Source organism: Peromyscus leucopus, chromosome 11 (genome assembly GCF_004664715.2).
Source record: "Peromyscus leucopus breed LL Stock chromosome 11, UCI_PerLeu_2.1, whole genome shotgun sequence".
NCBI classification, from domain to species: Eukaryota; Metazoa; Chordata; class Mammalia; order Rodentia; family Cricetidae; genus Peromyscus; species Peromyscus leucopus.
This window is the reverse complement of record NC_051072.1, coordinates 727,702-792,409: the sequence shown is the minus strand read 5'-3', so window position 1 is coordinate 792,409 and position 64,708 is coordinate 727,702. Positions and strand designations below refer to the sequence as shown.

Sequence of the window (64,708 nt, the reverse complement as noted above, 5' to 3'; positions counted from 1 at the left end):
GTGTGCGCACACACACACACACTAACACACACACACACACACACTAACACATAAGAACCTTAAAATATTTTCTTAAATGTGTGTTTGTGTTTTATGTAGACAAGAGGTGGAGTAATACATAAATCTCAATTGTTAACACAATGAGATGTAGAATCAAGCGAAAGGCAAGCCTTTGGCTATTCCTTTGCAGGGGTTATCTTCATTAGTTTGAGGTCAGGAGACCTGTTGACTGTGTGGATGGAAGCATCTGTTTGACTGGGATCCTGGATTGTATAAGAAAGAGAGAGTACCCTGAGGGCAACCATTCATCTATCTCCCTCTGCTTCCTCCTTACTGTGGATGGAATATGGCAAGCTGCTTCAAGATTTTGTTCTAACTTTCTTATCTGTGTGGTAGTTTGAATAAGAATGGCCTTCACAGACTCATATATTTGAATTCATGATCATCAGTGAGTGGCACTATTAGAAAAGGATTAAGAGGTGTAGATTTATTGGAGGAAGTGTGTCACTGTGGGGCTGCAGTGGGGTTGAGCTTTCAAAAAAGCAAATGCAGGCCCTTGTTTTGGCTACAGATCCAGGTGTAGATCTCTACAGTACCATGTCTATCTGCATGCCACCATGCCCCATACCAAAATGATAATCAGAGTGTAAGCAAGGCCCAATTAAATGCTTTCTTTTGTAACAGTTGTCACAATTGTGGTATCTCTCACAGCCCTAGAATACTGACTAAGGCAGAAGTTCATACCAAGGAGTAGGGTATTGCTGTGATAGGCCTGGCTATGCTTTTGTTTGGAAGAATGTGGAAAGCGTTGAGACTTTTGACTAGAAAAGTGCCTGGACACTATAAGGATGATAAAGGTCATCATCATAGGAGCATGGGAGGTAGTACTGTGGGCTATTTGAGCTGTGGGGGTCCAGCTAAAGAAGTTTTTGAGGAAAAGAATATTAATAAAGACCTAGAGATGTTCTTGTGGCATTCTGGGGGGGGGTGTTTATGTTTTGTCCTTGTGCAAAAAAATCTACCTGAAGATAAATTGAAGAGTGTTTGATTAACAATTTTGGTAGAGAAGATTTCAAGACAACCTGGTATTGACTCTTGTCATGTGCTTATTAGTGTTTACTCTTATTTGTATCTTTAATGAAAAGGAGCAAGATGAGGAAAGAAAATTATAAAATGTACAGTTTGAGTAGAAAAGGAGAATCAGGAATTGTAATTCAATGGTAAAGGAGATAAAAAGTTTAAAGAAAAGCTTGATCCTAAATGGAATAAAGAGAGTAATGGCTACAGGGAAAGACCTCACCCAACTTAGCTTCCAACTCATGAAAGGAAAGGAAAGCAAAGCTTATTATTAGACATGGTGGCACACACCTTTAATCACAGCACTTGGGAGACATAGACTAGGAGATTTCTGAGTTACAGGCCAACCTGGTCTACAGAACAAGTTCCAGGATGGCCAATCATAGGCAGTGGAGGTAACCAATGAAAACAGAAAGCTGGTGAAACTGTAATTGCATGAGAGGGCCATATTCCAGCCCCAGGAATCAGAAGAACTTTGTAGCTTTGGCCATATGGTTCTCGCTTTAGAGTCAAGAATACAAAAAAAGGGGGGAGATTCTGGAATCTCCCTCCATAGCCAAGGTAAGTTTCTGAGACTAGGTATATGGTGGGGGTGTCCCTAAAAGGAGGCCAAAGAGACAATTGTATGAAGCTGTGAAAGTAAAGCCTGGATTTCACTGGAGACCCCAAGATGGAGATGACAGTGTTTTTTGATACCTTCCAAGGAGAGCTGCTAACAGGGTATGAAACCAAAGCAAGAGAGAGCATTGTTTTGCATTCAACAAAGCTGAAAGCAGTTGGAGATCTGAAGAGCACTTGGATATCAGATATGGAAATACAGAATCTGGAGTTGCCCTGATGGTTTCAGGCTGTGCTTTGGTCCAGTATTTCCTTGCTATGCTCCCTCCTCTCCCCTTTTGGAGTGGTAATGTATATCCTGTGTCATTGTATGGTGGAAAGATGTAATCTGCTTTTTTATTTTGATTTTACTTTTGATTTTATTTTGATTCAGTCAAGAGATTGCCATGAGTCTCAGAAGAAACTTTGGACTTTGAAACAATATTGAGACTATTATAAACTATAGGGATTTTTGAAGTTGGACTGATTGCGTTTTTGAATTATGACATGGCTAAGGCAATGGGAGCCAGGGAGTAGAATGTGGTTGTTTGAATAAGAATGACCCCCCATAGGCTCATAGATGTGAGTGCTTGGTCAGCAGGGAGTGACATTATTAGGAAGCATTATCTTTTTGAAGTAGGTATGGTCTTACTGGAGGAAGTGTGTCACTGGGGGAAGGCTTTGGAGTATCAGGATCCCAAGACAGGCCCAGTGACTGCATCTCTCTCTCTCTCTCTTTCTCTCTCTCTCTCTCTCTCTCTCTCTCTCTCTCTCTCTCTCTCTCTCTCTCTCTCTTCCTGCTGCCTGCAGATCCAAATGCAGTACCCTCAGCTATCCCTACAGCATCATTTCTGTGTACATGATTTCAGGCAGTCCATCATGATGACAAGGATCTCTGAACTGCAAGCAAGACCCCAATTAAATGCTTTCTTTATCAGTTCCCATGGTCATGGTGTCTCTTCACAGCAATAGATCACTGACTAGGACAAAGAACAAAAGTCAGGATGGAATGACAGGAAGAAATGTAAAGATGGCCAAGATAAATATGTTAGTGTGTTGTGTAGCACTTCCCTCCTTCTTGGAGGGAAGCTCATTGAGCCTTCTGATGTCAACAAGTGATAGGAATGCCAAATCACCAGTTATTTATAAGATTCATAAGACTACTTCCTGCCCAAGGTTAGGCTTGGGCGTTAGGCTAGGGAGCATAGTGAATAAATAATGGACCAAACCAAAGCCTAAAACCCAAGGTGGCTATTACCTTTTAGCCATCCATGTTCCTGTTGTCTTTCAACCATCCTCCAGCCCACTACCCCAGTGAACTCATTGATTCATGTTGATGGACTTCAGTGGAGACTTTACTGACGGTGGCTAATGTCTTATCTGAGTTGAGTAGATCTATTTTCTCCATGAGAAGTCACAGGGCATGTGCATTAAATGTGACAGATAAGGGAACTGTGAACTCTGAAGTAATTGTTAAAGAGATAATTTTCAATAACAGAAACTGTGGTCTTCTGTCCTGAGGTGTCATAGCCTAACCTACATAGGTGAAAAAGTCTGTCTTGAAAATTGGTAATTCATTTGAAAGAGAGAACCCAAACTGGGAATGCCATTGAAGGATGTTTGCTGCTCCAACTACTCTTCTGGAAAGAGTTTCTACAGAATCAGCACACAAAGACAATTGACAGTGTGATCAGAGGCCCTGTCAACAACCTAAGACAGAACAAAAACTTAGTGTCATTATCCATAGGGTATTTATTTTGTAGGTACTTAAGATGGAACATTCAGGGAATCATTGAGTGCTGGACCATTGTGACATAGAAACAGGCAGTTTTAAGGGGTATTCTGTGTCACAACAGTCCCTGTGTGGCCATTGCTAATAAGCAATGAAGTTGACAACTAAGTTGCTTTGTAACCCAACCAGGTTGGAGATGTCTGAACCATAGGCCATTCACTGAGGAAATACTACATGTAAGGTGAGAGGCCATCTGTGCCTCAGCAGCAGAGATGGAGGTGTGGTGTGGGTCATATCCTTAGGAGTCCAGATGATTCTGTCATGAACATCAGATGCCATGTATTGAAGTCTCTAGGACTTGGGTTTGCCCTTCTGGGATTCTGTCTTTCTTTAGATATTTCTTTCCTTTCTAGATGCCTATTACTCTCCTCTGCAATAAGAAAGTTCCCATTGCTCCATTGCATATTGGGCATAGTAATCTTGTTGCATCTGTGGGGTAAACAACTGCTTCAATTTTATAGCCAAGAGAATTTAAACACTGGAATTCTTATGACACTATTGGTTGTGCTCCTCTGTAAACCACTGACTAATAGATACCTTACCTTACCAACAAAACCAGTAACAAAGGCTTCACAGGTACAATATCACTGGCTCATAATCCCAGCATGAAAATTAGGAGTGCAAGGTTATCCTCAGCTTTACAGGGTGCGTGAAGTCTGCCTGGGATATATGGGATTATCTCAAATGGAATAAAGTTATGATTCTCAAACTTAATTATATACAATTTGAATTATTGAAATTTCATTCAATATTTTCTATTGCAGAATCCCCAAGTCCAGTCTTTGTTGGTGGAATATTCTATCCTGCCAGCCAGCTCCCAAATAACTGCAGAGACTTATTATTAATTATAAATGCTCAGCCAATAGCTTAAGTTTGTTTTTAACTACCTCTTATAACTTAACCCATATTTTTATATATGTACTACCACATGGCACGGTACCTTTTTTCGGCATGGCAAGTTCATCTCCTCACATCTCCTGATGGCTCCACCCTTCTTAATCCCAAAGAGCTCTCTCCCTGTCAGCAAGTCCCATCTAACCTCTCCCTTCCTAGCTATTGGTCATTTAGCTCTTTATTAAACCAATGAGAGCAGCACATATTCACAGTGTTCAAAAAGGATTGTTACACAACAAATCTTTATCAAATGTGACTTGCCTATGGATGACATATCCTCTATCTGAGCATTAAAACAAGCATCATTGCAAGTGACAATGTCTGCTCCATATATGCTGGACTCTTAATGACCATTACCTCAGGGAATGCAGGAGAGAGGTGTGAGACTTCTGTCATTTTTCAGAAGCTGTACTAATTTTTCAAACTATCATGAAACAAAATTGACAGATACACATTACTTGATTGCAAATTTTCTACTAGAGGGGGCCTGTAGGAGTGCACAAAGTATTCACAAACATTGCATGGTTCTAGAGAACCCTTGCCTGTCAGAACTGTTAATATTTACCACAAAAGTTTCATTATCTGTATTACTCTTTCTCTTTTTGCCTCATTTACAGGTTCTGATATTCATGTTGCTAAATAGTAAATAAAACTTATGCTCTATCATTGCAAAGAAGAATAAAACAAGAAAGAGACATGAATTCCTCACAGTGATTGAAATTACAGTGTGATCTTTCTACTGTCTTAGCTCAGAAACAGCTTCCTATAGAATCCTGGTTCATCACATGACTATAAGCCCCCCACCCTTCTATAGAGGTTTGTACTTTGGTCTCTGGTTCATTTCTCAGAAATGAACATTACTAAAAAGAGAGAGGAGATCCCATCATTATACATGCCAATGTAACTTCTTTATTTCAATGAGCTCATTTGTAATTCTGACAAATGTATTTCTGATCATTTTTGTATTCAAAAGAGAATCATCTCTGAGTTGAGGGAACTGAGGGAAACTCAAGGCAGAAACTCTTGACTTTTAAAATACTGTCACATGTGAGCAATGTCAGAATCGGTGAGAAGAAAGAATAATCAAACCTAATGCTAGCGGAACACTACAATGGATGATGGGCCAGGAGTCAGTACATACACAATGCTCAGCCCAGGAAATGAGTCCCTCTACTTAGGAGAGGTGCAGAGGAGGAAAGCATTTGCTCAGAGAACACCTGGTGGTAAATACTTGCCTGAGTTTGTGAAAAGCCAGGGAGAAGTGTATGAATTTCTAGCATAACTCTAACAAAATTAAATGTATTACACCAATTAATGGATAAAAGTGCACAAGGCACTTATGGAAGGATGCTCAATGGGATTCTGGGAATTCTTTGCATGTAGAATTTTGCAGTTCAGTGATTCTGAAACATTTCATCTGCTGACCCACACCCTACCCCATAAGGATTATGATGTTCACATGAAAACCAATTTTCCAGGTATGGAGTCTCATCCACGTATCAATGTAGATGTCAATACATGAGAACTTATTTATTTGTAGTATTTGGACTAAGTTAAAGCCTCCTTCATTCTAGGTAAGTGCTTTACCCCTAAGGTAGCTAGCTATCCCTGTTTGTGGTTTGTACTTAGAGACGAGGTGTCTGTAAATTGTCCAAGATAGCCTTGGACATGGCATCCTTCTACACTGAGACCTAGAGCAGCTGTGATGGCAGGCAGGACACAAAGTCTAGTTTCAATTCATGTGAAACAGTTACTTCTCAGTTCCACATTAGCTTCTTTTTTTTTTTTTATCCAACTATCACTTTATTTATATTACTATGCTTAAGTTACATGGGAAAGACAGCCAAGCAGTTCGGCCCCATTTCAGAAAGTTTCCAATCAACACCAAGTACATGGTGACAAGGAGCTAGGGAAGGTGACATCTGTGGGTCAAGTCTGACAAGGAAGAATGGGTTCTGGTGCTACAGCTCCTCTCCAACAAGAATATGGCACATTGGCCAGCACAAGCCATGCTAACACTGAGCCTCCAGCGCCAGGCACAGATTCGGATCTCTTCTTGAAGCTAGCAAATTAAGTGAAATAACTGGGTTTAAAAGAAAGTTTAAAATGAAGCCCAAATAAGATTAAAAACCATGCTCTTGACATATTTTCTACTCAAAATGTACACAAAACACTCCTTTTCACTCTAGGAGTCCCAATTTTTTCCCCTCATATTCGAGGCCAGCGGACCCCACCCCGACCCCTCAAGGGGAACGGGGAACGGGGGGGCCGCCGGGGGCCTCCCACTTATTCTACACCTCTCATGTCTCTTCACCGTGCCAGACTAGAGTCAAGCTCAACAGGGTCTTCTTTCCCCGCTGATTCCGCCAAGCCCGTTCCCTTGGCTGTGGTTTCGCTGGATAGTAGGTAGGGACAGTGGGAATCTCGTTCATCCATTCATGCGCGTCACTAATTAGATGACGAGGCATTTGGCTACCTTAAGAGAGTCATAGTTACTCCCGCCGTTTACCCGCGCTTCATTGAATTTCTTCACTTTGACATTCAGAGCACTGGGCAGAAATCACATCGCGTCAACACCTGCCGCGGGCCTTCACGACACATTAGCTTCTTGCTTCATTGTTTTACAGTAAAACTGAGTCAAGGTGAACTTCCTTTGCTCCAGCAAGAGTCTACATTAAGTAGACCTAGGGTTTATAATCACAAAAACTTGACCAGAGTAACTAACACCTAATAAAATATTGCCAAAAGCTGGGCTCACATATCAAATCCCAGATTTTAAAAGCAGCAGACTTCTGGTGGCTGAACTGTTCTGAAACACCTTGTTTCTATCCACTGACCTGATCTCCAGGACAGGGTGGGGCAGCCTGTGCCTGTGCCTGAGGTTGTGCTGGGAGCTCACTTTCCAGCTTGGCTGGGGAAGCATGCTCTCCCTAGCTGACTCACTACCACATGGACGTTGTTATTTCTTAGAACATCCAGAGCAAGCTGGGTTTCTGGACCCCTTGTACTTTATAGCCCACCCAACACTCTTGGTTTGAGTTGACAGAAGTTCATTAAAGGCATAGTTTCCAAGACAAGAGCTTTGCAAGGGAGATTGGTGTATTGGATGTTAGTTCCTTTTTCTTTGGAATGGAATGTTATGTTTATGGATGCCTCACTTTGAATGGGAATCCCCAGTGTACATTCCGGTGACTTGAATCCCAACACTAACACTCCCTTACAGGGGCTGAATAATCCTACAAAGGGGACCATCCTGGCTGTGCATCATCTAAGCAATTAATCACTTGGTGCTGCAGAGTGAAAGTACTAGAAAATAATACATCATCCGTTCCTTCAGAGACTGTGTATGGTAGGAAGTGTGGACTCCTTTTCCTAATGCAGAGATGAGTTGGTGTGAGGTAGGTGTGGGTGTAGGGATTGGTTGTAATGGGAAAAGTATTGAATGTCTCTTGGGAGGAAACGTAGCCCTGCATACCCGGCAGGATGTCTACATTATTCTATACATACACAACTTTACTTCTGTGTTTACCTGTATCCTGCAGTGTGTGAACTGTCTTACACCAACTCTGAATGTGGCCTCCAACTTCCCCAGAGCTACCTGAATAATTCTCCTGGAAGTGTCCCGAATATTTTTGCTGTGCCATAAAGATTAAAAGATAAACTCAAAGAGCTCTGGTTCACTTGGGGGACCTGTGATTTGCACATAGGAGGCTTCTCACCCTGTTTTTTCTGCTGTTTCGTATTTTGACACATTTCAGTCAAACCAAATGTCTGTGTTCCGGAGATTGGCTTATGAAATTAAAGTGGACTCATGAGAATTATGGACTGAAAAACCACCTTATCTTAAATATAAGTGTTTTCTAGGGATTATGCAACTATAAATAAAATAGACATTTTCTAGTTATTGTAACTAATATGTAGACAAATGACAACATTGTGTTTTATATTATTTATGGTACACTGTCTTCTGTCTTCTGCATCATAGCTCTTTTCTTCCAATGTAGAAATGATGCAGCAGCATGCTCAATTATAACTTACAGATACATAATATAGAGTGAACATACCTATGGTTGAAAGGAAACCCGAAGATGAATCTGGTGCATCCCTGTCATCTCTGGACATGGGAGGTGCAAGCAGGAAATTATGAGTTCAAAGTCACCCTCTACTTCAGAGCAAATTCAAATCCATCCAATTTTAATTGACACTATGCACCTCCAATGTTTACATGTATTTTATAATACACCAAATTCTTCTTTTTTTGTATCACATGTCTTAGTACCAGATAACTGAAAGAAATCAATCCAGTGGATGTTTTCTGAGTTTACAAACTTCTCCATTGCTTGAGAACTTATATCGATTGTTACTGACATGTAGTTTAGGTTTTTCTTACCGAAATACTCTTGTTAAGACATTAAACTTAGCCGGGCGTTGGTGGCGCACGCCTTTAATCCCAGCACTCAGGAGGCAGAGCCAGGCGGATCTCTGTGAGTTCGAGGCCAGCCTGGGCTACCAAGTGAGCTCCAGGAAAGACGCAAAGCTACACAGAGAAACCCTGTCTTGAAAAACCAAAAAAAAAAAAAAAAAAAAAAAAAAGACATTAAACTTGGTGGAGCATGGTGAAGCATGCGTTTAATCCCAGGACTCTGGAGACAGAGGCAGGACAGTCTCTGAGTTCCACTATGGCCTGGTCTACATAGTGAGTTCCAGGACAGCCTGGTCTACAAAGTGAGTTCCAGGACAGCCGGGGCTACACAGAGAAACTGTCTCAAAAAACTAATACAAGAAAGGAAGTAAATGAGGAAGGAAAGGAAGGAGAGAGAGAGGGAGGAAGACATTAAATTTGGTGATTAGATATTTATATTTGCTCTGTAGAAAAGGATTTCCTTTGTCTTGCTTTATTATTGTTCCCTGTGTGCAGGGAATGTTCCTTATCTTTGCATATTCCACATGTTGTATTCTGTCACAATCCTACGGTGATTTCTTCTGATTTAACCTGAATTCTTGCAGTTTGTGCTCCATCTCCTCTGAGACTTACATGATATCCCTATTTCCTATTCTGCAGTTCTTGACTTTACATCCCCCTCTCTCTACACAAAGCTGCCTCCCCAGTCCTTACACCACAAGTTCAGTTGTGTGTGGGATGCTGCTTTAGATGCTTCTGTTCACTAGAACAGAACTCCAGTTCTGTGTTTGGATAATGGCAACCACATCTTCCACTGTCCTTCACATGTGGCGTTGCCATATCCAGTCAGAAACCAAACTGCTAAAGTAGGATTACTTTCTGGTCCATGGGAAGAGTTTCCTGCACCTTTCTTTATAGACTGTTTTCATTACATTCTATCTAATGTTGGTTAATGACCATGCAAGGGAAGGAATTACTCATTTTTATACACACACAGGTAGTGACCTTGTTGTGTTAGTCATGCCATTTTTTGGAAAACCTGGAAGAAAAGGTATGTTAGGTGATGACATTCATTACCTAGTGATACATGTTACAGATGTCAGAGGTTTTTTTGCTCAGATTTGAATAAGCATTGTCTTTCTTAATGTTCCTATTGCTATGATGAAACACCATGGCCAATAGGAAATTGGGGAGGAAAGGGTTTATTTCCTTCACACTTCTATATCACAGTTCATCATTAAAAGCAGTGAGAACAGGGACTCAAGCAGGGCAGGAACCTGGAGGCATGAGCTGATGTAGAAGCCATGGAGGAGTGTTGCTTACTAGCTTGCTCCCCATGGCTTGTTCAGCTTGCTTTTTATTTATTTATTTTTTAATTTTATAATTTAATTTAATTTTAAATATCAGCCACTGATTCCCTTGATCTACCCCCTTCCCCTTCCCCCCAGTCTACCCCCCATTCCCATCTCCTCCAGGGCAAAGACTCCCCTGGGGATTTAGTTCAACCTGGTAGATTCAGTCCAGGCAGGTCCAGTCCCCTCCTCCCAGGCTAAGCCAAGTGTCCCTGTATAAGCCCCAGGTTCCAAACAGCCAGCTCATGCACTGAGGACAGGTCCTGGTCCCAGTGCCTGGTTGCCTCCCAAACAGATCAAGCTAATCAACAGTCTCACTTATCCAGAGGGCCTGATCCAGTTGGGGGCTCCTCAGCTATTGGTTCATAGTTTCAGCCTGCTTTCTTATAAACCCCAGGACCACCAAATCATGTCTAGCACAACCCACAATGGGCTGGGCCCTCCCACATTAACCACTACTTATGAAAATGTCCTAGAAGCTTCTCCACTTCTCTGGCTCTGCTGTCCACAACACTGATTGTCCCTATTTGCTTTTTTACCTTTTATTGTTTTTCCTCAGTGTGAAATTTTCAGCTCTATCCTTTGTGCTTGTAAAACTTTGTTGTGTGGTTGATTTTTAATGTTCTTCCTTACCCATGCATTTATTTCCCTGACTTTTTGTTTACTTGTCTGAATCCACCTTGAAATCATTAAGCAGTAACATGGGTACTGTGTTCAGGGCATGTGTGGAGTTTTGTTGCTTTTTTTCCTTGGCATTTGTTTCCCTTTTCTTGTCCTATTTCCTATTTATATGACAGATAATGCTTATTGGTATTTGTACTTAGGGAATGACACTGACTCCTACTGGATGAGAATTTGTAGGACCTCTCAAACCTATAATGAGAACATGTGTACTTGGGTATCACCAGTTTTTATTGATCAATATTTTACCTTATATTGATCCCATATAAGGTAAGTATAATGCTCCCATTGGCTCTATTATAGAGACAAGTCAGAACTCAGTTCCTTGGTCAGTTCTGAAATCAAATTGGAACTGAGTGCTCATTCCATTCTTAACACCTTGAGGAAAGAGCCAGAAAATTGGAGTCTATTCTCCTAGTTCTACCTTGCTGGTCTATATGTGAGTAGAATTTGGTTAAGCACGGTATCATGACTTTTGCTGTGGTCCACTTCTAAGTACCTGGTCTCACACATCTGAGCAAACCCTCCTCTGGACTGTCTCCAGCCCTCTCTATTCTTTTTTTATGCACGTAACTTGTCTTCTTCCTCAGGGCTGCAGCTAGGCTGCCACGTCTTGTTTTCTTTGGCAGCATTTATGCAGTCCATTTCCATTGGAGAACTTGAGTCTGAACATCTGAGGAAGTGACAGTATTATCTTTTTTATTGGGTTTATATATGTGAGTTACTCAAATATTAATGAAAAGGAAATCTGTAAAACTACCAGTTGATTTACAAAGTATACCAGGATGTGTTGTGAGTAAAATTTTAGATTGTAAACAAGTATAGTTTAGTTTCACTCATGTAATTTGAGGTTTTAATGGAATTCATATTTTAAGCAAACGTTATTAACAATACATTGACAAATAAGCAATATAAAATATAGCTCAAAGGAAACTAAAAATGATAGGAATCAATAACTGTTGCACTCTTAAACTTGTTCTTACATGTATGTCTCAGTAATGTTGATAAAAATAACAAAGGCACCATCCTCACACAGATGCATGTTCTTCTCAGTTGCACACGTTTTCTGTTGTCACGGACATGGGAACTTCTTTCGTTTTGTGTCATGGTTACCTTTCACTTTTACTTGCACTGCAGGAAAGATAAATATATCTCAAGTTCGTGTGCCCAATTCATAAGTTTTCTTATTTCGGTTACAAAACCCAATTTCTATATTATTTTGTTATTACTTTAAGTTTTCTTTATATTCCCATATATGTAATTTTGAGGTAACCTAAATGTGGCCAAAATCCAACTCATCTTTTGAGAATGTTATAAAGGCAATATAAACAAACAATTTTGGCATATATGTTATATAGGCTACCATATATAAATGGATGAAGCCCTGCTTGCCTCCCAGTTCTGTTTGCTTGAAATCTTTTAATCTATCCTTTTACTTTAGTATTGTACTAGTATTTAAAGCTGAGTTTCTTGTGGACAACAGATAAATTTGATTTCTTAATATATTGAGCCAGCCTGTGTCTTTTGATAGGAGTCTTAACTTCATTCATAGTAAGAGTTATTATTGAAAGGTATGTGAGAATTGCAGTCTTTTCATTTGTGTTCTTAGTGGTACTCTGTACTTTAGTAAGTATAATTCCATTTTCCTTCAACAGTCTCTTGGCCATGTATAGTCCTCTCCAGTCTGAATTAATTAGTACTTTCTGTATTCTCTTTTGGGTTTCTTTGATAGACATGAATTCTTTTAGCCTGTTTATGTTATGAAATGATTATTTTCTCATTAAACTATGGTAGATAGTTTTGCTGGATACAGTGGTCAAGGTTGGTATCTGTGTTTTCTGAGAACTTGGAGTGTATTTCTTCAGGATCTTCTTATACTCGTTATATATTTTTATACTTTCAGAAACTTCCTAGAAGTAAATGGAAATAAAGACAAAACAAAACAAAACCACAGGGACCCGTTAACAGCAGTTTTACAAAGGAAATTTATAGCTCTATGTGCCTACATTAAAAAAAAATTAGTTTGACTGTAAATCTGCAGATAATGACACAACTCAAGAATTTGGAGAAAACAAGAACAAACCAAACTCACATCTAGTAGATGGTGTGGTGATTTAAATGAGAATGCCCTCTTGGGAATCGTATATTTGAATACTTGGTTCCCTGTTGGTGGAACTGTTTCTCTCTGTCTCTCTCTGTCTCTTTCTGTCATTCTCTCTGCTTCTTGTGGATCAAGATGGAAGATCTCAACTGTTCATGCCTTTGCTCCAGCATCATTTACTCTTGCCCTCTGAAACCATAATCTCCAAATTAAACCTTTTCTTTATAAGTTGCCTTGTCATGGCCATCTATTACAGCAAAAGAAACATTGCTAAGATCAAGGTTTGTACCGGGGAATGAGCTGCAGCTGTGACAGGCTTGGCCCTCTATGGAGAGTAATGGGGAAGACTTTAGGACTTTCGACTAGGAAAGTAGTTTGACCATTGTAACAGAGATTGATGGGCCATATTAGTAGGAGTTTTGGAAACAGTAGCGCTGAGAACACAGCTCAAGAATTATCAGTGGGGAAAAATAGTAGGAGCTTGCTGTGGGATGGTCTGTATGGCAAATTGCTCTGATTGGTCAACAAATAAAACACTGATTGGCCAGTGGCCAGGCAGAAAGTAGGTGGGACAAGGAGAGAGGAGAATTCTGGGAAGCGGAAAGCTGAAGAGGGAGACACTGCAGCCACCACCAGTAGAAGCAGCATGTAAAGATGCCGGTAAGCCACCAGCCATGTGGTAAGGTATAGATTTATAGAAATGGGTTAATTTAAGATAAAAGAACAGTTAGCAAGAAGCCTGCCACAGCCATGCAGTTTTTAAGTGATATAAGCGTCTGAGTGATTATTTTATAAATGGATTGTGGGACCTGGAGAGAAGCCCTCCAGCAACAGGAGCTCCACTGGAGACCATTCTGTGATGTTTTGGCAAAGAATGTGGCTGCTTTCAGCCCTTTTCCTAAAACATTGCCTGAGGCTAAACTGGAAAATATTGGACTAATTTCCTTGACAGAGGAGATTTCAAGACAGCCTAATATTGACTCTGTTGTGTGGCTCTTAGAAATCAGTCTTATATGTTTCTACAATGAAAAATAGCAAGTAGGGCAAAAAGAAATACTAAATGTTCAGTTTGAGGTGGAAACAAAACAGGAAATTTAATGTTGGAACTAAGTCTTGAGCTGAAAGAGATGATAACAGTAAAGAGAGGCCAGATCCAAAATGAAATAAAGGGATTGGCACTCTGTTGTACAAATTCAAAATGGTCTTATAATAAAAAAAAACCCAGAGCTAGATATAGGGGTAATGCTGAAAGATCAGAGAGACAAAGGAACAAGCCACTGCCACGTCTTATCTCTAGGACTCCTCAGCCTGAAAAGTCTTCAGTTCCTGTCTCCTCACACCTTATGTACCTTTCTCTGCCCAGCCATCACTTCCTTCTTAGTGCTGGAGTTATTGGTGTGTGTGCTTCCCAAACAAAGGCATGGGATCTCAAATGCTGGGATTAAAGACATGTGACTTCCAAGTATTGAAATTAAAGATGTATACCACCACTGCCTGGCTCTTTTTCTGTCCTAGCCTGAGTCAATCTCATGTAGTCCAAGGTAGCTTTGAACTCAGAGATCAAGACCGATCTCTGCCTTCCCAGTGCTAGGATTAAAGGTGTGTGCCACCACTGCCTGTCTTCCATGTTTAGTCTAGTGGCTTGTTCTGTCCTCTGATCTTCAGGCAAATTTTACTAGGGTACACAATATATCACTAAAGCACTCTCAGATTAAGACCCTACCTGAAAACACATGAACTATGAACCAAAGGCTGAGGGGCCCCCAGCTGGATCAGGCCCTCTGAATAGGTGTGACAGTTGATTTGATCAGTTTGGGAGGCAACTTGGCAGTGGGACCAAGTCCTGTGCTCATTGCATGAGTTGGCTGTTTGAAACCTGGAGCTTATGCAGGGACACTTGGCTCAGTCTGGGAGGAAGGGACTGGACCTGCCTGGACTGAGTCTACCAGGTTGATCGCAGTCCTCGGGGGAAGATTTGCCCTGGAGGAGGTGGGAATGGTGGGTGGGCTGGGAGTAAGGGGAGGGTGTGGGAGAGGGGACAATAGTGGAACCCATGGCTGATATGTAGAACTGAATGGTATTGTAAAATAAAATAAATAAAATTTTAAAAAAAAGACCCTACCTGATTTAGCTTCCAACTTGTAAAAAGGGATTGAAAAGTATGAGTGTGATGTCTGGTGTATTTTAAATGATCATAGAGTATGTATATTGGTAGACTTGATAATTTGTAATTTGTTAAAACACTTTGATTCTATTTTGATTTTATGAGTTCTTCCTTTATTATTCTACCTATTGACTCCTCAAACTCTGTGATGATATATTTGTAATCTAAGAAATAAAGCTTGCCTGAAGTTCAGAGGACAGAGCCAGGCACAGGGTTAGCCGTAGAGGTCAGGCAGTGGTGGCACACACCTTTACTCCAGCACTCAGGAGGCCGAGATCCCTCTGAATTTCTGTCAGTTCAAGGCCACACTGGGCTACACAAGATTTATCCAGTCTAAAAGAGGGACAGAGCCAGGCAGTGGTGGCACACACCTTTAATTTCAGCACTTAGGAATCACATATCTTTAATCCCGATACTAGGAAGGTTGTAAGAGGAGGTGATATGGCTGGGCAGAGAAAAGAATATAAGGCAGGAGGAGACAGGAACTGGTGCTTTCTGGCTGAGGAGTTGGTGAGGTGAGAGGTGGTGGCTATGGCTTGCTCTGCTTCTTTCATCTTTCACCATGATAGCTGGCTCTGGGTTTTTATTATAAGGCCATTTAGGATTCATGCAACAAAACTCCCATCCCTTGGTATACTGTCATTTGCATCAATACTAAACTCTGTGCATGCTCGAGAAACCAGGCCTCAGCCCAGAGCTGCTGTATCAGAATCTGCATTTCATATTCAGTAGTATGTTGGAAACTCCCTTCTCAGTCTCTGTAACTTCTCTTTGTGAGAAATGTATGTAATGTACGGTGTATCATATAAACCTATGACACTAAATGCATAGTGTCCTATGGGTGCATTTGTTTTACATTTTTAATGATTTATTGTTACTTTAGGTACATTGGTGTTTTGCCTTTGTGTATATCTGTATGAGAGTGTCAGATACTCTGAAACTGGAGTTACAGACAGTTGTAAGTTACTGGTGCTGGGAATTGAACCTAGGTCCTCTGGAAGATTAACCAGTGGTCTTAACCATTGCACCATCCCTCTATCCCCCTTGTTTCATGTTTTATCTCTCTTAAAAGCATAATACTCATATTTGATTCTAGAATCTTCTCTCATTCTCTTTCCTTAAAGATAGGCAGTGCATAAGGTTGTGTGGCCAGGTTAGGAGTATCTTAGTAATTTTACTCAACTACATCAGAAACACTTCTAGCTCTCCTTTCATGCTGGACAAACGTGTCTATGAACACATATTGGCCACTGGCCTTTATATTATTAGCAATGGTTTTAATTAATTTAATGTGTGATATTCATTGATTTACCTTTATTTCAAAACCTGCTGTCATGCAGGGATCTGGCAATTGATTTCTTTGCAGAGGAGTGTGAATACCTGGACCTTGCACAGTAGAATCTCTACAGGGATGTGATGTTGGAGTATTACAGCAACCTCTCCTTCCTGGGTGAGGATCTCATCCATAGTGAACTCTTACATTTGCTGTCAACATATAAATTGCTCTTTTTGTAGACTATCTCATGGGAGCTTGGGCTCTCCAACAATGAAGTTTACAGGCCTGCTTTTAAGGAGAAATTTTGGTATAGCTAAGAAACATTTTATTGTATTTCTTATGCTTCTAACCCATATGTTTGGGGTATTTTTCACTCTAGTGGCAATGGTAGAAACTCGGTGGCATGAGACATAAAGCACACGTGTATAAAAGAATGTTTCAATCCTCACTTTTCGTATTTTTCCTTGTCAGTGAAGCTCAGGATCTACAGACTGTAAATCCCCTCTAATTATTCTAACATGTCTGTCAGGAAACATGCAAAGAACTAATTTTCTACAATCATTTATTATATCTTCTCTTCCCTTATTAGCACAATACTGAGATAGAAATTTTAATTCCCAGGTGTAGCTGGAGTTTCCTCTCCAGGTCCCGCCAAGCCCCGGATGTCTGACAGCCCACTCTAAAATAAACACACAGACGTTTATATTATTTACAAACTGTATGGCCATGGCAGGCTTCTTGCTAACTGTTCTTATATCTTAAATTAACCCATTTCTTTTAATCTATACCTTGCCATGTGGCTCGTGGCTTACCGGCATCTTCACATGCTGCTTGTCATGGCGGCAGCTGGCAGTGTCTCCTCCCGCCTTCCTGTTCTCTCAATTCTCCTCTCTGTTAGTCCGGCCTATACTTCCTGCCTGGCCACTGGCCAATCAGTGTTTTATTTATTGACCATCAGAGCAACACATTTGACATACAGACCATCCCACAGCACCAAGGAGAACACACAATCATGTTCTCTTTTCCTAAAAACAGGTCTTGCTATCTCTAAGCCATACTTGATCACATTTCTGAAGCAAAACCATGCACTTGGAATGTGAAGAGACAAGCAGCTGCTACCATATACACAGGTATGTAGGAATTGGTGGAGTCGGTGGACAGGTGGGAGATCCAGACATTAGGCAAGGAGCCAGGCTTTATCATGTGCATGGAGTCATTATATTCTGATGGAAAACACTTTTTAAATGACTCCTGTTATAATTCTTGCTGTCTAGAAGGTCACCTGTCAGATGTTTCTGGTACTTTAAGAGTCTAGGCTTTGTTCATTCCCTCTAGTAACCTCTGCTGCATTTACCAACAAAACTGTACTTTATGTTTAAATATGTGTCTTATTTACTATTCTACTGCTGTAAAGTGATACCATGACCAAGGCAACTTATAGAAGAAAGCATTTAATTGGTGTAATTGCTTACAGTTTCAGAGTATGAGTCCATTATCATCATGCTGGGGAGCATGGCAGCAGGTGTGTAGGACAGTGGGCATGATGGTGAAGTAGGTGAGAGCTACATCCTGACCCAAAGACAGTAGGCAGTGAGAGGGGGAAACAGGGCCAGGCATGGGCTTTTGTATGTTTTGAAAGCCTACTCTCAATAACACCACTCCTCCAACAAGGTAACTTTTCATAGTGCTTCTTAAACAGATCACCAAGTAGAGACTAAGAATGCAAACACATGAGCCTATACAGGCCATTCTCATTTAAACCACCTTAAAGTGAGCCTGGCAGTGGTGGCACACACCTTTAATGACAACACTTGGGAGGCAGAGGCAGACAGATCTTTGTGAGTTTGAGGCCAGCCTGGTCTACAGAGCAAGTTCCAGGACAGCCAAGGCTACACAGAGAGATCCTATCTTGACCCCCCCCCCAAAAAAAAGAAAAAAATTACCACACGGTGACTTGTGTTTTTTATGCCTTGTACATTTTCTCTCTTAATTGATTACTCGATGGTTTTTAACGTTGTAAATGAATACTTTTTAGAGATGGTAATTTTATCATCTATTCATTGAAAAAATGTTGCCTTTAGCAAAAGTTCTCATTCATGGTGAACTTTAATTTTCATACATAATATGATAATTTGATGTGTTTCATGTACTTTTTTGATAAAAATAAAATATAAAATACTGTCTATAATCCTTGAAATACATTATTAAGGAGTGTTACATACAGTCTGCTTGTCATGCAGCATAGCTCTTATCCATTTCCATGTTGGTCTAATCTTACACAATTACCATTAACTTACTGTTTTCCATATATGTCTACTTTATACCTTTAGTTGTATCTGGCCATTCACGTTCTGTATTTGTTTAATGCACTTCTTTCTGTAGGCATAATGCCCTTGAGAGTTTTCACTATCTTCCATGCTACAACTTATCTAGCTATTTAATGTTGAATAATATCCCTTTATTTCTATATACTGAATTACAATGCAGAGAGTATAGGTATAGAACTATACTGTAGTTTTCATTTCTATATAAAAGTATAAGTATAAATATAGGTCTCCATTTTAATGGCAAGCATAGTAAAGAATGTCAAGTTTTTATTCTTAACTTTTACTCACCAGGAATAAACCCTTATAACAATAAGGAAAGTGATAAAGTCTGTGATGGGAAAATACTCCTAATTCAACACCAGAAAATTCATTCTGGATAAAAGACTTGGAGCATGTGGAAACAGGCAAAACCTTTGGAAAGATTAACCTGCACAAATGAATCCACAGTGGAGAGAAGCTGTGCACATGTGAAGAATGTCGTGAGTGCTCTACCATCAGTAAAGTTCATACTGGACAGAAACAGTCCAAATGTGAAGGGAATGGCATGGCTTTTAGAGGTTTTTGTAATTTAAACAGCACACAAAAAAATTCATACTGAGCACCACACCTACAAACACTGGGATGGTGCCAAAGCCCTTTTTTATTATTAAATCTCAAGTAATTCCCACTTGACATAAACCTTACACACACACACACACACACACACACACACACACACGTGTGTGTGTGTGTGTGTGTGTGTGTGTGTGTGTGTGTGAGAGAGAGAGAGAGAGAGAGAGAGAGAGAGAGAGAGAGAGAGAGAGAGAGATGGCCAGACATTTAGCTTTATCTTGCCTATATAAGCATCAGAGTATTCATACCAGTAATGAACCCTACAAAAACAAACAATGGGACCAATTCTTTCCTTGTTTTTCATACCATAAATAAACATCCTCAGAGACTTCAAAGAGAAGAGAAACTATGTACATGAATAGTATCATTAAAGCTTAAAGAATAATTCAATTATTTATAAATATAAAAATTCACATTTGTGACAAAAACTGCAAATGAAGATGTGCTAGTTAGATTCAGTTGTGACCCTCACTCAGCCCAGCATTATCTAAGGAACTCTGAACAGGATGGTGACCTGGATCATGCTGGCCTATGCATGGATCATGATGGCCTATGCCTGGATAATGCCGACCTTCCAGTATGAGTGCTGTAGTCTACATTTCTGTACTATCCAGACTGGTCAAGGTGTGAAGGTCTACCCTAAGTGTGGGCAGCACATTCCAAGAGCTTCCCTTTTAGACGAAATTTTGTTTAGAACAAAAGGAGAAGAAAGCAACATAAATAAGCATCTGCATCATATCTCTGTTTATTTTGGATACAATGCTACCTTGAGCTCATCTTGGCAAGATGGACTATAGCCTCAAACTATGGTCAGAATCACCCTTTCCTTTCCTCAGTGGCTTGTCAGAAAACTGATCAGAGCAACAAGAAAACTAAGAAATGCAGAATATTATAGTAAGTCAGTGTAGTGATGCTAACATAAAATCCTGTGTTTAGGAGGTAGAAAGGAGGCAGGAAGATCTGGAGTACAAGGTCATCAATGATTGCACAGGAAATTTCAGCCAAATCTGGGGTTTATGAGACTTATCAAAATAAAAAGGAATTATAGTTTTTGAGAAATAATCATACCTTTATTGCATTTAATGTTTTGCATTAGTTTTTACTGTAGTGTTCCACCTTCACATTTATATAGACTCTGACTTTTCTCATGGGGATTCATGTGTTCCATTAATATGATATATGTGTATGTGAATCTGGAGCCAATTAATTTCCTCACTCAGCTCTTTTTCCTTTTTCACATGTTCCAGAAATTGTAGAAGCAACCAACTAGAATGATTGTCTTCCTTATATTTTCACAAACAGTTTAAATGGTGCTGAGATGGACAGGAGCACTGGACACTTCAGGAGGATTCTGATTGGATCCCCAGGTACACATGGAGGCTCACAACTATCTGTAACTCCAGTTCCAAGAGATCCAATGCACTTACTGGCTTCTGCACACAGCAAACACACACATGATACACAAAACAGATTCAGTTTAAAAGCATATGTATAGGATCACAATATTCCTTGTTTTTCACAAGAGGTGAGTCTGCAGTTACTAATGCATGTACCTTGATAAGTGTTTTAAGAAGTCAAGCCATGGGATTTCTTATTGTGGAATATTTGTTGATGCTGTAAAGATGCCTTTTGATTGGGTAATAAAGAGCTGAATGGCCACTAGCTAGGCAGGAAGAGGTTAGGTGGGATTTCTGGGGACAGAGAGGATGCTGGGAAGAAGAAAGGCAGTTGCCAGCCAGGTGCAGAAGAAGCAGAAATATGGAGAGATGAGGTAACAAGTCATGACAGAATGTAGATTAAAAATAGGGGTTAAAGGTATAAGAAATACTTAGGAAAACTCCTAAGCTAAGGCCAAGCTTTAATAATTAGTCTCCCTATTGTTATTTGTTAGCTGGAAACCCAAAGAAAAGTTCTGTAACATATGGCATCCAGTGTGGGGCCTCAAATATCCAAACATAGGACCTGAGAAAGCTAAGAAAATTCCCAGACAAGGAGCCATATATCACTTATGAGTCTTGCAGTCTCTCGGGTGGACCAGTGCTTGGCATACAGAGATGTGGCTACTGTTTGCTACCTGTGGGCTGGAACCAGCCACTAGCACCATGTGGCAGTGCCATGCTCTAAGCTGAGCCTTAGCATGGCTGACATAGCAATTTAAGATTTGTCTCACATGGTCAGAGGATGCTGCACACACTTAGTAAAGCCAGGTCCAAACACAGAAGACCTGTTTAATAAAACACTGACTGGCCAGTAGCCAGGCAGGAAGTATAGGTGGGATAAGCAGATGAGGAGAATTATGAGAAAAGGAAGGCTGAATCAGGAGTTGCCAGCCAGACACAGAGGAGGCAAGGTGACAAGACAGAACTGAGAAAAGGTACCAAGTCGTGTGGCTAAACATAAATAAGAATTATGGGTTAATATAAGTGTAAAAGCTAGTCAGTAATAAGCCTGAGCTAATGGTCAAGCAGTTGTAATTAATATAAGCCTCTGTGTGTTTACTTGGGGGATGCGAGTGGGAGAAATTTGTCCTGCCTGCCGGCCAGCTGGAACACAGGAAAACTTCTAGCTACAGCTTTTCAAGTCTCTATTTCATGACTTCCATCCTGATTTCTATTATTATTGGTTTGACTTCTTGTTTTTTTCTCCAACTTTGAAGTCCATTGTTGGATTATTTGCTGGAGACCTCTTTAATATTGAAGTACAGCCATTCTTCATAGGACTGCCTTCTGATGTCTTCAGTGAGTGATTGTTCATACAGAGGTGTACTGTTTAGTCACCAATTGTGTATTTTCCAAGTTTGTCTCTCTATTCATTTCCATTTTACCCCCATGTGCTCCAATAGGATGAACAGGGTTTTTTTTTTCTTTCTTTCTATTTATAAATGCTTGGTTTGTGGTCTATAATGTGGTCCATTTTAGAGGTCTTTGCCACTGAGCAGACTGTGTTTCCTATGTGTTGGTATAATGTTCCATAGATATATTTAATAAGTCCAGTAGACATTTGGGTATTCATCTCTGGGGAATCTTTGTGTATTATTGATTTGGAGGACCAATCTATATATAAAAATGAAGTACTTTATGAGTGTCTTATTATTTACATTAATATTTACAATAGTTATGTCCTTTTTTGTCAATATGTAGTGACCATGCTCATTTCCGTAGAAACAGAGACCTGTATTAAAAAGGGAGATGAGCCAAATGAACTCATTCACAAATATGAATCATAGTAACTGAATTTCTTACTTCAATATTTTGGACATGTCACCAAAAGTCACCTCAAAATTTAGATGCTTTCTTCTTTTCAAATAGAATCCAGAACATATACAGCTACCAGTAACTGGACTGAAGAGGCAAGGACAGACATCTTTATTTCCTTGTTTTCTTCTGTTATAATCATCATGGAATAGACAATTACATTCAGCTTAGCAAGGGGACCTTTCCAGGCTGACTCTATAAGTTACAATAGTACAAAATACAACTAGATAAAACTCCACCATGAGCAGTATTGCAAAGTGAAAATGCCTGCCTGCTGCAGATATGCTGGATAAACAGTTATCTCAGAAAGTGGTCATCTGGGTGATGGAGATGGGTGTTACCTGTAGAAGCATACTTTTGTACAATGCAGAGCAAAAAGAACCGAACACCCAGTACCGAGCCATGCATTTTCATTATTAAGGGCTTCTGGGAGTACACACTAATCATTCCTAGACCTTGCAACTTCTAACTTACACTCTTCTCTCCAAACTTAATTCATGTTTACCACTGGGGCTGCATTATTCATTCTCCTGTATCTAATACTACAGAAATATTGGCATTTGTGTTACCAAATAGTTAATAAAATTCATACTTAATCACTGCAGGGAAGAGGACATGCATTTCTTATGGTGATAAAAAAAAAAAAACACTATGTGTCGTCGTCGTCGTGTCGTGTCTCCCCCCCCCCCCCCCCCCCCCCCCCCCCCCCCCCCCCCCCCCCCCCCCCCCCCCGCCACACACACACACTGTCTCAGAAGTTATATAGCTTCCTTGTGGATTAGTATCTATCATAGGAGGTCCCAATGGTGCAAATCAAGCTTTATTCCAGTGAATTCATCTTTCTATTCCTATGAACATAATTCAGTTATCTTTGTATTCCAGAAAGAACCATCTGTGTCTCAAGTTAGAGGAACTGAGGGAAGTTCAATCCTTGACCTTTAAAATACTGTCACATAGGAAGAGTTTCAGGATGAGAGATGGAAGAAACCTAATGCTGAGATAAATTCTACAACAGGAGAGGATGGCCCAGGAGTCAGCACACTCCTGAATGTGAATCCATGGTTGTGGTGGGGGCAGGGGGAGGCGAGGGTCCTGCTACAGCTCACAAAAACTAAATTTCTTCCATAGATTAATGTATGGAGAAGGGGCATTGTGGACATATGAAAACATTCTTAGGTGGATTCTGAGAATTCTTTACATGTAAAAGTCAGAGAGCTGGACTTTTAACCTTGTTCTACGATTTTAAATCATCTCTCAGTCCCCTGACCATGCAATGCACTACACTGTATGGATTCCAATGTTCACACTAAGAAATTTCCCCCCCTGGCTGCGGCACAAGGCTTATTTTACTACAGTAGAACAGGGTTGTTTATTGTAGTGGTGTGTTTATACCCAAGGCCTCCTTTATCCCAGCCAAGGGCTTTACCTCTAAGATGCTCCCTAACCCTTTCTGTAAAAACAGTGTCTTTTATTTTGCCCAGGTTAGCCTCTGATTTGGAGTACTTTTGTCTCAAGCTCCTGAGCATCTGCGACGAAAGGGCGGGCGGGAGTGGGGGGTGGGACATGGGGCTGGTTTCAAAAATTATCTTAAAGAGATAGTAGTCATTTCCAAATAATTTTTTTTTTTTTGCTGAGTTATTTAAAGTAAAATGGAGTCAATGTGAACATGTGGAAATAGGATCCCAAGGCAAGTAGACTTTAGTTTTGAAACGCAACATATCGACCAGCAATACATTGCAAACATTACTGACCAAGGCTCGACTCACATTCAAACATCTCCTGTGGTGAATCCGGGATTTTAAAAACAGCCTGCCTCCCTGTGCCGGGCACAGCGACGCAGCTCCTGGTTTACTTGCCTCCTCACTGGCACGGGGGGGTGGGGGGGGGGAGACACCGGAAACACGCAAATCCCCAGCCTGTGTTCCCCGCGCCTCGGCCCTCGCACGGACTCGTGGGAAACGTAGTCTTCCGCCGTAGCGCGTACCGAGGAGCCATTGTGGAGAGGGCACTTCCGCATTGCGTCTGCACCAGCGCCTCTGCTCGCAAAGTTGGGCGATTCTCGGGTCCTGCTCTGCGCTCGGGTCGCGTCTCCGACATGGAGGTTGGTCCAGGCTGCCGCGCATCTCTGCAGGTCGGAGGGACCGTGCGGGATGGGCGGGTCCTGCGCGGAGGAAGCGGAGGAGGGAAGAACCGACTTGGTGGTGCTCTGCGGACCTAGGCTGGGCCACGGCGTCTGGATGCCTGTTGGGGCTGGGGAGGGGGCGTTTGTGTGGTGCTGGAAGTGAACCCCCTGTAAGCAGGGGGCGGCTGCCTGGGCCCACCGGGAGCTTCTGTTATGAGGGTTGGCTCGGGAGGGAAGGAATTGGGAAGTGTGGGAAATCCAGGATTGCTTGAGCAGGGTGGGTCGGCTAAGAGCCTGCGCTTGGAGGTGCCGGTGGGAGCACAGATTCCAGATTAGCCATGGAGGCGTTTGATTACTAGCTGACCCACGCTTGCCCGTCTGTTGTCAGTTTTCTCAGGACACCTAGACCAAATGGAGGTCTGGCTCCGTCCTGTTTTATAGTCGGCCTAGCATTGTTACAGTTGATATTAAGTTCATCAAGTTACTAGTTTCCAAGGACGGAGAGTTTTGCGAGGGAGATTGACGTATAGGATGTTAATCTCATTGTCATTGGAATAGATTGCTAGACTTATGAACTGCTGTTTTGAATAGGAATCCTTCATGGTCACCACTGTGACCTGAATCCTGATTCTGACACTCCCACGTAGAGCCTTGTAGAATCTCTCAAGAGAGATTTCGAGTTTTGCAAAACAAATTACTGATCCTACATTGTAGAGTTAAAAACAGTAGAGAATACTTCATCCGGTTTCACCGGGGATTATGATGTCATTGGCTTGGACTCCTTTGCAGAATTTCGAGATGAGTTGATGTGAGGGTAGAAGTATGTCTAGGGATTACTAGCAAAGGGACATAAGTGCTTGAGTTTCTCAGGGGAGGAGAAATAGCCCTACACACAAACAGGCTGCTTGCTTTGCTCTCAGATCACACGCTTTCTTCTGTCGTCCATTGTCTAGTGTGTAAACTCTCTAAAACTGACTCTGTCACTGATTGTGGTATCTGGGCCCCATGCTTCTCCCTTAACAGTTCTTGCATTTGAAGAATTGTGGTTCACTCGAGGTCCTGTAATGTTTACACAGTGGACTCCGTGCCCTGTCTTTTCTGCTGTTTCCTATTTCGTCACACTTCAGTAAAACCAAGTGTTTATGTGCTAGAGACTGGCTTATAGCATTGAAGTCTACTCAAAGGAATCCAGGCTGTGGTGGTGCACGCCTTTAATCCCAGCACTTGGGAGGCAGAAGCAGGTGGATCCCTGAGTTTGAGGCCAGCCTGGGCTACAGAGTGAGTTCCAGCACAGCCAGGGCTACACAGAGAAACCCTGTCTCAAAAAAAAAAAACTAAAAAACAAAACAACAAAAGAAACAAGGTTTTTTTTTTAAATTTATTAAACTTTTCTCATTAAAGTATTAAATGAATGTGAAACTCCAGCTTTCATTCCAATTGGCTATTCTAACTGTATAGAGATGTTCATTGAGGTTGTACCGACTTTGAGTAGTTTCAGTGTGTAATGTTTTATTTCTAAGTTTTATATGAAGCATGTGGTCTTGAAAGCACCCTATCTTACATACCAGAATTTTCTGTAGACTTTGTAACTGTAATTTTATATAGATACTTCTTAGTTAATGTCACTAATCTGTGGGAAAATAACATTCTGTTTTTACTTGTGCATCAAAGCTGCTTTCTTACATTGTAAAGATGATGCAGCCGCGTGCTCACTATAACTTGTAAACCCTTTACGTATGCATCATCTGAAGTCACAACATCTGACCAAAGCATAGTCCATGGTGAAATGTTGCCATCTGCATTTGGGAGGTGGAAGCAGAGAGTCAGGAGTACAAGGTTACCCTCCGCTTAGAGACTTTAAGGTCAGCCTAGGCTAAATGAGCCATGTCAAAACATACTTTAAAACAATAACTTATGACTATACCAAATGTATTTATGGTTCCAGTCATCTGACTTAGTACCAGGAACCAGACAGAAATCCATCCAATTGACATTTTGCTGATTTTCAAAAATTCTACACATAGTTAAGAAGTTCTATTGACTCTGTTTGACATAGAATTTAATATTTTTCTTGCTAACTTACTTTTGTTAAAGTCATTCAATTTTGGAGATTAGATACTTAGTTTTATTTGCTGTGTGGGGAAAAATTCTCTTCTTTGCCTTGCTTATTTGCAGAGAACATTCATTACTCTTGGATATTAATCTTTGTTAGTTTCTGTCGTGACCTCATGCTGCTTTCTTGTGTTTTTTCCTGGATGCTTCTAGTCTGTGCTCCTTTCCATCTCATCTGAGACTTCTATAATTTCCCTGTTTTTCCACTCTGCAGTTGTAACTGATGCAGCCCTCCATGATTTACATTCCTCTCTGTTTCTATGCAGCTTCAATGGCTTGCCCAGTTTACACAACAGGTTCAACAGTGTGTGGAACATTTCTTTATGGTTAGCCAGAACATAACTCCAGCTCTGCATGTGGACAGTGACAACCCCACCTCCAGTGTCCTTCACATCCAGCCAGTAAACTGCTAATGAGGGATTTCTTCCTCTTCTCAGGAGGAGTCGGGTCTCCCACGGGTACATTCCTGTCCTTTTCCTTACAGGCTCTTGTCTTTGTATTCCAATGCTTGTGTAAACGATGATATGAGGGAAAGAGTTAGTTACTAAGGACTTACTCATTTTAGAAACTCATATAGTGACGTTGTGTTGACGTTTTGTACTTGGAAAACTGCAAAGGGAAAGTTTGCAGGATGATGACATTTCTGGTGATCTGTGTGACATATGTTAGAGAATATGGAGAGAAGATACAGAAGTTATTTGTATAGATTTGAATAGGAGACAGAAATATATGCAAGGAATGAAAATGAGAAGCACAGACTTTCATCATCTTCTCTTTTTGGTTTATAAATATTTCTGTGTTTGAGTCTATCCATAGTTGTTTTCAAATGCAGTGACATATTTTGAGTTGAAAAATAAAAGTATGTGTCAGATTGTCTGGCAGATTCTTTCAAATACATGCAGTTATTATCTTCTTTGAGATAGCTACATAAAATAAATCAGATAGATGAAAGAATGAACCCCTACTGTTGACAAGATGGACTGCTCTTAATATTTTATTAGGAACATGGAGTAACATTGTATTGAAAGTTTACGATCACTGTTACATTTACACATTGAACATACAGAATAAAGCATATGCTACTTCTTTAGAAACTAATATGTTGTCTAAACAAGTATTCCATGTTTCAAATAAACACATTAGCTATGGTCTCCCATACCATTTTCAGTGTTTGAAATATACATTCTGAGTCATAGTATTGCAAAATGTGTTGACTAAAAATGAGAATTAATGATATCTGCATGTCAGTTGCATGTGAGTCAAGAGCTGGGCCAGAGACCTGTGGGTTGACTACTTTATCATAATCCTGGTATGTTAAGGTAGCATGTTTTCTAGTCATAGACAGTCTATGTCCAAAAATGGAATCAGTAGTGGCTAGAAGTTAATTGAGAATCCAGCCCTGTCTTTGTATCTAGCTTTGACTTCCCCATAAGCTCCTGGCACTGAGGATTGTTAGGTATCTATGTCAGAGTAGCTCTGAGGGACACAGACATGATATGCAGGAGTTCTTATGACTTCTGCTCCCTCCATTCTATTGATCTAGACTTGTGTCTAGGACCAGCCTCCATTCAAAAGAAGGAAAGTTGAACTTCACCTTCTGACTGGTGGCTCTCTCATAGGTAAAGAACAGTGGAGGATGGGTTTCTCACCTCTTGTTGAGATGCTTTCAACAGAGTCTCATTTTCTTTTCATAAGAAATGACAGGGTAAGGTGGCACACACCTTTAATCCCAGTCCTTGGGAGGCAGAGGGATTTCTATGAGTTTAAGGCCAGCCTTATTACATAATGAGTTCCAGGACATCCAGAACCACATAGTGAGACCTTAGGGCTCTGTTGGCCCAAAGTCCTCTTGCTGTTTAGATAAAAGACTATTTCCCATACAGAGGTTTCTCTTCACTGCAGTGTCCCGTGTCCGTCCCCCGTCGTCGTCCCCCTCCCGCTTGGGGACAAGCCTTTTGTTCTGTGGCCTTCTCCGCTCGTTCTCCAGGTCTGTTGGGAGCAGCTACAAAGCTTTGTTTGTGTATCACGCGTGTTCGTTTTATCCACCATGTGTGAGCTATCAGCTTCCCCAGCTGCCGCTTCTGCTGAGATAACCGAGTGGGGTTTTACAGAAGTCCCTTCTGGGTGAGGAGCCCCTGGCTGCCCCGTCAGGTTTCTTACATAACTTGCTTAGCCTTCTGTGACTCTCCTTAGTGTTGACTAGACTGGAGTTTGGGGAAAGTTTTAGTTGATGTCCATCACTTATTTCACATAATGTAAGCTTAAAGACCTCACTTCTTAAAAATATTTTCCTCTTTTATGTTTTTTTTTTTAAGGGACTTCTTCACATATCACAGGCTAGCTGTGAACTCTCTATGCAGATGAGACTGGCCTTGAACACCTACAGCTTCCAAGAACTAAGATTACAGACATGTGACATTATTTTGCTTTCCTCCTTTTCCTTTATTCTGTGTGTAGTGTTCCATAAATTCTTTACTCTTTCTTCAGGTTGGTTTTTATTTTTTGTTTTTTGTTTTTGTTTTTCCTGTCTTTTCTTTTTCTTGCCTCATTGTGTCTGTATGTATGTTTAGGACCCCCATGCTGTGCCTAAGCAGAAGGGGAATTCAAGAAGCCTTGCACCATGGGTCCCAGGGTTCCACTTCAGGTGGTTAGACTGGGCTTTTACCTGCCGAGTCACCCCCCAGGCCTTCAGTGTTTGCAATGTCTCTCTTCATGCTCTTTAACCTTTGGCAGGCTTCCTGTTTGCTGAGGCTTCCTTCTGCCAGACCCTTCCTACTCTTCTCTCCTGTACTGTTTGCCCCTCACTATGGCATTTTCTGATCTGTCCTTGTGCTTTTCATATGCATGGTTGATTTCCTATTTCTCCTGTCTGCAGATATTATCTTACCTTTTTGTTTGGTTGTCTGAATTCTCCTTTAGGTCATTACCACAGGTAGGGTGTTCAGGGCATCTTTGGAGTATTTTGTTTTTCTTGATCTGGTTCATGTTTCCTATTTGTATACTTTATGATGCTTATTGATCTTTGGTCTTTGGGAATAACAGTGACCACCCGTCATGAGCTTGAATTTATAGGACCTTCAAATGTGTTGTAAGAAATTGAATGCCTTTCTACTCTTAACCTGAGAAAGGAACCAGGAAATTGGAGGCTATCCTCCAAACCATGCCTTGCTGGTCCACACATGAGTAGTATGTGGCAAGCAGAGCAAGATGGCTTTTCCTAAGCAACTAGTTGGCTTCATACATTGAATTCATACAGTAAAGGGAAATGATTAACAGAAAGTTATCAAATTAATAAAAATGTAGAGCGAAGCTCAAAAGAAATCATAAGTGGAAATAATACAGGAATCAACTATCTCATTCTTGTTCTTAAACACCTGTCTCAGTGGTATCATTAAAATGGGCAGAATTACCATCCTCCTAGGATGCATGCTCTACACAGTTGCACATTTCCCTGTTGTCAGAGCTGCACACACTTCGGGCTGCTTTTCTAAGGTTACTTCCTGTTTTACTGATGCTGCAGCAAGTGTAAATGTTATTTTACTAGGTTTGTTTTTCTGACCCTTTAGCAGCTTCCTTTGCTCATTTCAGGTACAAAGCTGACCTCAATATTCTTATAGCATGAATACTTCAATTTTACTTTATATTCCTGTTTCTGTGGTTTCACAGTCACCCAAACATGGCTGAAAACTGAGTTCTGTAATTTACTTGATTTTTTTGACAATGAATTTATGGTACACATGTTTACAGTATGAAACTGCTCAGTCACACAAAATGATGAAATCCTGTAATTTGGGTCAATATGGAAGAATCAGGAAGTTATTACTTTAGGTAGAGAAAGACAAGTATACAAGAATTTTAACTTATAGAAGTTGAAGAAATAATGTTTTTTCCCCCATCAGTCAGTGACATCAGGAAAGGTAGTCATTGGGAAATGTTGACGAGTCAGTGCTCTTATACAGTCAGAAGGAAAAAGCTATAGCAAATGTTGTCCAGAATGGTGACTATAAGTAACCATTTTGTAGTATATTACAGAAGATGAGAAAACAGTGTTTTTTGTTTATTTTGTTCTGTTTTTTGAGACAAGGTCTCTATATAATCCTGACTGCCCTGGAACTCACAGAGATCACCTGCCTCTGCCTCTCAAGTGCTGGGATTAAAGATGCGAACCACCACACCTGTCCTAAGGACTTTGGACATTTTAAACTTAAAAATTAAATATTTGAGGAAATGACCACTCTAAAATCAATATAAAGACAAATGCACAGTCTACCTGTAACAATATTACAGAATACCCCCTTTAACATGCAAATCTCTGATTTTCTATTATGTAACCATAGGAAAAATAATGTATTGCTGTCATTGACCATTTGAGAACTTTATGCAATGAGATGAAAAGCAACTCAACACTAAAATGTAAAAAAAATAAAAAATAAAAATAAGGGAAAACAATAATTAACATCACAATTTATCATTCTTGTACTCAGCAGACTAAGCTAAAGTTGTGATGAGTTCAAAGACTGCTTATGAACATGGTAAATACATGAATACATGTCTGATAAATCTTCATCACAGAAAGCAGGAAAGGGGAAAATGTAAGAATGTTAGTGATATCTAATTATTTTAAATATTAACAAAGTGTTGTTATTGCTATACTTCCTAAGAATGTATTCATAAGCACAGGATGCCTATTGGTATCTATGTTATTGGTTTTAATTAATATAATCTATTGTTCATTTCTCCTTATTTCAGGAAATGCTGTCATTCAGGGATGTGGCCATTGATTTCTCTGCAGAGGAGTGGGAATGCCTAGGCCCTGCTCAGTGGAGTCTGTACAAGGATGTGATGCTGGAGAATTACAGCAACCTTGTGTTTCTAGGTGAGGATTGCATCTATAGTGAATTCTTTTTTGTGTATGTGTGTGGGTTTTGTGTTGTTGTTGTTGTTTGGTTGTTTTTTCATTTTTTTTTGTTTGTTTTTGGTTTGTTTTGTTTTTTAAGCCAGAGTCTCTCTATGTAGTCCTGGCTTTCTGGAACTCTGTATAGACCAGACTGGCCTTGAACTCAGAGATCCTCCTGTCTCTGCTTCCCTCCCAAGTGCTGGTATTAAGTGCCATCATGCCTGGCTCATATTGGATTCTTAATTCAAGGTCAACATTAAATTCCTTTTATAAAACATCTCATGGGAGCTTGTACTTTCCGACAGTGAGGGTCATGGCCTACATCTAAGGAAGAATTAGAGAGATTGTTAAAGGTAACTAAGACAATTTGTTGTTTTTATTTCTTCTTGTTTTTTTAACCTGGCTCTTTCTTAAAGTATCCTTCACTCTATTGGTAATGCTAGGAATTCACAGACATGAGGCCCACCCTTAAGTTTTAATTTTATTTATTTGTTTATTTGTAAATGACGGAACTGAAGCTGAGTATATCATTTTTTCCCTCTAAGGGCACAATCCTGGAGTAGACATGTTATTTCCCAGGTGAATAACACACCAACCATCTTGTTCTTTTTCCCCACAATCAGGGCTTGCTTTCTCTAAGCCATACCTGGTCACCTTTCTAGAACAAAGACAAGAGCCTTCAGATGTGAAGAGACAAGCAGCTGCCATACAAACAGGTACGTAGAAATGAGGGTCAGAGGGTCAGTGGACTTTCCAACAGAAGGCCAGGCTTTACCATGTGCACTGAGATATTAAGCTGTGATGGAAATCAGTTTTTAGATATTACATTCATTCATTCCTTTATTCATCTACCTATGATGCTTTAAGTGTGTAAGCTTTGTTCCCCCCAGAGAGCTCTGCTTGTGTTTACAGTAACAACAAAGTTTGTCATTTTGCTGAGAGTCTGCATTGTAATGGACTGTTTCCTATACATGTTTAAAGACATGAGTCCATTATCATACAATATAATCACAAATACATTTCTTTCACATCACTTACATGTATGCTAATTTAAATCTTTTCATAATCGCCATGAATGATTGCAATGTATTCTCAAAGTTTTTCTCTCCTATATTCAGTGTTACTGATCTAAAACACATGCCCTTTGTGGGTATATTTTCCTAGGTTAAAACCTTACATGTCTAAAGAATGTTTTTAATAGCTTATCAGTTGTTTTTCAGGATTTAGTGGGTTCAAGATTCTCTTTTCATTATTTTACAACTTTATTTTCTGTATTAATGAAGTCTAGGTTGTCTAAAATCATTTGTTTACATGTAAGCTATATTTTTTTGTGGATGAAGTGTATAATACTAAACACTTTAGGACAGTGTAAGATTAAAAAGCATCAATGAGCTTTGGTTCTGTGAGCATCAGAAGCGTGTGTTTCCACTTGATTTGTACACAGGAGCACACGCGTCTCTGGTTCCCATGCCTTGCACACCATCTCATCACTGACTGTTGTAAGATTGTGTTATCTTAGAAGTGGGGCTGGTTCTATCATTTCTTCTTTGACTGATATATGCCTTTAGCAAAGGTTCTATCATTATAGGTGAACTTGTGGACTTTTTTCTTTTCATAATTTGATTCTTTTAGATACTTATTTCTTGTGAAAATACAACATATAGCTTTTTGACTTAACTCCCTGAAATATCATACTTAATATTATGGATAGTTTGTTCTACAGTATATATTTTGTGCCTTCCAAATTAAAACTAAGGATATAAATTGTGTATTTCTACATTCTTCCAACCTCTGACAATCACCATTAATGTAATGTTTTCCACATTTAGCTATTTATATTTTTCATCTATCTCTGTCCATATAATTTATACATTTTTAATGGGTTCATTTCTGTGAACATAATGCTCTAAGAGTTCCCATTATTATTGATAGTACATCTGCCTTTGCTATTAAACTGTTAATAATATTCCATTATTTCTGCATTCTATTTTGTCTTCCTCTTCTTTCAGTGGAAATTTATATTGTTTCCACTCACTGCATGTTCTGAATTACACTGCAGTGAATATAGGTGTAGATATTTGTAATTTCTCATTTACCTATAAAAATGTGAGTAAAGGTCCCCTTATTAAAGGTAAGCATTGTAAATATAATATTGTCACTCAGTTTTTATTCACATGTCAATTTTTACTCGCCAGATATAAAACCATATAAATGTAAAGAATGTGGCAAAGCCTGTGATTGGGACTCACTCCTTGAATACCAGAGAATTCATCCAGGAGAGAAAGCCTATAAGTGTGAAGAATGTGGTAAGGCTTCCGATTCTTGCTCAGTACTCTCTGAACACCAGATAATTGATATGGGAGAGAAAGCCTACAAGTGTGAAGAATGTGGCAAAGCCATTTGTACTTGCTCAGGACATTCTAGCTACCAGAGAATTTGTATTGGAGAGAACCCCTACAAGTGTGAAGAATGTGGAAAAGCCTTCCCCACGTATTCATGTCTTACTGAGCACGAGGTCGAACACACTGAACAGAAATTCTACAGCTGTGAGGAATGTGGGAAACTGTTTTATTGTCAGTCTCACCTTACAGAGCATCAAAGAGTTCATTTCCAAGAGAATTCCTTTAAGATTGAAGTATGTAGCGAGGACTTTTGTTCTCCCATAGAACTTTCTGACGACCAGAGATTCTGTATTGAAGAGAAGCCCTACAAGTATGAAGAATGTGTTAAGGCCTTTAGTGCTTGCTCAATGCTTTCTGATCACCCGGGAATTCATCCAGGAGAGAAAGCCTACAAGTGTGAAGAATGTGGCAATGCCTTTTGTGCACTCCATTCAGTATCTAAACAGCTGAAAATTGATTGTGAAGTGAAGTCCTACAAGTGTGAAGAATGTGGGAAAGCCTTTCCTAGTCATCTTTCCCTGATTCAGCATAAGATAGGTCATACTAGAGAGAAACCTTACCAATGTGAAGAATGTGGCAAAATGTTTTACTGTTCTTCAAACCTTAAGCAACATCAAATAACTCATTCTCAAGAGAAACCCTATAAGTGTGAAGTATGTGGCAAGGTCTTTAGAACTTGCTGGCAACTTTCTAAACACCTGAGAATCCATTCTGGAGAGAAACCATACAAGTGTGAAGAATGTGGCAAAGCCTTTTATACTCTCTCATACCTTACTCATCACAAATTAGGTCATACTGGGGAGAAACCTTACAAATGTGAGGAATGTGGCAAGACCTTTTACTATCCTTCAGTCCTTAAGGAACACCAAGCAATTCATTCTGGAGAGAAACCATACAGGTGTGAAGAATGCGGCAAGGACTTCTGTACGCGCTCAGGACGTTCTAGACACCAGCGAATTCATACTGGAGAGAAACCCTACAAATGTGAGCAATGTGGAAAGGCCTTTTCTACTCATTCATACCTTTCTCATCACAAGATAGTTCACACTGGCCATAAACCCTACAAGTGTGAGGAATGTGGCAAAAAGTTTTACTATCCTTCTCGCCTTAAGGAACATCAAAGAATTCATTCTCAAGAGAACCCTTACAAGTGTGAAATTTGTGGCAAAGCCTTTTATACTCATTCATACTTTACTCAGCACAAATTAGGTCATACTGGAGAAAAACCTTACAAATGTGAGGAATGTGGCAAGACCTTTTACTATCCTTCAATCCTTAGGGAACACCAAGCAATTCATTCTGGAAAGAAACCATACAGGTGTGAAGAATGTGGCAAGGACTTCTGTACGCGCTCAGGACGTTCTAGACACCAAAGAATTCATACTGGAGAGAAACCCCACAAGTGTGAAGAATGTGGGAAAGTCTTTTCTACTCATTCATACCTTACTCAGCATAAGGTGGTTCACTCTGGAGAGAAACCCTACAAGTGTGAGGAATGTGGCAAAAAGTTTTACTATCCTTCTCGCCTTAAGGAACATCAACGAATTCATTCTCAAGAGAACCCTTACAAGTGTGATATATGTGGCAAAGCCTTTTATACTCACTCATACCTTACTCAGCACAAGTTAGGTCATACTGGAGAGAAACCTTACAAATGTGAGGAATGTGGCAAGACCTTTTACTATCCTTCAATCCTTAGGGAACACCAAGCAATTCATTCTGGAAAGAAACCATACAGGTGTGAAGAATGCGGCAAGGACTTCTGTACGCGCTCAGGACGTTCTAGACACCAGCGAATTCATACTGGAGAGAAACCCTACAAGTGTGAGCAATGTGGAAAGGCCTTTTCTACTCATTCATACCTTTCGCAGCACAAGGTGGTTCACTCTGGAGAGAAACCCTACAAGTGTGAGGAATGTGGAAAGATGTTTTACTATCCTTCTCGCCTTAAGGAACATCAACGAATTCATTCTCAAGAGAATTCCTACAAGTGTGAAGTGTGTGGCAGTGTCTTTAGTGCTCCCTTAGAACTTGCTACACACCTGAATATTCATTCTGCAGGTGTGTAGGATGTGGAAAGGTTTTTAACTTATCCATTCTTACCTCGACACAAATTCCTGGAGAGAAATCTTACCTGTGTAAGGAATGTGGCAAAATGTTTTCTATCCTCCAAACCTTAAACAACACCAACTAACTAGTTCTGGAGGAAATCACACAAGTGTGAGGACTGTAGGAAAGTCTTTTGTACTCACTTAGAACTTTCTAAACATCAAAAAATCATACTGGTGAGAAAGGCCACAAATGTGGAAAAGCTTCTGCTAGACTTTTTAACCTTACCCAGCACAAGGTAGTTCATTCTATTCAGAAACACTATGCATGGGAAAATGCTGGAAAATTTTTAGTCTTCAATCCTTAGAAAAAAGTCACAGTTCATTCTCAAGAGAGACCCTGCAAGTGTGAGGGGTGTATCAAAGCCTTTGGTTATTGTTCAAACCTTATCCAACTCAAATGAATCCATCGCAGAGAGAAACCAAACCCTTGTGAAGGATGTGGCAAGTGCTTTACTAATAATTCAACACTTTCTAACCTCCATAAAAGTTATACTGGGGAGAAACACTACAAATGGGAATGCATTGACAAGCCTTTTAAAGGCTCTTTATCAGTTAACACAAAAGTGGTGGTACAGAAGAGTGTTCACACAGTAGAGCATATAATGAAGGTTTCATTTGTCAGTCAACTCTTGCTGAACATCAGAGAATTCACACTTGGGAGAATCTCTAAACAATATACGGAATATAGGCAGGTGTTTAGTTATAATTTGCCACTGCATAAAAAGAATGTGGCATGGCCTTTAGCTGTTTTTCATACTTTAATTATCCTCAGAGACTTCATACTGGAGAGAAACTACACATATAAATAATGTGTCAAACCCTTTAATAATATTTCAAATCTCAGTCAACACCAAAGAATTCAGTAAGCTTCACTGTTCAACTTCACACCTTCTCATTTTCTAAGGGAGTCTCAGCTGTGTGGTTGCCTGGATCTGACTGGCTTACAGATGTGGCTATGGGACCCTGGATGCTGATTAATTCCCAGTCCCACCCCTGGGCAGATAGTCCTCGGTGAATGAGAATTCTGGCCAAGCAGAAATCAGAGGGAGCAAGCCAGTAAGCAGAATACTTTAGTTCCTGCCTCAAGATTTCTCCCTTGAGCTCTTGCCCTGGCTAAATTGGTTTTCTAATTACTAAACTGGAGTAAACCCTTTCCTCTCCTAAGTTGTGTCTTAGTCATGGCATTTATCACAGCAACAGACATCAAAGTCAGACAGCAGTGGACATGGAAAGTCTTTTCAATTATATACCTTAATTATCATCAGTCTTCATACTGGAGAGAATGTCACAACATCTTTTAGAGTGGAGAATCAGAGCCCTAGCCTCAGCTAAGAACACCTGAGTCCTATAGCAGAGACTTCCCTTTGCTGTAATCTACAAACCTGTTCTTTTAGACAATGTTTTCAGGGTGCATCAATTGATCTGTAACTACAAATGTTTCCTGAAATTGTTACCATGTTATCCGTCTGTACCTGGGTAACCTGAATCGATTCTTGAGCCATGATCTCTATGGCGGATTTCTCCCTTGGGATCCCCCAATTGTTAGTAACTCTTCCCCTTTGGTCTGTAAGAAAACCCAATAAATTCACTTTTCTCATCAATTTGGGCTGTGGTGAAATCCTAGGATCATTTGTTGTTGGGTCCCTTTGTAGTGACTAGGTATTTGTTTGTGGCTAGAGATAGGTAACATGTCATTCATATATGGCTCCAAAATAAACAATGTCTCATTCCCTTTCAGGTGAGAACTGTGGTTTTTGTATAACAACACAACCCCTGTTTTCATGGAATGAGAACCATTTTGAATCAGGGACACAAGCCACACACACTCATTCAGGAGATAGGATGGATTTGGTTACTAGCCACTTCTTCAAGTATTAATCATGGTCATTTCAGTTCTTATTTGCATATATCCAGAAAGGCATAAAAAATTGAGTTTGCTTAAAAAGAGACAATATTGAAACTTCCATAGCAACATGGTTTACATTAGTTTCTTTAATCTTATTTTCCTTTTTTGTTTGAGCTATTGTCAGTCTTTGTGGAGAGAATAGATACGCACCTTTTTGCCACCTCATTCTATCACAGGTGGCATTTTCTTTTTTCTTTTTTTCTCTCTTTTTTCTTTTTTTTTTTTGGTTTTTCAAGACAGGCTTTTCTGTGTAACAGCCCTGGCTGTCCTGGAACTCACTCTGTAGATCAGGCTGGCCTCAAACTCGCAGAGATCCACCTGTCTCTGCCTCCCAAGTACTAGGATTAAAAGTGTGCACCTCCACGCCCGGCTACAGGTAGCATTTCTATCTTGGGTCATTTTAAAAGCTGTTTTCTCGTGTTGTCATTGTCTTAGGGAACAGTTATATTCAGTTTCACAAGAGAAACTTGACAGGCTGACTCCTTAATTACAGTAACACAACTAGAGAAAACTGCACTGAAGACCCACCATCGCTCTTTGGAAAGAGGAACCCTGAGAAGCATCTTAACCACAGCGTAGGAACTAGCAGGAGATACAGGAGAGTTCATTTGTCCTTACTAACCCATCAAGTACAAAGTCCTTTATTGAGGTGTGGAGAAATGGCTCACTGGTTAAAATAAATTGATTCTCATATAGGGAACCATGTTTGGTTCTCAGCATCCATATGTCTGCACACAACTATCAATAACACCAGTTGCAGTGGATATGACCCCCTCTTCTGGTCTGCATGGGCACTGAACACACGTAGTGTTCCCTGAAGTTACACCAACACAGGCCTCTGTGCTTTCAAGTTTGATAATGATTAGTAACAAGTAACTGAACTAATTATTGGAGATGTATGATGAAGGAAAGAAAGGGACGTTTGGAAGGCCACTGCAGAATTCCTCTTTAGTATTCATGGCAAATACAAGTGGGAGATGCAAGGTTAGTCTCACTGTAACTGATCTCCAGGGAGCACTCCCTTCTGTTCCCTAGGGTTACATGGATGCAGGCTTCTGTGGCTTTTAGAACCAGAGACTTTTGAGTATCCCTCTTTCTTGGTTCACTCTTTCTCCATAGTAAAATGATGGCCCTCTATAAACCTTATTACAGCCAGATTCTTGGAACTGATCACTACTGAAACTAGTCAAGCTTGCACATTCCCAAAAGCCATGGCTTTTTTTTTTTAAGATCATTTTATTTCTTTTGAGAGCATTGTTCATGTATGTAGTGTCTTAACCATATACCCTTCCCATTCCTTTGCTGCAAATCTCTCTCCTATTACTACCTTCTCTTTTCTCTCCCAACTAAGTCCATTGCTAAAATATATTTAGTTCACTGAATGCAGCCTGTATATGGAGAGGTATAGTACAAGTGACAAGTATGGGAAGCTTTTCAGGCTGATACTGTGTTCCCCAGCACCCACCAACTGCCAATAGCTCTACAGCTAAGCTTAGTAATTCACAGGCCCCTCACTGATCCATACTAGTTTGGCTAGATTTATCTTGTATAGGTGTTGTGCATGTAGTAACAGCTGCTGGGAGTGAATTTGTTCAGTGACCTTGTTATCTTTAGAAGATACTGCTTTGCTGAAGACATCTAATAGCTGTGGCTCTCACAGGCTTTTCAACCCCTCTTAGCATAACAATTATCCATTATCATAACAATAACTTACAGTTAGATAGCTCATAGACCCTAGGAGAGAATTAACTACTGTTATTGTGCTAAGTGGACATAGTATTAAACCAACTGCTGATAACTGATACATATGCCCAAAGATTAAGACATTTTATCCCTCATCAACAAAACTTATGGTTACAATAGATCATGGTCAGCACAGACCCCCCAATGGCCAACATGCAGCGAATAATTGACTGTATAATTTCAGTACTAAATTGAACATATATACCCCACCCCTTCTTCCAAAGGCTTAGGTATCATTGTGGAGGAAGGGATGGAAAGAGTGTAAATACAATGAATTAATGTCTTCTGGACACACAGAACAGCTGCACGTATAAAGTCAGGGTATTTGATGCCATGCCTAAGACTGCAACAGTAAACCAAACTAAATAGCTGTATACCCTGGGCAGTTGGCCACAAAGTTCCACCACTAGCCAAGGTCCTATGGGAAATTCCTAACTGCTGTGGTAAGGGTCGATTTTCTCAGTGTTGCCACCAGTAAGTTGACCACACTCCAGTGAAAGGCCGCACATACAAGAATATTTAGAAGGGACAAGTTGTCCTTTGGAGACAGGTGGAGATAGGAAACAGTCATGAGTAGGATGTGAAGGAGGTTGAACCTGGGAAGAGTTGGGTGAGGGAGGGTAAATAAAATTGAATCATGTGCAAAATCCTTAATAAAGAAAAGGAAGTGGTGAATGCTTGTGCTTACTTCCATTTCTCCTTTTTATTAGTTCAGGAGTCCATCATATGGAATCGTGCCACCCACATAAAGGATGGCTTTTTCTGTCTTAACTAACTTATCTAGAACCATCCTGTGACCAACAAATTACCTGTACTTTAAGATCTGTGAAGTTAATAGAGATACATATTTTCAACTTATTCAACTTAATTTGACTTTTTCTTTTTCATCCCAAATCTTGACTGCAGTGTTGGTAAATGGAGAAAATAATGAAGTACCATAAAAAGTAATTTTTTGACTCATTCTTGCAGTGTGTCTAAGGACCACTGTCCTGCACCTGACTCCCCATACTCTAACCCTCCATTTTAGGTAGGAAATCTCAGACTTGTACCAACAATTCCACCAGCACCCATTATCTGAGGAAAACTCCCAGAACACCTGAAGATTGCAGTCCTCAAACCACAAAAGGTCTGCATCTGGACTTAGAAACCTTACTTAGCTTGAGCTAAGCCAAGGTAGTTCTGCAACCCCATTGAGACATCAACAACTGAGTCACCCAAGACTGAACCTTAAGTCTGATACAGCTGGTAACTACCTGACACATTCAGTTACTAGGAGATAGAAGTTCAAACAAAGAAACAAGACTTTACTATCAAGACATAGTACCAGTCTCCTAGGTACCATTGCAAATACACAAACATGAATAAGCCCAAAACAAGTGTGTGGTTTGAATAAGAATGGCCTCCATAGGCACATTTATTTGAGTGCTTATTCACCCCAAAGTGGAACTCTTTGAAAGGATTAGGTGTGGCCTTATTGGACTAAGTGTGCTTTTATAATAGGTATGGCCTTGGAAGGAGTGTGCCCCTGAGAGTGGGCTTTGAAGTTTCAAAAGCCTACTCTGCAGATGACAGAGGTCTCAGCTACTGCTCCAATGTCATGAGTGCTGCCATGCACCCACCATGATGATAATGGCAGAGCCACGTAAACTGAGCAAGCCACCAATTCATAGGCACCTAATGAAGACTGAAGAGTCATATTGAACAACTAATGGAACCCAAGAAGGAAATACTCACATTATATAATAGTCAAGACAATAAATGTACAGAACAAAGGGGCTTTCATAATCAAAAAGAAGGAAAGATGAAGTCACAGACAATAGCAGGCCCATTAGAATCACAGCAAGTTTCTCTGTGGAGACCATGGCAGCCAGAAGGAATTGAACTGATGTCCTAAAAGTTTTGAAAGCACGGATTCCACTCCCAACTACTACACCCAGCAAAACTGTCATAGGTGAAGGAGATGGAAACAGATTTAAAGAGTTACATCCAGTAAGCCAACCCTACAGAAGATACTAGAAGAAATACTTAGGTCAGAAGATTAAACGTGGCCGAGGAGGCACAGGGAAGAAATAAACAATTCCACAATACAGTGCTTAAGAAAGGCGTAATAAAATATTACATAAGCAGTTTGGTTAACAGATTATTCAAAAAACAGGGTCCATCTCTTTGCTGGACTTGTCTCCAGCTGTTGATGCAGACTGCCTGAACACTTCTCACCCATGTGGACATGGATCTGACATTTCTGCTCTGACCCAGTTTTCCCTTCCTGCTTTGGCTGGATTCAACATTAAAGTTTGCCTCTCTTTTGACCTCAGGAGCGGCTCTTTCTCTACACTGGCTTGGGTTTTATTGTCAATACAGACTCTACTTGTATTTCTGTTAGCTCACTTTGGGCACCTCTTATTCTGCTTTAGCCTCTGTAACATGTATTAATTCTTTAAAAATACATATACTTAAATATAGATATACAGAATGTGTTCTATGTGCTGTGGAATATGAGTTTGAATTAGAAATTAGGATTCGAATAAAAGAATGTATATTTACCTCAGCCAGACTGCCTAGGTAGTTAGCATTATCTGGCAAACTGATGGTTTGAAAGTGTTGCACCTTGTGAATTTACTGTTCAATAAATTCTGACATAGTAGAATTAACACAAACATGTTCACATGTTTCTTGCATGGGGTGCTCACAACAGTACGTATGTGTGCATGGCTGTGCGCCTTTGAATAATGTGGTTCTCACTGTATAAAATTGCAGTCCAAGTATCAGAACACTCAAAACGTGATTAGCAACACAGTAGTAGCAGGCAACACCTCATCACCACTGTCCTGGAAATGCTTGGAAGCCCACAGTGGAAACACAAAGTCTCACTGGGGTTGAGGGTTTACAGTGGCCTACTGACCTAAACCTCTCCATATCAGTATCTCCATCCCAGCTATAAAATGAGGAATTCATCTGCTTCATAAGTCCAAGATTCCCATCTTCTCCGTGGCAGTAACCAGATCATTTATGATGAAAAACAAGCAGCACCTGTGGGCAGGTCCAAATCATTCACCTAGAAAACTACCAAGTGTTAGGCACATCCTGGGTCACTTAAGTGTCGGAGCCTGCTGACAGTCAGCTAAGTAGCTGGGTAGAGATGTGCGGATTGAAGAGACAATGAAGAAGACAGAAAAGAGTTGAGAGGTCTGCTGGTCAATGCCAGACAGTCCCGGGTTTATTTCACAGTCAGTTTATATACAGTTTTGAAGGGAAGAGGTAGAACAATGCACAGCACAGGCATTCAGCCACTATCTATCCTGCCTTGTATCAAGGAGCAGGCAGTTTCATTTTCTATCTCAATGTACCTTCAGCTGGCATCAGCAGCCCGCACCTAGCTAGATAGTGTGTTCTTTCTTATGGGCTAATCAGGACTTTCTCATAACCCTTCAAGGAGACTCTGTGGGCTAATCAGGACTTTCTCATAGCCCTGAAGCAAGCAAACCTGAACTCAGTTAAATCAGAACAGACTTCAGATTCAAACTGGGAAACTGAGTCAGTTGTGGGCTCCCACACTTAAGATACTGATATCAAAAGTAGATTTGCAGCCCTCTTTTTCTGCCAGAAAATAATGACAGGTAGGACAACCAATTCCTTAGTTTCTCCTAAAACAAACCAAAAATTTTAAATACTTGCATAGACATTCATGTCCTTCATAGAATAATGTTGTCCTTTATTTAAATGGCTGCTGCCTTTTAAGCCACAGCTGTCTGAATCAACATCTGCAAATCTGCTACTACCAGCAGCAGTTAGGCCACAAGGGCCATACATAGCCAGGTGGGGAGGGTGAGGGGGAATCTGTTCCCTCCAACTCCGACTCTTGCAAAGCTATGAAGGGAACTTAACTAAACCTCTCTCCCTCTAAAAAAAACTCAAGATTCAAAGGTTAAGGTGGAATTATGCTCTTCAGAGGCTGAATAGCAAGTAGCTCACCTCTCCTTGCTGGCATCCTCCAAAAAACACCCATGCTTCTCCTCACCCCTCCTTACAAATCCTTTCTCACCCAGCTCCTACCCACCACTTCCTGTCAGCTAGTTGCTGACGCAGCCCCCCTAACCACAGGTGAATTTTATTTAATCAAACAATCTTTGCATTAAACAAACATTCCAGAGCATAAACAAAAGTATCACGCCTTGAAATAACATTCTACAACAGAATAATCCCATTTTTTTGAATGGCCTCTGCCAAGAACTGCTCAGCTCCTTACCTCTGACCTCCCCCATGTCACTCCATCCTCCCCATTCCCCAAGCAGACTTAGGTTATTGGGAGGTTTATTTTTCTGCCCATCCAAGTTTCACATCTGTCTTTACCTTAGTGATGGCCCAGAAGCAGTACCACCTGCTGAAGAGTGCACCTTACAGTTTTTACTTCCTAAGTCAATGCTCAGCATAAATGCTACCTCCAGAATATAGAGGACTTTGGCTAGCCAAGCACAGGAGTCTCTGGCACTCATTCCCACATCCCTCTATCTGCGTCCACTGAATCAACAGGCCATCACTTAACTGGTGATACACTGTACTTACTGAATGGTTCTTTTCTTGCCTATCAAGACAGGGTGCAAGCCAAAGAAAGTAGGGTAGTTCCAGTGTGCTCTTCTATTTCCACTGTTTTAAGGGAACTGGGCACCCAGTAAAATTTTAACAAATCCTTGTGAGAAAACTAACTGCAAAGTGTAGTGGGTAGCCATTCCAACCTTGATCTGGAAGTTCCAACCCCCATTGAGGCTTCAATAACTGTCACACCTACAAGGCAGGGCCAAGAGAGGACCCTGAAAACCTGAGATCCAAATGTGCCAGCTTTCTTGGTTCCTGGACCCTGGACACTGGAGGTAGACCGAGCAGAGTTCTCCAGAGAACACCACCAGACTGTGCCATGCCTTTCCCAGACCCTGCAACTAGCCTATCCCTTCAGTTGTAAGTTATACCACTAAATAAACCTCCTTTTTAACTACTTGGAGTGGCCTTAATAATTTCACCAATAGCAAAGTGGTTATTTTTAAGGGACAATAGAATCTGTCATCAGGAATTTTTTTTTAAAAAAAAATGGATGATATTTGTGAGAGTGCCCCAAGTACCAAAACTCAGGTGAGTAGGGATTTTCTTGGAAAAGTTTGAAAGCAATGCAAGTCATTCCAAATCATAGGGTAAAAGTAAGAGAGAATGCAGCAGATTACTGTGCTAATATGGGAATTGAAAGAAGAATGTAGGGCCTAATATTAGTAACCCAGGTTTAGGGAAATTATTGTAAAAGAGGAACATGTAGACAAATTTCTAAATGGTCTTATTAAATAAAAAACACGGAGCCATGTGGGAGCCCACAACTGACTTGGTTTCCCAGTTTGAATCTGAAGTCTATTCTGAGTCTATAGAGTTCAAGCTTGTTTGCTCCAAGGCTGTGAGAAACTTCTGATTAGTCCACAGAGTCTCCTTGAAGGCCTGTGAGAAACTCCTGATTAGCCCACAGAGCCTCCTTGTGTAAAAATGCTCTATGTTCTTCTAATTGGCGAAGCAAATATTTCTATGAATGGTTCTATGTATCATGTCTTAATTGTATTTTTGAATAATTGTATTTCTCAAATGGATAATCATACTCATGTAATAGTTTTTAAAAGGACCTTCTTTTGTAACATTGCCAGTATATATGAGTGATCCATGGTTTGATGATAAAGGGCTGCAAGTAATTGAAGAAATTAAGAAAGCTTTAAGCAGACAGAAACATGTTGATGGATTAGTTATAGCAGGAATTGCAGCTCTTGTTACTATGCTTGCTACTATTACTGTTGGTTCAGTGGCTTTGTCTCAATTCATCCAGACAACAGGGTTTGTTAATGAATTGTCTATGAATGTTTCTATGATATTAGAGATTTAAGAAGATATAGATGTGAAAATGGAAAATAAATTGAATGCTTTGTATGATGTGGTACAGTTTCTGGGAGATGAGCTCCAACCTTAAAACTAGAGTACATTTGAAATGTCATACTAATTATGAATTGTGTTACATCTTCTGTGTACAATGAAAGTGCTATTGGATGGGGGAAGAGTTAAGGCACATCTTAAAGGAATCTGGCATGATTCTAATGAATCCTTAGATTTGGCTAAATTACATCAAGAGATTATAGAAATGAAAAAGGCTAAATTGAATTTTAATGCAGTTAAAACAGCAGAAGATATTTTAGAACAATTTAAAGGGGCTATCCCATCATGGTCATCATTTACTTCGCTCTTAAGTAGTATTGTAGCTATTGGAGCATGTGTCTTAGTAGGCATAATCTGTTTGCCTATGATTTTCAAGCTGATTTTGAACTCATTATTGAGACTGGGCTCAGAACTCCAGAGTGTAATTACACACATTCCTATGACTTAACACCAGAGGCTGGTAGCCAAAGATGGGTAAGTTTTCTTTGCCTCCTTTCAACCTAAGACAGGACATGAATGATGGAATTCATGCTTCCATGACAGATAAGATTGGAGTGTGGTACGGAAACACCTAAGACAGGCACAGTCATCTGAGAGATTCAGTGGAGTCTTAAAATAAATAAAAAAGGAGGAATTGTGGGAGCCCACAACTGACTCAATTTCCCAGTTTGAATCTGAAGTCTATTCTGAGTCAATAGAGTTCAAGCTTGTTTGCTCCAAGGCTGTGAGAAAATTCTGATTAGCCCACAGAGCCTCTTTGAAGGACTGTGAGAAAGTCCTGATTAGCCCACAATAAGGAACACACTATCTAGCTAGATGTAGGCTGCTGATGCCAGCCGGAGGTACATCAAGATAGAAAATGAAACTGCCTGCTCCTTGACACAAGGCAGGATAGATAGTGGTTGAATGCCTGTGCTGTGCATTGTTCTATCTCTGTCCTTCAAGACTGTATATAAGCTGACTGTGAAATAAACTCAGGGCTGTCTGGCATTGACTGGCAGACCTCTCTACTCTAGTCTGTCTTCTTCATTGTCTCTTCAATCTGCATGCCTCTACCCAGCTGCCCAGCTGACTGTCAGCTGGCCTGACAGAGCCAAATATAGGGGTGAAAGCCTTAGAGAGATCAGGGAAATAGGGAAATCCACCAGCCAACCTTACCTCACCAAATCTACAGCTTCCAATTGCGAGCTACTTTCTGCCTTACCCATGCCTTTATTGCCTTGCTGTTCTGCCCTCTCATTGGCTCTCAGCCCAGCTACCTCACTTGTTTGTCACTGTCTGTCTGTACAGACTTCCAGGTCTCTATGGTTGGTACTGGGATTAAAGCCGTGTGTCACTAGGCTTGCTTGGCTCTGTTCCCTACTATGGCCTTGAACACACAGAGACCCTGCCAGATTGTAGATAAATTTCTAAACAGTCTTATTAAATAAGAAGCACAGAGCCAAATATAGGGGTGAAAGCCATAGAGATCGAAGAAATAATGATAGCCACCAGCTAACCATACTCGCCATGCCACCATAGCTTCAGGAGAGGACCAGCTTCTTCCTGTCTAACCTGTGCCTTTATTGCCTTGCTGTTCTGCCTTCTCATTGGCTCTTAGCCCAACCACGTCACTTCCTCCTCATTGCCTGTCTGTACAGACCTCCTGGTCTCTATGGTTGGTACTGGGATTAAAGGCGTGTGTCAACACACTTGGCTGTCTCCTTGAATGCACAGAGACTCTGCCTGCCATGTGATCAGCTTAAGGGCAGGCGTTACCACCACCTGACTTTTGTTTATGGATAGCTATCTATGTCCTCTGATCTCCAGGCAAACTATTTATTAACATACAAATAAAATATCACCACACTTCCCCTTTTTTCTAATAAAAATAAAAAAGAATTAAAAAGTTATAACTAATATAAGAAAAACTATATACAATAAGTACAATAACTATATATAGTATATACAAACAATAAATACATCAACAATGTCTAGTCCATTTGTATTTGACAAACTCAGAGAAAATATTCCATTACCTACCCTATTTTGGTAAGTAAAAATGTATATGATTCACTTTGAATCCTAACTTATATGACTAACAGAGAACTATCTTATAATGTCTTTCAAATTTATACACTTTACACCTCATTAGTGAGTTTCTTTTCTGAAATTCTTAACAAGGAAAACTATAACTACAACTATCTAATCTTCAACTAACTTTAATATAACTATCTATTCTTCAACTTCCTCAGAGACCCAAGAAGGAAATAATACTACCTAGTAAAACAGGAAGTGCAAACAAGCGACTTCCAAAAAAATGTGAGTTGACAGAAACAACCAGCTGCCTGGACAATCACCCAAGGTTTCTCCGCAACATTGGGGCATCATCTTCAGCCTATAGGCTTAGCATTTCTGACAGACTTATTTGTGAAGTAGGATGTACACAAGACTTACAGTTCGACTGCACATTCGGTGCGAGTAGTCCATGTACCAAATAAACCTGAATTCCACCAATGTCCTGTCATGATTCAGGATTTTTGATTCTGGAAATTGTTGGTGTTTTTGGAATTTGGCTGTCCATTCTTCTTTGTTTGTGGGTGGCTTCATCTTTCTTACTAAATGCCAGTCTACCATTGAGAGGTTAGACTCTGTCAGCCTAGTTACTCTTTCAAGAATAACTGTTTCAGCTACTGTTCCACTGCACACCAGAAGCCATCTGTCCATTGCCTGTTCAGCTGCCTTCAAATAGATGGGCACTGTACCTTTTCCGGATTGCAAAGTCCACTGCAGCGATGGTGCCATATTGCCCTGGCCTCAGAGGACACCTGTTGCTAAAGCTGCAACCACACTTGTCTTGGCAAGGATTGGTAGTCCTTTGTTTTGTGTCCTGTCTGTCCATTTTGTCCTGTTTGTCAGCAGTCAATTCAAGGACACTTTATTCCCCAGTGGCTAACTTTTGCCACTGTGAAAGTTGACTCCATATGCATTTTCTTCAATGTCCATATCTTCTCTGAAGTAGGTGCTGCCAGGAGCCGACATGTCTTATAGTCATAGAGCAGGAAGAAAGAAAGAAAGAAAGAAAGAAAGAAAGAAAGAGAAGAGAAGAAAGAAAGAAGGAAGAAGGAAGGAAGGAAGGAAGGAAGGAAGGAAGAGAGAAAGAAAGAAGGAAGGATGGATGGAGGGATGGAGGAAGGGAGAGAGAAAGAAAGAAAGGAAGAAAGAAAGGAAGAAAGAAAGGAAGGAAGAGAGAAAAAATTCTAAGTTATTAAAACATTTTAAATGCCATATTCTGTAGATCTCTGAAGGGTTTGAAGATGACCTCTCTATCTAATATATTTCTGTTTGACCTTGAAAACATACCTAATATGACTACAATTTTGATTGTAATGTCTAACTACTAACTTTCATTTCTTTATATCCTAATAGATGGTAATAACAACATTCAAGGATTAGCAAATTGCATTACATTAAATGAGCTGTCTAAGTACAATATCCTGAATAAGATTAGAAAAAATATGTACAGCATTTTCTAACAATATCAATCTCAATATATATAATTTGTATACAATATTTAAAAATTCAGTCCAATGTAAAGTATTTAAAAGTAGTAATTGTCATTTAAAAGTAGATTCACTAAATAGTTATTAAAACTCATGCTTAAAAATTGCAAGGAGAATAAAAGAAACAGGAAAGAGGACATGAGTACCTTACATAAATGAAAACAAACAAACAACAACAACAACAACAAAAACCCAGTAAGAGCCTACTGTCTCCACTCAGAAATAGCTTCCTTGTGAAATACTATCTATCATGTGAACTTTTCCTTTGTATAGAGGTTTGCACTTTGCTCTTAAGACAGGATGAGTACAGAAATAAACATTCCCGAGAAAAGAGAAGAGGTTTCATTACTCCATGGTGCCAATCTACTTTCTGTATTCCAATAAGCAAACCTAATATTCTCCTAATTGTATTTCTAATACATGACTTTCAAAATTCTGCCACACAGGAGCAATTCCAGGATCAGAGAAGACAGTAGTCAGACTTTGCTTTGGGCCACCATGTCCTAAATAACAACATGGAGACTTACTATTAATTATGAAAGCTCAGCCGTAACTTAGGCTTGTCCCACTAGCTCTTATAATTTAAATTAACCCATTTCTATTAACTACATTTTTCCCTGTGGCTTTTTACTTTTCTTTCATACTGTATGTCCAACTCCCTCCATGTCTTATTGGTCTCTCCCTGCACCTCGATTATCTCATCTTACTTCCTCTCTGCCCCGGCTGCTTTGAATTTGTGATCCTTTCATCTTAAGCCAGATAAAAGGCGAAGTCACCAAAGTTGATTTGGAAAATCATCTTCAAATGATAGCCCTCCCACTTTAGCCTCTTGCTTATTTTAAAGTACAATTAAGTGAATGCCACCTGTTCCTGAGGGTAATAGGATTTTATAATTTGTAGACGACGGTTTGACCAGATATAACAAACTTTCCTGCGAAAGTCTCAAGTGACGTTTAAACACATCCTGTTTCCAATCGGAGATTAAAGCACCCTGACTGCCTGCACTTGGTGCAGACAGGGCTGATTTCTATTCATCCTCCTCTGCAGACAGCAGGGAGACAACAGAATTCTGGGAAATGTAGTCGCGTTCACCTTGACGTCACAAGCAGTCGCTCTGCGATCCGCACTTCCGCATCCCGTCTGCAGACGTTTGTCTTCCCCCTAAGTTCGGTCTTTCGTGTTGGGTCCTGCTCTTCGCTCTCGGTCGGAACTCTGACATGGAGGTTGGTCCAGGGTGCAGCGCAGCCCGGGGGACTGTGCGGGGTGCGGGGGTCGGCTTGGAGAGTGCGGAGCTGGGGTGGACCAGAGGCGGGGAGAAGCCGACTTGGAGATGCTGTGCAGACCTAGGCTGGGCCACTGAGCCTGGATGCAGGTCTGGGGTGGGAAGAGCAGTATGGGGGTGGCGCTGTGAGTGGGAGCTTTGTTAGGACGCGGCTGCCAGAGTCCAGAGTACGCTTCTGGGGTGGGAGAGCTAGCTTTGTAGCCCAGAGTGTGGAATGGTGGAGAGTCCAGTATTGCCCCTCAGCGTTGCCCAGCTCACTGCCTGCACCTGAGGTGTTTCAGGAGCCCCCTTCAGCTTGTCTGGGGAAACTGCTCTCCCTAGCTGACCCACGCTCATTTGTCTGTTAGATTTCTCAGGACTTCTACAAGTTGGAGATCTGGCTCCTCCTGTACTTTATGGCCAGCCTGCTACTCTTGGTTTGAGTTGATAGAAGTTTCCAGGAACAGATTTCTTTTAAGGAGATTAGTGTAGGGGATGTTAGTCCCATTTTCTTTGGAATAAATTATTAGATTTCTGGACTGTTGTTTTGAAGGGGAATCCTTCGTGGCCACATCTGTAATCAGAATCCTCAGATTTAACACTCCTAAGTAGAGACAGTATAATGTCTTAAAGGAGGTTTGAGCTTTGCATCATTAAAGCAGTTATTGATCCTATATTGCAAAGTGAAAAACACTGGAAAATAATACTTCATCCAATTATGTCAGAGATTGTGTGGTGTCAGAGGTTTGAATTCCTTTTGAGAAACAAGTGATGAGTTGGTGGGAGGGTAGAAGTGGCCTAGTGACTTCAGGGAGGGGACTTGAGTGTCCCCGGGGATGAGAAGTGACCCTGCATATCTCACAGAGTCTTTACATTGCTCTTTGATTGTGAGCTTTTCTACTGTCTCAGGGTACACTGCAGTGTCTAAACTCCCCTACCGCTACTCTCACTGTCCCTGAAAGTGGCATCTAGGATCCCTGATGCTCCCCTAACAGTCTTCTGGAAACATTTGCCCAAGCATTTATACACTATCAGAAAGATTGAAAGGTGAATTTGAAGAGCTGTTGTTCATTCAGGGTTCTTTGATTTGTACATAGAAGACTCCCCAACATATCTTTTGTATAGATATGAAAATCGTTTCATATTTCACAACACTTTAATCAAACCAAGTGCTTATGTGGCATTAAAGGCTATTCATAAGAAACATGGGCTCTAACTCATCTTCAATATTAATATTCCTATTGACTCTGCAACTATAAATACAATACAGACACTTCCTAGTTAACGTCACTAGCCGACAGGACAAGAATGGCATTGTGTTTTACATTATTTAAAGTGAGAAGAGTACCCTGCCTTGTGCATCAAAACTGGTTTCCTACAAAGTAGGGATGATGCAGCAGTATGCTCTCATAGAACTCAAGACCCTTCAGGTATGTATAATTTAAACGTACCTGGGAATGAAAACAAAACAAAAACAGACAAACAAAAAAAACTGAAGCCTGCTCTTAGTGCATTTTTATCATCTCTGCATTGTGAAACGAAGCCAGGGAATTAAGAGTTCAAGGTTATCCTCCATATCATAGATTATTCAAAGACCAACTTAGGCTAAACTTAGATTCTGTATCAAAAAAGAAAAAAAAGAAAGGTTTTTTTAAATGTAGTTTATGGATGTATTAACTACTTGTGGCTTCTATCACTTAGCTTAGCACCAATGAACTGACAGAAATCTGCCTAACTGACACTGACTTTCAGAATGTATACTTGAGAAGGTCTATTGGCTGTATTTAACGTGTAATTTAAAATGCTCCAAAAAAATGTCAGAGGCATTAAATTTTGGTGATTAGAGAATTGTTTGCATTTACTCTGCAAGGGAGGATGCTATTCTTTGCCTTGCTAATATTCCTCCATTTTTGCAGGGAATGTTCATTATCCTTGATTATTAATTTATATTAGTTTCTGTCGGGACCTCATGATGTTTTCTTCTGGCCTTCCCTGAGTTGTTCCTGTTTGTGCTCCTTAACATTTAGTCTGATATTTCAATCCTTTCCCATTTCTCTCTTCAGTTCTTGACTGATGCAGCCCTTAGTGGTTTGCATTCCTCTCTCTCTCTCTGTAACTTGGATGCCTGCCCCTGTCTTTTCACACCACAAGTTTAGCTGTGTATGGAATGCTTCTTTACATTTAGCCTGAACAGAACTCCAGTTCTGCGTGTGGATATGACAACCACATCCTTCACCGTCCTTCACATGTGTTATTGTCACATTCAGCCAGGACACCAAACTGCCAACGTGAGATTTTTTTCCTCTAATATTTTATGCTATCCATTCCTGTCCCTTTCTTTACAGACTCTTTATTTTTATTCTTAATGTTTTTGTGAGTGACTGAGGTAAAGGGAAAGAATTGCTTTTTTTAAAGCAAACTCAAGTAGTAACCTTGTTATGTTAAGCATGCCATTCTTGGAAAATGCTGAAGTGAAGTTGTGCTGGGTGATAACATTCAGTTACTGGTGATTTCTGTGGCATACATATGTCAGAGGCCATGGAAAGTAGCAATATAAGGTATTTAGAAAGATTTAAATAGGAGTCAGTCAAAAACATATATACAGAGAATAACAATGAGAAGTACAGGTTTTCTTTATTTTCTCCATTTCAGTTGTTCTCTGGATCATTCTTTGTACACTATGAATAAGTATTACTCTCACTGCTAATAAAAAGCTGATTGGCTAATAGCTGGGCAGGAAGAGATTGAGTGCGAAAATCCTGGGAAGAGGAAGGGTGGAGTCACAGAGTTGCTGGAAAACTCAGAGAAGCAAGATGAGAATGCTGTACTAAGAAAAAGTACCAAGTCACATAGCTAAGCATAGATAAGAATCGAGTTTCAGTGTAAATGTTAGCTAGTAACAAGCCTGAGCTATTGGGTGAACAGTTATAATTCATATTTAGCCTCTGAGTCAGTTATTTGGGACCAGGTAGTTGAGACAGGAAACATCCAGTTACACCGTTGTAAATATTTCTGTCAATGAGCCCCTCCATAGTTGTTTTCAAATGCAGTGGTATATTATGAGATGAGCAGTTCCATGTGTTTGTCTAGCAGACTCTTTCAAAGACTATATTTAATTGTTCTCTTTGAGGTTACTAAATAAGAATCATATGGATGAGAGTTTGAGTCCTGTTTATAGGATGGACTGCAACTAATATTTCATTAGGAACATGTAATAATAGTGTTATGAGTATTTTAAAAATCAGTCATACTGAGACATCTGTCATACAGAATGAAGCATCTGTCATTGATATTAGAAGTAGCAGTTTAAATAAATTTACAGTCTGTTTCTAATAAAGATATGACATTTGGTCTCTCATGTCTTTTTCAGGGTTCCAATTCTACACTCCTAGTCATTATTGCAAAACGTGTTGACTAAATACAAAAATTCATGATTGCTCTGTCACACACTTATGTGGGTCAGGCTCAAGAGGAAGAGAGGCCTGAGGAGACACTGATGAATGAACACTCTGGTAAAGTTAGATAGGATAAAGAAGCTTATGGAATTGTGGCCCAGAGTAGTGGCTGTAGGTAACCAGAATATAGTGTATATTTCAGATGCTTAGAAAGCAAGATTTTGTACATTGTAAACAGAAGAAAAGTATTTGACCAGATAGATGAGCATAAGAAACTGGTATGAAGACTTATGCAAAGTACCCTTGTAACAGTTATTACAAAATTAAAATGAACATTTCTCATATTTTTGATATTTAATCATAGGAAAAGTGTTATCACTGCTCTCATAGATCATTTTTAGAATTCTATGTGATAAGAAAAAACACTGAAGTGTAGAAAGTATTAAAATAAAAAAATAGCAAGTAGCATCACAAATTGTAATTCTTGACGTCTGGATACCAAGGCATAGGTATCATGAGCTCAAGGCCTGCTGTAGGATTACAGCAAATGCACAAATAGCTCTCTGAAAAAGGAAAACATACAAGAGGAAAATAGAGGTGAGAAAAGTTAGAAGGTTGTCTAAGTGTATTTTAAATCTTTAAACAATGTTATTACTACACTTAGTAATTTGTAATTTTTTGAAATACTTGTGATTCCATTTTGTCTGTGAGTTCATCCTACTGTTCTGCTTATCCATCTCATTTCTTGGTGTACTGGCATTAGCATCACTGTTGAACTCTGTACAAATTCAGTAAACCATAACTCTACCAGAGCTTCTACATCAGAATCTATACTTTCGTTGCATTTCACATTCATGATTGTGCATATTAAAGGTTAATAAGTACATTCTCCCTCACCATGACTTTTTCCTGTGAGAAATGTTTATATGTGTTGTAAGTCAAATATCCATATGAGATAATAGGATCTCTGCATTCTCTCTGCTTGAAGATGGATTATGGGTGACCCTTGTGAGACCAAGGATGATATCATATGACCATATCAGAAGTGTCTTAGGAATATTACTTGTAGGCAGAGTTTCTCTGTAACCCAGCAGCTGCTCCCAAATAACCAAACTGAGACTTACTATTAATTATAAATGATAGGCCAGTAGCTTAGGCTTGTCTCCAGTCAGCTCTTACAACTTAAATTAACTCATTTCTATTCATCTATATGCTGCCCTAAGACTCGTTTACCTCATCTATGAACTTCCCAAGTTGCTTCTTCCAGGTTTGGCTCAAAACTACTAAGACTCCTCCCTTTTTCACAGAAGTCCTGCCCCAAAAATCCTGCCTAGGTATCAGCCATTCAACTTTTTAGTAAACCAATCCAAGTGATAAATCTTCACAGTGTACAAAAAGATTGTTCCACAGCAGCTACTTATCTATGTCTGAAGCACTTCTAGCTTTTTTCTTATCCTGAACAAAACTTAGAATTTTATTCACAAACACAAGATGCTGGTGTTCATGTTATTCTTATGGTTTTAATTTAATATGTATAGTTAATTATTTGTTTTTATTTCAGGAAATGCTGTCATTCAGGGATGTGGCCATTGATTTCTCTGCAGAGGAATGGGAATGCCTGGACCTTGCTCAGTGGAATTTGTACAGGGATGTAATGTTGGAGAATTACAGCAACCTTGTGTTCTTGGGTGAGGATCACTTCTGTGGTGAACTCTTATTACCCCCCCCCCAATATGTAACTTCCACCCTTTGTGGAACATCCCATGAGAATTTGTGCCTTCCAGCAATGACTTTTGTATACCTGCTTCTATGGGAAAATTAGGGAGATTGCGGATATGCTAAGAAATATTTTATTGTATTTTTTCTTGTGTTTTTAATGTGGCTTTTTGATTGATTGTTTTTGGTTTTTAATATGTTTCCTTCATTCTGGTTGTAATTCTATAAACTCAGTACTATGAGGCATGGAGCACAACGGACAGACAGGGTAATCCTTTGCCTCAGTCTTCGGGAAACTCCCAGAGGGGCCTCATGCAGGCGTCCATAGCAAATCCAGTTCAAACCTTTCCTGCAGCCGTAGAGAGAACCCCTGCTCAGAGCAATTAAATAACCAAATGCCTATTGGAATAAATCATGCTGGTCAGGATGATGAAACAGAGAGAATAAAAAATTCAGGAGAAAAAGATAATTTTTTGGCAAACTTCTATTAATGAACAAAGACCAAAATTAACAATAAAAGTAAATGGTGTTTTGTTGTCTGGTCTGGTAGACACAGGTGCGGATGTTACCATAATTGCACCAGAATTTTGGCATCAAACTTGGCCTCTTCAGGAGGTAAACATTCAACTGTTAGGAATTGGGACATTATCTCAGGTGAAACAGAGTGCGAGATGGCTCGAATGTATAGGTCCAGAAGGACAGAGAGGAAAATTAAAACCATATGTGGCTAACATAGCTATGAACCTGTGGGGTTGAGACTTGTTGCAACAATGGAATACTCAGATTAACATCCCTCCAATCTCAGAAACAAATCATAAACTAGCACATGTTTCTGAGAGAAATATTAGAAGATATTATTCTAATGAGTAGTCACCAGCCATCCCATATTATACAAGAACAGGGCACAACAACTGATGATCTTCCAAAGACACCAACAGCTCTACCTTTAAAATGGTTAACAGACAAGCCTGTATGGGTCCAGCAATGGCCTTTAACAACAGAGAAACTCCAGGCTTTAGAATAGCTGGTAGAAGAACAGTTAAATGCTCAGCATATTGAAGAATCAACCAGCCCTTGGAATTCTCCTGTATTTGTTATTAAAAAGAAATCTGGTAAATGGAAAATGGTAACAGACCTTAGAGCAATTAACAAAGTAATTCAGCCAGTGGGCTCTCTACAATCTGGAATTCCTTTGCCTACTCTGTTACCAAAAGGATGGCCTCTCATAGTTATTGATTTGAAAGACTGTTTCTTTTCAATACCCTTACAAGAAAAAGACAGAGCTAGAAAAGTCTCTGTGTGTTCAGGGATATAGCCAGCATTGGAGACTCACGCCTTTAAGACCTGGAGGGCTGTACTTACAGGCAGTGACGAGGCAGTCATGTATTTGGGTTTGCAACCAATGAGAAGGCAGAACAGAAAGACTATGTAAAGACAAACACACAGGAAGTAGGTCTCTTTCGGAGAGGTAGGACCACCGCAGGAGAAAGGGTAAGGTTTTAGCTCTGAGCTCTGACCTCTTGGCTTTCTCTTTTACATTGGTTCTGTGTTTCTTATTTAATAAGTATTACTAATTTTCTACAATTCTTTAGTCTTTTCTTATAAGCTTAATAATGGAATAGGATGCTCATTCCCAGTAGAAAACACTAACAATGATGTTCCCCTTCCCCCACAACAGGTCTTGCTTCCTGTAAGCCATACCTGGTCACATTTCTGGAACAAAGACAAGGCCCTTCAGACGTGAAGAGACAAGCAGCAGCCCCTGTGCATCCAGGTGTGTAGGAATGAGGGGAGAGTGGACAGAGTGGGGGATTCAGAGATCCAACAAAAAGCTGGGCTTTATCTTGAGCATTGAGACAGAGTGTTCTGGTAGAGTCATTTTTTAAGGCTCTCCTTCTCTGTCTTTTGCTGTCACAGAAGGACATCTGCCAGACGTCTGGTGGTTTAAGTCTCTAAGCTTTGTTCTTACCCTCCAGTGAGCTCTGCCTATATTTACAGTGAGTCAGAGTTCTTAATTGTGCCGAGTTCATATTGTAACTGATTTTTTACTGTTTTCTACCACTGAGAAAATTCCCACACATTTCCAAAGACAAAGTGCAGTAACTTTAGACATGAATTTCGTCCATGTCTTGTGCATCTTGTTAATTACAAATTTCTCATCAAGCTATAAATGACTATGCTGTATTCTAGTGATTTTTTTTTGTATGACATACCTATGTCATTTAAAATGCACTCCCTTTGTAGGTATAACATCCTAAATAAAAGCTACACACCTAGAAGGAAATTTCTGATGACCATCAGTAGGTCTTCAGAATTTTATGGACTCACTAATCTTTTTCTTATTTTGCAGTTCTATTTTCTGTGTTACTATTTTGTACTCTAAGTTCCTTAAATTATTTCTTCACATGCAACTTATATATTTCTGTGAGTCAAATGTCCAATGCTAAGCAATTCAGGACAATATAAAAAAATTTTTTTATAAATATATGAGCATTAGTTCTGTGAACATCAGGACTATATATTTCCACTTCATGGGTAAATATGATCCCATGTTTTTATGTCCTGTATATTTTGTTTTTCAATTGCTTTATCTCATGAATGAGTACAAATAGGCTAGCTTTATGGTTTACTCATTGACAGTAATGTTTGTCTTTATCAAGAGTCTGTCATTTATACACAAACTTCAGAGTTTTACATAAGTCTGTATCTTTCAGGAATTTATTTTCTTTTTATGAAAAGTTAACATAAAATACTGTCTTCTACTCTTGAAATCTATTGTTTAACAGTATTATAAGTGGTTAACTTGTTAGAAAACAAATCTTTTCAAACATCCAAAACTAAAACTCTATTCTTAAGATAAAAACTGTGTGTTTATACATTTATTTAATTTAAGACAATCAAAATTAACATCCAGATATTCAAGTTTGGCTGCTGCAGTTGAATGAGAATGTCTCCTCAGGGATTCCTGTCTCTGAATCCTTGGTCCCTAGCCTTGCTGGATGTGGTACATAACTGGGAGTTATGTTAGAATCCTCCCTCTACTGCTAGTTTGTTCTTCTGCTTCATGGTTTGGGCACAGTATGAGCCACAGCTTGGACTCCGGTCCCCCTGCCTGCTGTTTGCTTTCATATGGTCCTCCATGATGCACTCATATGGTTCTGTAAATTTACCTTAGTCATGGTATTTTTTCACAGCACAGAAAAGTACCCAATATAGATAATACACTTTTTGTGTTTGATCAAACAATTTGTCTAGTGGCCTTATGTCTCCTAGCATAATGCCCTTAAGAAGTTTTTATTATTTCTGATGGTACAACTTCCTTAGCCATTTAACTTGGATAATGGCTTCAATATTTTCTACATTATTTTTTGTCTTCATCTTTCAATAGAAGTTTATATTGTTTCCATCTACAATGTTTTCTGAATTTCACTACAGTGAATATAGGTATGGAAATGTAGTTTCTCATTTGTCTATAAAATTATAAGTATGAGTAACAGTGTCCATATTAAAGATAAATACCATAAATATAAAGGACTGTTGCTCAGATTTTATTCATATCTCAACTTTTACTCACTAGGGGGAACACCCTATAAATGTCAAGAATTTGACAAGGCCTTTGATTGGAACTCACTCCTTATTCAACACCAGAGAATTCATCCTGTGGAGAAACCCTACAAGTGTGAAGAATGTGGGAAGGTCTTTAGTGCTCACTCAGCACTTTCTATACACCAGAGAATTCATACAGGAGAGAAACCATACAAGTGTGAGGAATGTGGCAAGGCCTTTAGTACTCGCTCAGCACTTTACATACACAAGAAAATTCATTCTGGAGAAAAGCCTTACAAGTGTGAGGAATGTGCAAAAGCATTTTATTTCCCTTCATTACTTAAGCAACATCAAAGAACTCATTCTGCAGAGAATCTCTGCAAGTGTGAAGAATGTGGCAAAGCATTTTATTTACCTTCATTCCTTAAGCAACATCAAAGAATTCATTCTGCAGAAAATCCTTACCGGTGTGAAGAATGTGGTAAAGCCTTTTCCTACCCCTCAACCCTAAAACAACATCAAAGAATTCATTCTGGAGAGAAACCATATCGTTGTGAAGAATGTGGCAAAGCATTCCGTAGATCTACATACTTTCACCAACACCAAAGAATTCATACTGGAGAGAAACCCTACCAGTGTGAAGAATGTGGTAAAACGTTTTACTATCGTTCAAACCTGAAGGGGCATCAAATTATCCATTCTGGAGTGAAACCCTACAAGTGTGAAGTATGTGGCAGCACGTTTAGAACTAGCTCAGACCTTTCTAAGCACCAGAGAATTCATGCTGAGGTGAAACTCTACAGCTGTGAGGAATGTGGAAAAGCCTTTTCTACTCATTCATACCTCATTCGACACAAATTAGGCCATTCTAGAGAGAAACCATACAAATGTGAAGAATGTGGCAAAACATTTTGTTATCCTTCAATCCTTAAGGAACATCAAAGAATTCATTCTGGAGTGAAACCATACAGTTGTGAAATATGTGGCAGTATGTTTAGAACTCGCTCAGAACTTTCTAAACACCAAAGAATTCATGCTGAAGTGAAACTCTACAATTGTGAGGAATGTGGAAAAGCCTTTTCTACTCATTCATACCTTATGAGGCACAGACTTGGTCATTCTGGAGAGAAACCCTACAAATGTGAAGAATGTGGGAAATCATATAGCTACCCTTCACTCCTTAAGGAACATCAAAGAATTCATTCTCAAAATCCCTACAAGTGTGAAGTGTGTGGGAAGGTCTTTTGTACTCGCTCAGGACGTTCTAAACACCAGAGAATTCATAGTGGAGAGAAACCCTACAAGTGTGAAGAATGTGGAAAAGCTTTTTCTACTCATTCATACCTTACTCTGCACAAATTACTCCATAATGAAGAAAAACCTTACAAATGGGAAGAATGTGGCGAAGTATTTTATAGTTGCTGAAGACTTAGCTAACACCAGTAAATTCACACTGGAGAGAAACCCCACAAATGTAAATAATGTGTCAAAACTTGACCATATTTCAGGCTTTGAACAACACCAAAAAAATCATTCTGAAGAGAAACCTTACCTTTATTAATCTTTAAGTCTTTATTAAACATGAGGTACTTCCTACTGTAGAGAAAACTTACAGATATGAAGAATGTGGCAAATTGTTTAACTGTACTTCAGACTTTAAGAAACATCAAAGGGCTCATTCTCAAGAGAATCCCTGCAAGTGTGACGTATGTGACAAGGTATTATGTGGTACCTTGAGCTTTGTCTAAGAGAGTATTTGTTCTGGAGAGAAACTTTGCAAGTGTAAAGAATTTGGAAAATACTTTTTAACTCATTCATCCCTGATTCTGGCAGAGTTTGGGGTGTTTGTTTTTGGGGTTGTGGTCAGACCTGTTGATTATGGTAAGGAACCATCTATTTTGACCTAGGATCCTGGATTGTATAAAAGGAGAAAATGAACTGAGAACAGCCATTCATCCCTCTTCCTTTGCTTCCTGACTGCTGAGACATGAGCAGTTGCTTCAGCTACTGCTGCCCGTTCTCACCACGGTCCACGGCGTCATGGTTTGAATAAGAAATGCATCCTGTAGTCTTAGGCATTTGAACATTTGTTCCCTGAGCTGGTGGCCCTATTTGGGGAGGTTAGGAGTAGGTCACTGTAGGTGAACTTTGAGAATAAAAAGCTCCCTCTGCATCCAGTTTGCTCTCTGCTTCCTGCTTCCATTGAGGATGGGAATGCCCAGCTTCCTGCTTCAGCCACCATGCAGCTTGCTGCTATCCCCTCCCTCTGTCCCGGACTTTTTTTGCTCCTTTTTGTACCATAAAGTCAAGTCAAGTCATTCCTCTTTAAGTTGCCTTGGTCATGGTGTTTAATCATAGCAGAAAAGTAACTAATAAAAACATTGCCTGTGTACAATGAGCAATATTAAACTGTTTCTTCTGACATTACTCATGTAAGAGTCTTTTATCGCAGCAAGAGAAAAAATAATGTTGCAAGCCAAAGAAAAGTAATAGTTTGTTATTTAATGCTATACACCATTATCTTTTGCTCCTGCTTTCCTATTTCCTTTTTGTCCCAGTCTGACAATTACCTCATTCTTTTCCAAAAACCATTTCTTTGCTTACACACACTCCACAGATGATGTAACAGTAAAAAATTACTTACTATGATATTTTTTTTCTGCAGACTTTTGATAGTACATGTAGTATTCGTGTTGATGCAAATCTGGTATTAGTGTTTATAATACTTTTTTGCATTTTTTTTGTTTTAATTTTTGTATTTTGAGACAGGGTTTCTCTGTATAGTCCTGGCTGTCCTAAAACTCACTCTCTAGACCATGCTGGCCTGTAACTCATGGATATCTGCCTGTCTCTGCCTCCCAAGTGCTGAGATGATAGACTGCCATCAATGCCTGGCACTTTTTTGGATTTTTAATATTCAGTGATTTTCTCAAGTCCCAACTGATTTTTCTACAGGATGAAATACACAGATCTAGTTTTATCCTTTTACGGCTGTACATCTAGTTTTGCCCTCTCTAATTGTTGAAAAGGCTCTGGTACACGACATGGTTTTGACATTTTTGTTACCATATTGGTTCAAGTCTGTATATCACTTGACATTATATGTATGGTTTTTTTTGTCTTGTTTTGTTTTTTTGTTTTGTTTGTTTGTTTTTGTTTGTTTTGTTGTTGTTGTTTTTTTTGTATGAGTATCTTGCAGTCCTTTGCTCTAGGTTGTCTAGTTTGAGGTCAAGTAATGTGATATATCTCACTGTTCTTTTTTTCTGTATAAGTTATGTTATCTGTGGTCTTTTGTGTTCCCAAATGAGTTGCTTTTTTTTCCCCTGGTTCTATGATGAATGTCATTGGAATTTTGCCCTGGATAGCATTGACTGTGTAGATAGCTTTTATCAGTATTGTCAGTGTGAGAGTGTGAGCTCTGCCAGTCCATGAACATGTGGTTTCTTTCTATCATCCAATATCTTCCTTTGGATTGTTTTCAGTATTTTAAAATTTTTGCTAATAGTAGTTCCAGGCTTGCCAAGACCACATACTGAGTGCTTGTAGTCTTTCACACCTTGGTTAATGTTACCCCAGTAAATACTTTCCCCTTCCTTCTCATTTCCTCCTCCTCCTTTTCCTCCTCTTCCTCTTCTTATTCATCTCCCATTATGAATGGGCATTTCTCCCCAATTTCTCAGAGAGTATGTTATTGTATATAAAGGCTAATGACTTTTGTATGTTGTTTGTAAGCTACTATTTTACTGAAAGTATCAGATTCATAAGTTTTGGGTGGTGTATATGAAGTCTTTAAATAAAGAATCATGCCTTCTAGATATAAGGATAATTTAGCTTCAGATCACATTTTTGTCCTTTTGCTGTCTGTAGTGTCTTAATTCTCTAGTTAACAATAGAGCACATTATTCAGTAAGAATACAGATAGGTAACCCTTGTCTTATATCAGATTTTCATGGGACTGTTTTCATTGTTTTTCTTCTACTTACTAAAGTTTGGCCATCCACTTGTCATCCATTGCCTTTATTATGTTGAGAGATGTTCTATCTATTCCAAGTTTCTTCCTCAATGTGTTTTGCAGTTCATCAGGTACTTTTTCATCCATTGAAATGCTCATGTGATTTCTCTCTTTATGTCTATTAATATGCTGCATTATGTGTTGATTTACATATGTTGAGTCAACCTTAGGAGATAAAACCCTATTAGTTGTGATTTATAATCTAAGTGTGAAATTCTTTGAGAAGTTTTTAGGTTTGGGGGTTTTGTTTTGTTTTGGTTTGTGGGGGAAAGGGAGTATCTAAACATTCATTATGGATAGTGATATGCTATGGTATGGGTGCCTGTGTGTGTGTGTGTGTGTGTGTGTGTGTGTGTGTGTGTGTGTGTATCTTTCTAATTTTATTATGGTTATACCAGTTCCTTAGAATCAGCTTGGTGGTTCCTTCTGTTTCTTGGTAGTTTCCTTTCTGTTCTTCTTGGTAGTTTCTTCTGTTTCTATTTTATGAAAAATTTGAATAGTGTCACTCGATCTTTAAAGCCAGTCCATCAGGGATGATTTCCCTCATGGAAACTGTATCTGCTTGTGAAGCCTTTGCCTTAAGGAATGATGAGTAGTTGTATTGCTCTGTTGTTCTGCTTCCACAGTGTAGCTGGAGTTTTTCCTCTCCGGGTCCCCCACATTGGGCGCCAGATATTGGTTTAAATATTATGGCAACTCCATGTAGTTAAAAGACAGGTTTACATTGTGGGGTAACTTACAAGTGAAGGGATAGGTTACAGGGTCTGGGAAAGGTGTAGTGCAGTTCAGCGGTATTCTCTGGAGAACTCTGCTTGGTCTACCTCCAGCGTCCAGGATCCAGGAACCAAGAGATCTCGCCCATCTGGATCTCAGGTCTTCAGAGGTCCTCTCTTGACTCTGCCTTGTAGGCGTGACAGTTACTGAAGCCTCAAAGGGGGTGGTACTTCCAAGCCAAAGCTGGAATGGCTACCCACTATGCCACAGTTAGACTGATGCTATCTACTCAGATGTCCCACAGTTTCACTAGCCAGGCTGTAACAGATTCTTTCATTTCTCATTTAAAAGTCTTCCCTAATTCCATTTTGACTGCTGAGTATTTCCTGATTACACTACTTTCATTTATTGACCATTGCTATGCCTGCACCTACATATTGGATCACAGCTTTTGCTTTTTTTTTTTTTTAAATCAAAGATGGGACCCGAAGGGTGCTGACTATCACTTTTACTATCTTCTCCTTTTGGCCTCCAAGCTGTAAGAAAGGACAAGCTAAGACACCCCTCTCATCCTCTCTTTTATCTAATTTACTTGCTAGATCATAGAAGAGCCATGCAGCCACTGTCAACATGAAAAGGGATGACTGTATTCGAATTCTGTCCTTAGTTGCGCCCACTCAACCTGATCAACCTCAGTTGCATGCCTTGCTCCAATAGCCAGCACCATGCATTCTTTTCTTCCCAA

General features: G+C 39.8%; 2 protein-coding genes across 3 annotated transcripts; both read left to right on the top strand.

The window, feature by feature from the left end:
• Positions 1-24,463: 24,463 nt before the first annotated feature.
• Positions 24,464-37,910, top strand: LOC114686107 (zinc finger protein 708-like). 2 transcript variants are annotated; one of them, XM_028860738.2, is made up of 4 exons: positions 24,464-24,630; positions 31,513-31,639; positions 32,284-32,376; positions 33,856-37,910. In XM_028860738.2, exons 1-4 carry the CDS (start codon positions 24,625-24,627, stop codon positions 36,129-36,131), a joined length of 2,502 nt encoding a protein of 833 aa, XP_028716571.1. In that variant the 5' UTR covers positions 24,464-24,624; the 3' UTR covers positions 36,132-37,910. The 2 variants fall into 2 exon arrangements, with proteins under 2 accessions (XP_028716571.1, XP_028716570.1); XM_028860737.2 differs by having other exon boundaries at positions 24,464-24,660.
• A 12,476-nt stretch (positions 37,911-50,386) lies between these two features.
• LOC114686108 (zinc finger protein 58-like) lies at positions 50,387-61,664 on the top strand. Its single transcript, XM_028860739.2, has 4 exons — positions 50,387-50,542; positions 55,537-55,663; positions 57,370-57,465; positions 59,269-61,664. Exons 1-4 carry the CDS (start codon positions 50,537-50,539, stop codon positions 60,660-60,662), a joined length of 1,623 nt encoding a protein of 540 aa, XP_028716572.1. The 5' UTR covers positions 50,387-50,536; the 3' UTR covers positions 60,663-61,664.
• Positions 61,665-64,708: the final 3,044 nt, after the last annotated feature.

Coding starts and splice junctions, on each gene's coding strand:
- LOC114686107 (XM_028860737.2), top strand. CDS start 24,625: ATGGAGGTTGGTCCAGGCTGCCGCGCATCTCTGCAG. Junction 24,661..31,512: donor GCTGCCGCGCATCTCTGCAG/GTCGGAGGGACC, acceptor TCCTTATTTCAG/GAAATGCTGTCATTCAGGGA. Junction 31,640..32,283: donor CAGCAACCTTGTGTTTCTAG/GTGAGGATTGCA, acceptor CCCCACAATCAG/GGCTTGCTTTCTCTAAGCCA.
- LOC114686108 (XM_028860739.2), top strand. Junction 55,664..57,369: donor CAGCAACCTTGTGTTCTTGG/GTGAGGATCACT, acceptor CCCCCACAACAG/GTCTTGCTTCCTGTAAGCCA. Junction 57,466..59,268: donor AGCAGCCCCTGTGCATCCAG/GTGTGTAGGAAT, acceptor TTTACTCACTAG/GGGGAACACCCTATAAATGT.